The following is a 58529-nucleotide window of genomic DNA, read 5'->3' as shown; positions in this document are numbered from 1 at the left end:
AATGAGATTTTGTGGCCCAATATCAGCGCCCCGGGGCCTCCAAGATAACGCATTATGTAATGTTTTATATGCAAGAAGCTGGCCATTGATTTTGCCTGGTCGTGATTTGTTTAGAGAATTTTATTTTGGAATGTGCAAAATGATGGGACTTCTGTCAAGTGGAAAGAAAAACGTGAAAATGAGGAAGGAAAGATAAAACAGAATTCTGCACCAAAAAAACTTTTCAAGAGGTATTTTTGAGCCCTTGGAGTCGTTTAGTTTTTCTTTTTTTTTTAATGGACAGTTGAAATATATCCCAGATGAAATATACAGATCTTTAGCTAAAGGATAAGGAACAACTTGTTTTTACAAATGATATGTAGTGTGTTGTTGGATGAGGAATTATATTCTGTGAAATAACAAGTAACTACAGCTGTCAGTTTGAATGCACATGATTTGATTTGGTAGATGTATTAAGGAGCAGGACATGGAAATAATGAGGCATTTCTTTATTTTACCTTTCATGTTCTTTGTATCTTTCAATTCTTTGTATAAACGAAAAAACTAAATATTAAAGGTCTTGATAATTTGGGGATCTTTTCACCAGGCCACAGATTTTTTTTTATTTTACAATGCGCCTGTTAATTAATTTGTTCAAATAGAAAATAGATATTTAAATGTTAGGTTAGTTTACCCCAAATTCTTAATCAAATGTGTAAAAAGCTGCAGCATCGGGGGGCCATGGGGTTTTAAAGTTTCCATATGTTCATATATATGTGGTAAAAATCCAACAATTAAATATAGAAAAAAAAAAGACAAATGTGAAGCTTAAACAACTAACTACACTGACCTTTAAATGCTTATATAACTCTGTGTTTTAAACCAAAACTTAAACTGCACAGAACTTGGGTGTTTTCAAATTATGGTATTGCTATTTTTTCCTGGAGTAAATGATCTGAGTGCTTCTTCCACCACCTCTGTGTTGAAGCAAGTGGTGCACCATTTAAGTGTCTAGCTCTAAGTACGTGTTGTCTTGTTGTGTCTGGACTGTGGTATAATTCCTCCAAACTCATGCTCCGCTCGGGGTAAACACAGACAGACGGGTGAGCCACACAGAAGGTGAAAAGCTGTTTTCACACGAGCCTCACAGGTGCAGCATCAACGCAGCTCAGCTCACCATGTCGGCTTTAGATGGGTCACATTTTCAAAACAAGTCCTCCAAACGTCACAAAAGGTTTTATGGCATGAATGGCTGGTTTCATTGGCTCCTCTTAGGCTGTAGTAAAAGTAGTAAATATAGAAACTGGAGGAGGAGGAGGCTTTGAAGAGCAGTGTAGCTGTGGTTGAGGGAAAAGATGATTTGATTAAATAAATGCAGCCTGCCTTTCCTTGTTGTTTTCTTTGGTGGGGTTACGTAAGAAAACAGGAGGACATATGTAAAAGTACCTTGACTTTGGGTTTTGTTTGTTTACAGAGCATCTTCAAGTATAATGGCTACTTATATAAATGCCTTTTGCACCGCTTGTTGCTGCTAGTTTTCTTCTTCTGAAAGTGGGTCAGTGCATTGTGGAGACCAAAAACAAAAAGTTCTGCCTTCCTCTGTGGTCAAATCTAGAAGTTCAAGGGGTTCAATGGTTGCAAATGTATCCTCAAAAACAACAAGAGATCTTGAAGGTATATTTTAATCTGTCATTTATGATAAAGCTCCTGTGAGGAACTTTTGGTTTGTGTTGATTTTGGCTACCCAAAGTAGAACCTCTTATCTCTTTGTGGATTTTTTTCCTGTACATGAGTAATCATTGTTTTTTTTTAAAACAACAAATCACAACCTACTTCCCTTAAATGTGTCACTTAACTTTCTTGCCATAACAAAGCATATGGCTCCATAAAAGAACATTTACTAGCCATATTCTTAGAGAAAATCTTTACCACTGTACAGCATGCCAAGTGTTTGCTGTAACCAAGACACACTTCAAATGGCACAATGCTTTTTATTGTGTCTGTGCTTTCACCGCGCATAGACTTTAACGGTTTAATTGTGGCCCACATAATGGGCTAATATCCTTTTACATCAGATCCTGACGTTTTGTAAGTTTAAAAAAATGTTGTTCAAAATGTCTTTTGAATGTTTGTTTTGTGATAACTTTGGTGCCTCTGTAGAAAGTTGTATCTCTCATCAGGTGTAAGAGGGCAGCATGGTGGTGCAGTGGTTACAGAGAAGGTATCTGAGGCGAATTCCTTTCGAACAGGAGTTTGCATTTGGCTTCCTCTCGCAGTCCAAAGACATGCTCAGTCGGTTCATTGGTGACTCTAAATTACCTGTATGTGTAAATGTAAGGGTGCCTGGTTGTCTGTCTCTATATGTCAGCCCCTGTGATTGACTCGTGTTTAAATAATGGATGGATGGACTTATGTGAGTATTGTTTTTCCACAAAAAATGTCATCCTGCTGTCTTTTAACAGTCAAACATATCACTCTAAAACATATTTGCTATAGAAAATGTCAAATAAAGACTATTTCTTCAGAATTAGGTTAATCCCGTTGTCTGCAACCTCCCTTCGGCATCAATAATAACAATATAGAAATAGTCAATCATGTCTTTGATGGTTTTGATGGCTTTTGTAGTTCCATAAAGAGACATTTGTATTAACTTCAGTCTGTTGCATAACCAGTGAAATACTCCTTAAAGGAGCTTTACCTAATTCAGGCAAACAGGTACTAAAGGATGCTTCGTTTAAATAAATACAGCCCATCTTTCCTTGTTGTTTTCTTTTGTTGGGTTACAGAAGAAAAGGGGGACATATGATAAAGGAGGCATTGCAACACTGTGAGGACAAAGAAGCTGTTTTCAGACAGCCGGCCACAGAGTTGCAGTCACCTCCACGGTCAGGGATGGTTAGCGGTTTCACGGCCATGTCCTGTCTGACCTGTGTGAGGTGGAGATGTGATAATCCAAACCTTAACTGTATGGAGTTAGAGGTCTGAAGGGAGGATTTACGGTGTTGTTTATGTGCTCTATTTGAGTCAACCACAGCAGACTGTTGCTTCCTCCTCTGCTTTTTGGATGCACTGTGTGTGGAGAGGTGTGTGTGTGAGTAGACGGTTGAAACACAGACACAAGGCACACACACACACACACTCATGTACACAAACAAATCCAGAAAGAGCCAGAACTGGAGCCCTCATAGTGTGGTTGTCGGTGTGGTTTAGAAAACTGCAGGGTTCGCTGCAGTCCAGAGGCGGTACGGGTGTCAGTGGACGATGTCTTCTATCACCATGGTGCTATTGGCCCATGAGATATTGGTTCTGTGGACAATGAGTTCACTGTGACCTAGTTTATGCAACAAAAAAAAAACTTTTTCTGAAAATACTATTCAAGCATATTGCTTTTATATTTAAACTTTTTTTGGCTGACTGTGCAGAAAACAATGCATTTCTGTGCTTAGAAATAGAAGCCACAGAAAGCTAAGTGTAACAGAAGGGTAGAGGTCTGTGGGTCTTCAGCAGCCCTGCCTTTGTCCACAATGAAACAGTCTTTCCTTTTTTTTTTTCCAAAGGGGGGCCTTGCCAGCAGCAGTCAAGGTTACATAACTGCTTATCTCTCACATTTACGTCTAGACCGGCCCGCTAGTGCACGCTGTGAAGTAACACCCGTTTTAAAATGAGTTAGATGCCATCTGAGGAAATGAACACCAGCTCAAAATGGTTTCTGGCATCGAAGTAAGGAGTTGCTCTGAAAAAAGGTGAGCCATTTGAGGACGTTAGGACACAGAGTACTTAGTTTTATGCAAGAATCTGCACGGAGAACACTGAGAAGCTGAAAATCTACTCATGACTTCGCTAACAAAGAAAAGAAAATACAACTTTTGAAAAGATGTGCACGTTAAAAAGATTGCATTGTAGACAAATGATATGCAGTATGTTGATGTTTGCTTTCCGTCTGACACTAAACTATGCTGCAGTAAATTCCAAACGATGAATGGGACCGTAACAGGATCTCCCACTCACTAGCTCTCTCTCCCCCACTTCCTCTATATTTGTAAGTACAGAAGTACTGAAGTCAAACTAAGTCCACACAACATCTTATTAACAACATATAACTTGAGTTTAAAACTATATTCTAAAGTTCAAATCATATAAACCACGTATTGTTTTTGTCTTTGGTTTTGTGAAAGAGTCGGAGAATGAATGAAACCTCTTGTCAATAATCACAGGCCACACCAGAAAAGCCAGAAGTTCACACAGATGTGAACATTCATGTGTGTGAGGACACAAACAGCAGATATTTGAAATGTATCAAAAAAGGGAATGGGCGGAGGAAATGCAGAGAAGTCATTTCAGGCCATAGAAATGCATTAATATGACGAAATCAACCCAAACTATCTGCTTTGTAAGTCACAATCTGAAACAAAACAGCCTTTATAAGACAGATGTTCACCACCTGTGTGTATGTGTGTGTGTGTGTGGCGTTGCTGCAGAGATGCAGGTGTGTCAATCCTGCTGTCTGTCTGGACACAGAGAAACCCACAGGAGCGGCTTTGTGCTCTCTGAATAATCCAACACGTGTCTTTGTATTAGTCAGACCTCCATTTGTCCTGCATGCAGCGTAATATCAACATTCAGGCTTATTTTTTATTCCAGTGACACATCCAGCTGTGGCAAAAAAAGTGACTATTAAATGGAAAAATAATTCAGGCATCAGATCTAAAAATAAAACAGAGATTGTTTTAAAAAGCTCGCTTGTTTCATTGCAAGTCGAAAAAACCAGCAGATGGATTTTTCTTTACTTCGGTTATTACATAACAGGCAGCAACTGGTAATTTAAGATGTGACGTTATTACACAAGAGAAAGGAAACTTGTGCCGGACGTCTAAGTGTCACAGAACAACTTGTCACATATAGGCCAGTTCAGGCCAGAGTTTTTTTTCCCTCTAACTTCCACACAGCTCTGACCTACTTCCATACATGTCTATAGTAACGTTACATAATGTGTGCTTTTTCCGAAGTGTAGAAAGGAAGTGTGAAAAACGATTTCACTCCCTCAGAGGGGCCCAGCACAGCCATGACTCAAATAGATTCAGACTTTGTCTCGATTTGTCTTGTCTTTACATTTCTTCTGTATTTTTCCATCAAACACCCATAACCTCTTAATGCATTATTGTGTTGTTACATAACTGCACTGTGGCTGGTTAAGAGTCATGTTACATTTAGAAACTTTCTCCACCAGTGCAGCTGAATACATGACACACAGACGCTCATTATGTCACATTGATCTACTGTACATCAGTGGTTCTCAACTTGTGGGTCAGGACCCAAAAGTGGGTCGCAGAGCCGTTTTCACCGGGTCGCAAGTGTATGGCTGGAAAAAAGTATCACAATGTCACTTCTTCTGGCTCTTGGTGTCTTTACTGGAGAGACAGGACAAAGGACAGTCGAAAGTCAGCTTCCGAATGCAGGCCGCCTGCCCTGAGGTCGAAAGCCACCGCACAAGAGGGGCGCTAAGCAACCACAAGAGGCTATACCAGCTGTGAACCACTTGTGTGTATAGACACATAAATCCATTGGTATATACAAATACATAGAGATTTTATATAATAATAACTTGGATTTATATAGCGCCTTTCAAAGGAACCCAAGGACGCTTTACAGTGGTAAATATGTATGCTTTGCAGTATTAACATATTCTACAACCACAATTGTTACCACAGCTTTGTGGGCAGTCTAACAAAGGTTGAGCTTATTTATTGAAACTGGGAATAAGCAGCTTTTTCAAATAAATCTGCTTCGAAAGACATTCTCCGAAGAAGCCTGGTGCAGGGTTGAAAATTGGTCACCCAGCATATTTCTTTTTACCACTTTCTCCAAGGGAAGGTCTGCTTGGCTTGCATCCAGTGAAGTGATGCTAGGTTTCTGCCAACAAACTTGATAGTTTAGCCTTTTATTACAGTATCAATGTACCCAAACAAACTAAACAGGAGGCTTTCAATTATTTTTAAGACTACTTAAAACAAAGTTTATGTATAGTTCACTGTATTTTACACAGGTCAAATATAACACTTTATATTCTTACATGTAGGATATCATGCAATTACCGGTACTTTGACTTATGAGCATGATATACACTATTATATCAAGTGTTGTATCTGAAAGTGGGCGGTGTATGTTTGATTTGAACGTAACACTTCCAGGGAAATAGCACGCGAGTGTCTGAATAAGGATAAGGCTCACGCTCTGAACGTGAGGTCTAACCTCGTGATACAACTTATCACCAAAACCCAACTGCTGCCTGGGAGCGAGATAGCAAAAGCCGTCTGCTCACTGGGACTAAACGTAACATTATCAAGGACAGCAAGTGAAGCCCATACATAGATATTGCTGCGTTTACTACCTTCAGTGTTAGAGAAAAGGGCAGAATCTCTTTGAAATAATCACAATAACAAAAGGACTGGCAGGAGGCTCATTTATTGACTCAAGCAACTAAGTGCAACCATCCTCTGAACATATCCATTATCACTTCCGAGTGTAGGCTGTAACAAAGCAATAAATATAGGTGATATAAAATCATGCCAGCATTGGATGCCGCCAGTTAAAAACATTTACAAAATTATTTGTTGCAGGCAGCTGTATGAGCTGCCAGGTAGGAACGTAAGGCAAGGTGGTCTTCTGCTCGCAGGCTGAGTATATGCTCCTTTTAGCCGATCGTTGGACCTGCAACAGAAAGAGCAAACCAGTTTAGAAACTTGCCTTTGGCTTGATGGAGAGATTTTGTAGCAGCAAAGTCAGACCGTTTGTGTACCTTTGTTTTTATTGTGACTTCTGGATGTTATTCAGGATCTGGCCGTAGACGCAGTTGAACAACTGTTCCTTCGACTTAGTTCCATCTAGCTGCACTGAAAGGGCAAATAAAACACTTGATCATGAAGAGAAACTTGTAACTTTGGGAAGGAAACCAAGTAAAAACAAGAACTGAAAAATGAGACTTACAGACGTCAACATTTGCCTCCATGATGTTCTTGTGTTTCAAATACATGGGCCAGACGTGGCCATCGAACAGGCCGGGGGGGTCTGGCACAGTGTAGTTCCTAGAGCTGCAGAGTGGCACAGCAATTACAAAAAAGGTAATAAACAACAACTAGACTACAGAGGAAAGAAGAAAGGTGTAACAATCGATCACTTACCACCTCCTCTTTTTGCATTCTTCGTACGGGATGGAAATAAAGTAACGTTGGTTTAGCGCGTCGATCAACGGTCTGCGGGGAGGGGGGGGGGGGCAAATCAACGTTTACTGGAAATACTTGTTTACAATTACGACCACACAGAAATGTTGTGAGCAATCATTCTTACTCGTAGGTGTAAAGCAGAAAGCCCTCGACAATAAGGATGTGAGTCTCCTCCTCCTTATTGTCAGACTTTGGGACGATCTCAGTATCCAGGGTGTTGTTAACGCCATGAGACTTCTCAAACTTCACCGGGTTCTCCAGCCATGCGTAGATTGTACTCATCATGGCGTCCATGTCCAAAGCAGTGATGACTGGAGAGCATAACAGGGGAGGGGGGGGGGGGGGGCAAGGCAGGAAAAAGAAGCGTATAGAAAATTGCAAAGAGCAATTAAGAAACACATGTTTAGTGTTTGAACTTGATTATATGGCATGCAGATTGGAAATTAAACAATACAGCAAGAGCAAACACACAACACACAAACAGACAGACACACACACACACACACACCTTCATTAAAAACCCAGGCTTACCATCGTACTGCTTAAAGCCATCTTCACCAACTTCAATCTGATCTTGGGGCTGAAACATACATTGATAAGATGTACCAAGGTACATACCACTACACTCTGCTGCTATATGGAAGGCTCTGATACGTGTTTTTAAACACACTTGTAGCACAGGCAGCAAAGTGTAAACACCCGCTTTAACATGTGTTACTCAGAGCAATCCCTTTAGGTTTACTACATCACAATATTAAAAAGTAGAGGTGTGTGTGTATGCGGCTCACCTTGAAGAAGTCATCCTGATGGACAACACAGCAGTTGGGCAGGTTCTTGATCAGTCTGTTGGTGAGGGTGGTTTTCCCTCCATTGGTTACACTGCAGGAAACAAAGCAATAAACTATGAATGAGGCAACCTTTAATGTAGGACACAAGAGTCGTGTAGTGAATGATAAACCCCAGTGTATGGCAATACATTACATGTGGACACACTTTTGGCGGTCAAGTTACACATTAATATATGTAATAGCACATGATATTTTAATAGAAGATTTTAACACAGGTATTTGGCAAAATTGCACATTTAAAAATAAGTAAACAACAACATTTGCATCGTTTTTTGAAAATGTCTCCGTTTTGGTTGGTTTTCAGGATGTCTACATTAGGGTGCGTCAACCGGGCATGTGGTGGGTTTACTTATCACTATTACACGCTTTTTAACACTTATAACACTTTCCAGAGATGGTTTGAGTGTTTACACAAACATATTCAACGAAAACTTGACATTTTGGCTTCTGAAAAAGGTTACAAAAAGCCGACTCGACAATTTTAGCGGATGTCACGACCGCCCTCTGTCTCCACGTGTGTCGGGCCTAGCAGCAGCTCCGGTTAGCCGCCCAGCTAGCTTAGCTTCCCATTCATTCATTCATTAATTCATTCATCCATTCAGCAGCACTCACCCGCCGATGCCGATGATGTACTTCATGATTTCGGATGGTTGCAGATGTAGTGTCACGGAGAGGTCCAAAAAAAAAAAACGTTAACAAAAACCGGTTCGGGATCTGAGTTGATCAGACGGGAAGAAAGCTTAAAAAGAGAAGGTTACAAAAGAAAACGTCAACTACTCGATTCCTCCATGGCACTTGAGTTAAGTGAGTAAGGGCTGAGTCGCAGAGACGGAGGTGTCGCTCGGTCGCGATGTTCCACCGAGAAAGAACCGGCTGCTCGCTGCTGCTACTACACATACTGCAGACTAAGCGCCGTGATTGGCTATTTAAACACCTCGAGAATCCAGATGCACCAATCACGAGCGAGAGTCACCGCAAATCCCGCCCACCGCATCCCTCTGCCCTCTCACCCACTCTGCCTTCCTCTATGCTACACTCAAACCCTCATGATGTAATTTAAATATTAAAAAAAATAAAACATGGGGAAAAAAAAAAGAACTTGTTGTACTAAGCTTCATTTCTTCTCTTTACATGAATGTTGTGTAATTTAACGATTGTTCATAGTTCCACTTGTAGGTATTGCTTTTTAATGTTACAACATTTGATTGGCTTTACTTAAAACAATTATGCGATATATAAGATTAGCTCCAGATGAGTGGGATTAATCTCTTCACAGGGGCCACTTTCAGTAATGAATACTTATATAAAGGCTATCTTGTGAAGTGTAATTAGACATTAATGCACAACCCGTTATTATAACATTATTTTTCCACTATTGCTTTTATGAAAAATGTTTTCCCAACACTTTCCTTTATGATTTGCTGGATGTTCTTCAATTTACTATACAAACATCTTCAGTCTGCTATTAGCTAAGATCCCACTGCAGAATGAGATGTGGTTATTCAGTGTGTACTGTTTTGTTGCATATAAGGTTTGTACCACGTTGTTATTTTTAAATGATGTATACTAACAAAATGAAATATACTTGGATTTTGCTTTTCAGCTAAATATTATACTACATTAGAACGCTTACATTTACACAAAACTAATTCTCTTCCAATCCAATCCAATCCAACTTTATTCATAGATCACATTTAAAAACAACAGAATTGACCAAAGTGCTTTACATCAAATAGATAAAAAGCAGAGAAAAAGTAAAAATAACAATAGACAAATATTCAAAGTTATCCTCAGACATCGATTCTTTACATCTTTACCTCTGCTTTGGGACGTCTGTTTTTTTTTTACAAGTGTTTTTAAATTGTGTTGGTTTTACTTTTCCTCAAGTTCTACTTAATAACAATCTTTGTTGAATGAACGGATGCCATTGATTATTATTTGAGAAAAAAGAGAGGCAGATCATAGTCCAATGTCCAAATAGAAATTACATAAAATCCCCACAGAGAAGGAAAAACACACTGAAAATAAGTAAATACTCATGACAGGGTTGCCAAAAACCGAAATAATAATCAATATTATGCAGTTCACTTGTTGGTGACATAGTACTCTTATCTAATCTATAGGAGGCGAGGCATTTTACTACTTGGACCTTAACATGCACATGTTAATTATAGGCCATCTTGGTGTTGTGAGAATAGTGCAGATGACCTGTCAGAGTCTCATGTTTTCATGGCTGCATTGTTATCGCTCCAGTGTTATGAGACACTTCTCACTATAAAGAAGATAAGATTGCCTGCGCTCTGCCCTCACAGGGTCTGAGCAGGGACAAAACATACAAACAGAACAAACAGCATAGTCTTCTCACTCACAGACATTGCTGTGGTGTTAATTTCATCATCCTGCAGCTGACCTCTGTTTTGTTTTGAAACGTCCCAACCAACTCCATGACACAGTTTCCTGAGGTTGCACCAAAATATTACTTATGTTGGGGTTTACACCCTCGAGAACCTCAACTATGAAGACAAAGTCGCCAAGTGTGGCATTCAGTTCAGCTATTAAGATTTCTATTCATAGTTTGGTGCAGCTTTCCTCTGCCAATTTGTAAGATGAGATTTTCCAGATTTTCCTGAAATCTGCTCCACCAAATTGCACAAACACTTTTGTATTCATGGGCAGAATCCTGTGAAAATCTTTCAATGGTGTCAAGCTTAGATGAATGCACTTCTCTGATTTCACACCAAAACTCTCTCAAGTCTCTCTCATTTGACCAGCATGTGACTTTACAGCATTATCATCACCTTTAAATGTCACACAGAGAAATTCATGGCTATGAGAGTGTAGTACAGATACCTTATCATGTTTTCACACAATTATTAAATTAGTGGCAGAAGACCTTTACTGTGAATCACTTATTTTGTTGTCTCCAAGATGTGATCATTTACTTCACATCTGCTTTACACTTACACTGCTCACAAAGGCACTTTAAACAATATCGCCTGATTTGAGGAATACTCAGCGTGACCAGTTTTCCTCTATAACTCAATATTTGAATGCAATACATCAGTTACAAGATTGGTGGCATAATTATGTCTAATGGTGCCAAAAGCCGAAAAGATACATAAATATCAAAGACCAAATTAATTGCTACAGCACTCAGGAACAGTATAGTAAGAGAGAGATAATCTACTTCTGTTTGAGGATACTAAGGAATACTTAAATATATCACATAAGTTCCAATATGAAATACTCATATAATTAACTTGAACTTAAAAAATTGTTAATTTGAAATCTTGTCACAATCAGAACGCCTGTATTGTCCTTGCACAGCTGTACAATGAAATGAGGTGCTGGGGAGTGGGGAGAACAAACAGTACAAAACAATACAAAAAACAACCTCAATAAAATATCAATACATTATGAATAGTCAATAATCCACTGTCTGCAGATCAAGCTATAAAGTCAGGAGATTTAGCACCCCTTTGCAAAATATTGTACATTCTCAATGTTAATATTTCCCATCCCTCTGCGGGGCAGAGCAAAGCACTGGGCTCAATTGAAGTATCATCACCACAACTTCACTGGCACATTATATATATTTTTAAGAATAATGACATAGCAGAGTTATATATCTGGGAACTGAAACTAAGAACTGTGCAAGCAGATGTTATACAGCGCAGTGTAGGAGCAGATAGATTGAAATCTAAATCAATTATTGTGACATATAACATCATCAAATGTTTGTTTTTAAAATGTTAAGTTTAAAGATATTATCAGATGTAAGGAAAAAAGTACTTTGATTATCTCTGAAGTCAAGTGAAGAACAAGTATAACATAATGTAAAAAAAAAATGTAATGTATTAAATGGGTTCATAATTAATTAGTTAATAATATGGTTTGATGTGGAAATACCCTTTGGAAGAATCTACTGGCCCTCGTGTTATGCAACAAAACGTCTCATTAGACACAGATAGTGAAAATCAACACAATGCTGTTGTTTCTGACGTAATAATGACACACAAGATGGAGAGTCTTTATGGAGTGAAACTTTCCAAAACATTTGTTTTCTGTATTTGGCAGCCGCAGACATTGATTTTGCGGTAACATGGCCTTGTTCTTTTTCATATTCACATATCAGTGTGAAGTGATTGTGATAGATGAATGTCCTGATCAGTGTGCACACAAACACACATCATTATTATGTCTCACACGTTCAGCCATAATGGGTGTGCGTCAATTAGTTTTTAAACACATCATTAGTTAGCTCACATATATAGGTAGAGATTGTGTCCCTGTGTTTCCTGACATGAACCTGACAATGTGGTGAATCATGTGCACAACAAATATTGCACAGTCCCACATATGAATGTCTCATGAAGCTGTCAGATGTGACTCTGTGATCTTACTTCTCTGACTGTACACTGTGTTCTGCTCTGATTTTTCCCCACTCTTACTTGTAACATCATCACATTTCACCTCAGACTTTCAAACAGTCACATTTGTGTCACCCTTCATTCTTCATGTTTAATCTGATTGTATTTCCATGAATGCCAGATTTTCTGCATGACTGCAGTCTGCTCGCAGTAAATTCAAGAAATCTACTCTCCAATCTGGCCGTGTGATGCAGTTTCTGGATAATGTTTGGTGAAGCACAAGAGCTATGAGCTGAGAAGTGCTGAGTTGAATACAGCATTTCTCTTAATGTTGTACATTTGAAACAAAACTGAAAAGTTTGTTTAGTTAAGTGTTTTCTGCACATTTTGTCCTGCACTTATCGTTCAATCAAAGTTATCAGAAACTCATGACTGCCATCTGCTGGCTGCGTTTGTCATGTTTTCTCTTTTGGTCTCAATTTACAGCAAGACAAAGATTCCCATGTGCAGTCAAAATGTTGTGTTTAGTCTTCTTTTGTCTGAATTCAAATCTTACTTTATGTTTTTATTGTGTTTCTATATGACAAAAAAAGACAAAATACACAATTGATTCCACATATTTATAATGCTGTGATCTCTGCACATAGCAAACCTCTTTATTTGTATTAGAACTTACAAAATGTTCTTGTTAACAATAATTTTCAAAGATATTTCACTGTTATTACGTTTTCTCAAATTGAATATTAACTTTCATTTTAGTACCCTCTTTGGCCAAATATTTATTTTTCAGTGTATATTGCTGAAACCAGTATTAAAAGATTATGTTTGATTTCATTCTTACTTTGGTTTATGTTCAGTGCTGTTCACTGTCCAGGAGATGTCCAGATTTATAGACTGAAAGTGCAGCTGAATTGAAGGGGATTTTTTGATGTTTAATGCTTACAAAAGTATTCAAGTTTTATTATACCACCCCTGTGAGTGTTTTCTCATGCACCATTGAGCATTAAAAGATAAACAATGTTTGTCACACATATTTTGTTAAAGACAGCATGTGATGTGGCTGGATTGACGCTAAAGAAATTACCAGGAAAACGCTTAAACGTCAGTATTCCAAGAAGAGACTGAATTATATAGAGGTCAATCATTTGTTATGATGTGAATAATGGGTTTTGTTCTTCAAGCTCGTTTTTCAATTTAGTAAACAGCAAACATATAAAAAGGAAAAAATGACTCCATTCAAAATAAATTCACTCAAAGGTGAAACAGTTTTCCATTTTCTGAAGTTTCTGTGCACGGATTCTCCTCACTGCATCATCAGGAAACCAAACGTTAATATGACATTTGAACTCAGGGTGGATGTGATCAGATATATAAAAAAAGTACACATTAGAGCAAACCTTAAACAAGTGAAAAGTGGCTGCTATCTTATTACCTGGTTTAAAAGTTAGGACATGCATTCATTTTCTTGGGATGCTCTCAGATTAAAAATGATTGTTTTTCAACCCTGAGATGGGTTAAGCTACGAGAAATAGATATAATATTTAAGCTGTTCTGCATTTCTGTTCTCAACAAACACAGTGTTACAGGTTCTTCCTGCATTTCAACAGCATGTGTATTTTGTTTATGTGGGATTCTACAATGATGAGGGTAGACGAGCTAAACAAGCTCTGCAAAAAGTAGTTAAAAGTTTAAGTTCAAGGGAAGTTGTAGAAAGGTGATGATTCAAAATGTTTGTTCTTTTTTTTAACAGGGGTCAACTTGAGCACAGTTGATTGCGCTTTTCTATAACTTTCATCGTGCACTGACCATGTTGACAGGAATGCATAAAACAGATTTATGTGAACATTGATTGTTAATGCATCCTGTTTGGTAATACATATAATCAAAGAGATGACAAAATATAATTTACATTTGGAGCGTTTGTCATTAATTAAGACAATGAGGAACTACTTTTCTACATTGCACATCTTTATTTCATCTAATGAGAATTCAAATCTTTAATGTGTTTATACAGTTAAAATAATTGCAATTGCTTTTAAATCCAGGCTGAGAGCACTTGAGACGACCTCCTTTACTTGTAACTGTTTTTTATCATTTTGATTTACTTGTAACTGTTTTTTTTTATAATTCTAATTTACTTGTAACTGTTTTTTTTTATAATTCTAATTTACTTGTAACTGTTTTTTTTATAATTTTAATTTACTTGTAACTGTTTTTTTTATAATTTTGATTTACTTGTAACTGTTTTTTATAATTTTGATTTACTTGTAACTATTTTTTATAATTTTAATTGCTGTCTGTATTTTGTGAGTGTAACTGTGTAACTTGGCCAGGACTCCCTTGAAAAAGAGGTTTTTAATCTCAATTAGACTTTCCTGGATAAATAAAGGTTAAATAAATAAAATTAAAAAAAACGGCTTTTAAAATGTAAATTATTGATGTTGTAAGAAACATGTTGGAGGGGAATTTAATTTACTGTGCTTCTCATCCGACAGGCGGCGCTAATGCGTCTGTTGGCTGGTTTGCTAATAACATATTGACTCAGAAGAAGACGATAGAAAAACGTGAAAAACGTGAAAAAGAAGAAAAAAGAAAACAACAACTTTGACGAAAGGAGTTCTTCATCTTTTCTCAGGAAACAATGGAGCACAAGATAAAAGTAGGCTAATATCTTCACCGTTTTATAATTATATCAATCCACAAATAACTGACTGTCGTGTTAACCTTGTTTATTTTAAGTTATGTGGACTGAAGTTGTCTTCTTGAAAAAGTTGTTAGCCCACTTGCACGTAGCGAATTAGCCAAGTCTAACAGACTGTATATAACAGTGTATGTGCTAACCAGAGTAATGTGTCTTTGTTATGAACTCAATGGAGAGATGCATTAAAAAAAACTGTTACCTTAAAAATGCCAAACGTATAAATGTCCATGATACAAACATCAACATTAATCAGTGCTGATTTAGCAGCCATGAAAATGTGATTCTGAAGAGTCAGAGAGTCAAAACAGTTTTTGCATGAAAGTTCAATTACAATGTCTTGATTCATATCTATGTGTGTCCCTCTCTTAAACTTTACAGGCCCATGTCTCAATCCAGAAGAGATTCTCTCATCCTCCTCTGCAGAAATGCGAAAGCTGCTGCTCCCCACCAAGATACCATTGTCCATTTTGTGTACCAGCTCTGTTCAAGCCAACAAGGCTCTCCAGAATCAGGGAGCATTTAGAAAATCATTTTAGGAGAGCCGTTTTTGCAGGAAGTAAGGGGATTATACTTTTCTTTGTTTCCTTTTTAAGTTGCTGTTTAATATAATAGAAGTTAATAGAATAAAAGTACCGTAATTTTCGGACTATAAGCTGCGCCTTTTCCCCCATTTTTCGACCCTGCGGTTTATATAAGGGTGCGGCTAACGGCCACTAGGGGACCTCCTGAATCTATGGATTTTACAGGTTACAGTCCACCAACTTTAACACTATGGGCTCTATGACCGGTCCGCGCCCCGCCACCTTTAACCGGCGGGCTCCAGCAGGAAAAGCTGGAGGCCGGAGAAGAGTGAGACAGGTAGCGCGCAAAAGTAAAAGTGGAACCGAGAGACAGAACGAGAGACAGACAGTTTGTGCAAAGGAAGTTTTCATGCACAAACCCTCATTATGGAAAACAAACGTAGAAATGCATATGATGCAGCTTTTAAGTTAAAGGCAGTCAATCTGGCTGTAAAAGAAGGAAATAGAGCTGCTGCACTTAGCCTTAGCATCAATGAGTCAATGGTGAGACATTGGAAACGCCAGCGGGAAGAACTGTCTCAATGCAAAAAGTCAAAAAAAGCTTTCAGAGGTAATAAAAGCAGATGGCCCGAACTTGAAGACTTTCTTGAAGATTGGGTGAACACACAGAGAGCAGACGGCCGAGGTGTTTCCACCGTGCAGATCCGACTGAAAGCTAAAACAGTCGCCACCGAAATGAAAATTGAAAATTTTAGAGGTGGACCATCCTGGTGTTTCAGATTTATGAGACGAAAGGGACTGTCCATCAGGGCGGGGACGACTCAGCAACTCCCTCCCGACTACCAGGAACAAATAACAAACTCCGGCGAATCCACACAAAGAAAGATAGAGGAGTATTCCATCGGAAAGGACCAGATCATAAATATGGATGAAGTGCCTTTGACGTCCTCAAGCAGCCATCTCTTTCCCGACAATCCCCTCTGTGCACGAACCCTTACAAATGGTAATTAAACATTAAAACACCTGCGGCTTATAGTCCAGTGCGGCTTATAGTGCGGAAAATACGGGTACTTTATTGATCCCAAACTGGGAAATTGTGGCGTTACAGCAGCAGGTTATCCAAACACACACTATGAGTAAAAAACACAATGTTAGCAAATCTAAACATAATATAATATAAACTACAAAGTAGATAAGTACTAACAATATCAAAACTAAGAATGTGAATATATACAACCAGGATTTAACTAAGCATTACTAGTCTTAAATAGGAAGATTAAATATGGAAGATTGAATGTAAATGTGCAAAAACAGAGTCGTGAATGGTTGTAAATTAAATATGGAAGATTAAATGTAAACATGCAAAAACAGAGTTGTAACTAGACAGTATTGACATTCGTTAAAGTGCATGAGCGTAGACATATTATAAGCAGAAAATAAACAATATAACGGCGAGTAGACAGACAAATGAAGTGAACATGAGTGCGGGGATCATTTGTAAATTTAACAGATTACAGTATGGAGAGACAGATATTATCATGATGACAGTTCTCTGCTCGCATGAGGTGAGCTGTTGTACAGAGTTATGGCCTTCGGTAAGAAAGATTTCTTGTATCTGTCCTTGTGACAGCAGAGTTGTATCAGTCTGTTGGAGAAGCTGCTCCGCTGTTTGTCCAGTAGGGTGTGCAGAGGGTGACCTTGCTTTTTTTTCATGATCAAATGTGTTGTCCTTTTTTCTCAAGAGTACACGATCCACAAATGCGGACTGCAGTGCAGAAAACAGTGTCATTACCACTGTTTGTACTGTACGGCAACGCTGATCCGTAAAAAAGATTTCAAGAAACATCTGTTGACGTGCCACAAAGTCCACCGGCCGGATGTCCAGGGATCAACCCAAGCTGAGGGACTGATGGCTCCTTTGCTGATCACTGAGGCGTTTGAATTCTCGTCACAAGGCATGGTAAGACTGAGCTCATGCAAATATGTAGCACTCTCTTTCATAGTAAATGTCTTCTCTCTCATGTTTCATGTATATTTTCTAACACAAAGCGAACCTTCCTTGCTTTCAGTGCAGCTTGTTTTTTTGTTCTTTGTGAAAAATGAAAACTCTTGTTAAGTTTTGTGGATCGGTTATCTTTGTAATGACTGTATGGGCAGTGAGTGTAAAGAGAGGCACAGGCTACTACCTCAGTCATGCTGCACTTGTGCAAAAGTGGCTTTCGTGGTAATGATCTTGCAGCATCCTGTACGTGTGCAGGCATTAGACGCACAGAGAAGGAGGCGGCTTTGTTTAAAGAGTAATAGAATCTAGAGATAAATATCCTTGTGTAAGGGACCAGTTAAATAAAGTTTATACAACTTCTTTGCAAACATCTAAGAAAGCCATTCCTAACGCAATTAACATGTTTTACAGACTTGTTAGATAAATGATAGCTAGCATTGTCTTATTCATCATAAATAGTTCCCCCTTATAAACTAACACAGCTCTGCATGATTGTGTGATTTGGCTATTAGACCTCACAGATTTGATCTTTTAAAATGTTTGTCTTTCCTTCACAGAGGAACCACGATGGCTTTGAAGATTTGCACATGAGCACAGATTCAGACGACCAAAACAGCCACGAAGCAAGCAGCAGCCACGGGTTCACCATCCGGGACTGTGGATATGAACCTGAGAAGCCCGTGTCTTTTAAACGTCACCAAACTGTACAGACAAACTTTGACAAACCTCAAGACTGTGACGAGTTCTATTTCATGAACCTCGCCAAACTGTTCAAAAAGTTGTCCGCTCCGAAAAAAGCCGATGTCAGGATGAAAATCGAGAGAATCCTCTTGGAGGCGGGGTTTGAGTGACACATGTATACGTCAAAAACAGTTTTATTGTTCAGAGTTAATCACGTGTTATGGAGAGTATTGTTAGAAGAAAAGTTTCCTCTCTGGGCTTTATTCATTCTTTCATGTTCACAACCTGGGTATATTTTTCCGACAGCATCTCTGTGCTAACCCACTTCGTGGTCACTGGAGGAAAATCGTATTTGTGTTTTAAGCTGTGGGCTTTCACAAAAGTGTACAACACAACAGAATTTGACTTTCATTTCAACTATTCCATCGTGCAGAAACCTTGTGATGTTTGCAAATGTACCTGTAGACACAAACTTGTGCAAAACGATGAAGACATTAGATTAGTGTGTACAGAGTATTCAGAAGTCGCCCTTTGTGAACTGTAGAAGTAAAGTGGTATAGTACCCTGAAGTGTAAAAACCTAACAGGATAAGAAGACTTCATCCCAACATTCACTCTGGATAAAAGTCCTCAGTCCGTCTGTATTTAAACACGAGGGTTTAACTTGTTCAAAACTGACAGCTTGCTTTGTAATATTTTTTTTTAGTTATGACCAAAAATGACCTCTGTAAGATAACTACAGCCTACCTCAGCATCCAGATGTACAAAAGGAGAAATTGTCTCACAGCTGGAGTTTTTTTATTTTTTTATTTTTTTACATATGCTTCTGAAAAAGAGAAAAATTAAGCTGTTGTTTTGTAAGCCTGAAATACGAGTTGTTGTCCTTTTTCAATAAAGCTCCTGCAGTGATTGATCTCTGAGCGTTGTTTGTGTCTTCTGCTACTACTTTTATGAAGATAGCTTTGTTTTTGAGGAGTAAGTGGAAGTTCAGTTTCTGTGAGAAGAGTCAGATGGAAATCATGTGAGCCAGGATCTTTCTGGCATTTGTTGCAACAAAAAAAAGAGTTAAATTTCCAGTGATGTAAAAGCCAAACATGTAACATCTGCCATGAAGTTAAAAGCACCTGATGTAATGGGTTAAACAGTAGATCTTCATCAGCGTGCAGACTTAAGCTTCAGTTAAAATGCAAAGCACGAAGAGATCTTATCAGAAAGGGTGAGGCCGCATTGCCCTTAAATAGTAAAATCAAAGTTGTAGACAAATAGTCAGGAAATGTGCTTAAACATATATACAGAGAAAGCTGTGTTTTTAAAAGATAGAAGTCAACGCTGTCCTGAAGCAGACAGCAATGAGAGATGTTAACTGAGACTTGAAGATGATCTGTGAAAAAATACCAGAAATAATTGAATCCCTCCCTACATTACTGAAGCAAGAAATCACTAAACCCTGTCAGAATCATTTCTATAATTAAGCAAACTAGAAAAAACACATTACATAACACATTGAACTTATGACTAATGAGCAGTGTATGTAACATAAATACTGTACACGTTCATACAAATGGATGTTAGTTCATTTAAAACCAACAGGTCAAACATTGAAATGAAAATAAATCAAAGTTTAAAAAACCCTCAAAGAGCCAGCTCGAGAATATGGTTGCAAAGCTATACGCTTTCAGTTACTCAGACAGTATTTATCTGCTGCACATTCTGATATTAATAATACTTCTAACTCATTACAGGAAACTCTAAAAAGTAATGCTGAACCCCTAAAACTCCTGTATCCCTCTGTAGGCTGACCCTCTGGCTCAACAAAGAAAGCAGCACAGTGTTCTGTTTATTTTCAGGGCACTCATTGGTAAGATTCCTCCTTATCATATTTCACACCATATAACCAGATCTCGAAACTGGATCACCATAAAAAAATACCGAGGTTTGAATTGTGAAAGTCTGCTTTTTAGTGTTGCTACACCCTTAACCAAATGACTTTGAAGCTGTCCTCTCTGGTATCGTCTGGTGTTTTGTGTCTGAGCTACTTAAGGAAAGTAACTGGGACTTGTTTTGTTTTTGGTCATATTGCTGCAGTACACCTCGGTCTCAGTGTACCCTGCTAAATAAAGGATAAATAAAAATGAAAGATAAATATATCTTGGTATTTTATATGTTTAGTGTTCTTATTCATCACAGTTCATAATGTTTAAGTATATCACGTGTATAGTCTTTTAATGAAGTATTTCTTAACATTGTACGGCTTCAAAGGAATGAAATAAAACAAATGAAATAAGATATCTACTCTTCACTGTTTTATGTTTATCCTGTTTCATTTGTACCGCTTGTTATTATAGGATATCACCAGGAGAGGGCACTGTAACATCATATGTTTGCGATGAAGAGTCAACCTTTCCATTTTGACAATGTTTGAAAGCTTCAATTTTAAATGATATATTTTGAAATATGTTTTTTTATATTAAAATAAATTTGGTAGGGCGCCTTGATCCTAGTGGTTAGTGAGGGCGCCCCATGTATGGAGGCTGTCGTACTTCAAGCGAGTGGCCCAGGTTTGAATCTGACCTGCGGCTCCTTTCCCGCATGTCATTACTCAGTCTGTCCTTCTACCTGATTTCTGACTCTATGTCCTGTCTCTAAATACAGGCATACAAAGCCTGCAAATAAATCTAAAATAAATAAATAATGATAGTACATATTGTGTGTATTCTGCTATCGTCCACCACAGTCTGACCCATACAAAATCTATGGAGGTTTTTCCAGTACAATATTAGTATCCAAATTTGGTTTAGGGTTGAAATCAACAGAAGAGTAATAAGTTTTCCTGGAAGCACTGTGATCTTTTAATGGGACATCCTTGTGATGGTGTTTTAAACATGCTTGACAAACACACCCAAATACAGGAGGCATGAACATACACAATGAGGACAGGATCTTTAAGAGATTTACCGTCCTTCACTGCATTCATTTGATAGATGAAAGCTGTTTCAGGATGCCTGACATAGCAGGACTTTGAGTTAAACATGGAGTTGAGTGGCTAACACTTTTTGTAAACAGAAGGCCAGAGTCTGGAAGTTTAGTGTGGAGAGAAATGCCGGTCCTTCCTCAAAAAGTTTGATTCTGTTATATTTAAACCAAGTCAACCACAAAGTCCTACTGCACCTCCCCTTAATGTCAGCTTTAGGGAGTGATAACTTTCAAAAGGAGGCTTACTTTTTTGGATTGTAACAGTGTTTGAACAAGGCAGAAATGCTCCTTTAAAGCCAGTGCTTTTTTTTTTTTTTTTTAGTATTGTAACAACAGTATTGTTGTTTTGATTATTGTACAACAAGGGTTGCCATGTTGTATGAGTTGTGTGTGCAAGGTGCTAAATAATAAAACAGTGTAAGCAGCTGGAATTGCTTATCTGTCCATTCTGTATAGTGTTAAGACAGAACAGAATGAAACAAGGATCAGTATGTTTCTCCAACCCATGCTGGTGCCCGTGTCCCCTTAATGTTGCTCACTGACCAGTCTGTGCATGCAGAAATCAGCCACAAATCTTGTTTGTCATTCATCACAGCTCATACTGCAGCATGACAAAGACTTTGTAGGTATCTTGATCAACAAACACACACACACACACACACACACACACACACAATGGTTTCTTTTAACATTTAATAAAAGATCTTAGATCAAGATCAACAATGAATAAAAAAACAATGTTTTATTTTCTAAAAATATTTCTATTCACATTTGTTGTAAAAAGGATGAAATCATATTTAAGAATGAAGCTGAACAGCATTGTGCACACAAGAAATCCCTACAGCGTGCAGCAGTTTAAAGTTGAAAGGCCTACATTTTCTACTCTCGGGCATTCATTATTATTTTCCATTACAGTTAAGATACCAGATCATATTCTATATTGCACAGGCCTTTTTTCCATTATGCTAGCAGTAGCAGTTAAACAATGTGCAAAAAAATAATAATTTTTTTCCTGACCTCGAGTTTGTGCCGTCAAAAAATAGAATGAAAAGCGGTATTGTTAACTTAGATTGTAAAGAAGGAAGACATTTTTAACTGGTAATCATCACGTCTCCAGACTTAAAAGGGACCTGAAACAATTTCAAATATAAGAAGGAGCAAGTAATATGGACTGGGATTATATCTATGCAAAGATTATTTAAGTCTGAAGCCAGTTAAGATCAAATCCTTCAATCAATTCTGTGTACGTAAACAAATAAAGGTCAGTATTCAGAAAGTGCTACAAGTGTTAACAGTCCCAGCAGTCAACAGGATCTTTATCCAAAACGAAGGTCACAACAGACGATCCTCTTGGGGACATGGGGGCGAGTGTGGAGCACGGTGAAACGGTCGATCGACGAGCTTCTAGTCATCGCAGCCCAGCAGCTCCATACGTAGAGTGATGCGCTCATGCCACTCCCAGGGGACGACCCGGATGAACCGAGCGTAGAACGGAGGCTCAAATAGATTCTTCCTGTGGGTGTTGTTGTCGATGTTGCCTTGGAAAAGCTGCAGGTAAATGGTAAGGTTGTGGTTAAATGTTGAAAAAAATACTTATTGAGTTGAAGTTATAAATCACAGAGCAGGTTTTGGTCAATTTTGCAGTTGATACTTCGTCCCACTGCTTTTCATATGTGTACATGAAACTAAGCATCCTTTGGTCCATTGAAAGACGCTGTATAAATTCAAGATATAATTATTACAATCATTATGAATAACTTTTGCATGATGCTCTTCATTGTTTGGAAATATTACTTTATTCTGCCTGTCTGCTTTTAAATAAATAAATGTAGGTTCTGTGTTGGAATAGAACTAGAATTTCACAATAACACCTTAGAAAATAGTTTCTTACTAGTTTTCATAATTTTTTTTCATAATTTTTTTTTACAAATGAGAGTAAAAAGTAAATTGTAATAGTGATTTCACATGTCTGACCTTATCATTGCCGCTGTTCTCCTCCTTCACTGTACTCCACGCCTCTCCGTCATTACTGTAAACAACTTTAAACACAGACACAAACTGCACCACACCAAAGTCCTTCGCCCCCTGAGTGATGATGCCTGTGAGGCGCTTTGTCTTCTCCAGATCGACCTGGCGAAGGAGCAAAGAAAACAGTGTTATACTCAACAGCAGCATTTCACGAAAACGTTACACTTTGTAGCTGAGGTCTCTCTCACCTGTATCCACTCTGAGCGGTTGTTGTGAGCAGGAGACCAGGCGTTCGTCTTCCCCTGCTTATCCAGTCGAGCAAACTGAGGGTACCACGTGAAGGTGTCGATGCCCCACGTGCGGAAAGTGCTGGAGGCGGTTAGCTGCCCGTCCGAGATGAGGCGAGATTTCATTCCCAGAGAGGCTGAGCAACCTGCCGTGTTTGAATAAACTGTGAATCAAAGAGGAGACGGAAGGAAGGAGGACGGAAGAAACCCAAAAGCAACAGAGAGAGAAAAGAAGGAGAAATGATTACACCCAAAGAAAATGAATTTACGTCACCCAAGAAATATTTTTAGGATAAGTGACTTATTAAAATCGAAACAGAAAAACAAACAGAAGAAGAAGAAGAAGAAGAATGCGCTTTGCAAAGAGATATTCAGTACATGTACATGCAGTTTGTTTTCAGTTGATGCGTTTCTCTGTAAAAGTTGTAGCTGTTACATTCAAAGACAATAAAGGCAAAAGGATGGAAGTGTTGTGTTTCCGTCTCCTTATGAACTGTGCGTGTAATTACAACTTTTATTGCTGCATTTCCAAACCTCCGACCCTGTTAAGACTACACATATATATATACTATACATATCAATGTAACCACAGTCAGATTGAGACCATGTTACATAAACTCGTTTCCACTGTCATTATGCTTGTGATTGTAACCACAGCAAGACGGAAACAAGTCAGTAAAACAAGCCACTAAGGAATTTACTCATATACATTTAACCACTGGATAAAATGTCGAGTTCACAGAGGCTGTAACTTGATTCGGCTTGAACTGAACGTGGGTTAAATGTCTCTTTGCGTTACTATCCAGCTTGTTTTTTTTTTATCCACCTTTGTCAGCCAAGTTTCTAAAAAAGCTTTACGTTTTTCTCTGCATGTGTTCTGCATGTTTACCATTGAGTTCACAGCCCACCAGCTCCATGCGCAGCGTGCAAGCTCTGCGGCAAACCACGGGGATGATTCGGATGTACTGGGCCACAATGGGAGGGTCAAAAAGGTTCGTCTTTGTGCTCTCGTTGTCTAAATTGCCCACGAAAACCTAGAGCACAAAAAAAACATAGGAAATGAACATCCACTGTGTGAGACGATTCTGGTACGAGAGAGCGTGAAACATGATGCTCATAGATATCTACTTGCCTTGTCTCTGCGTTGGCCATCCAGTCTGTAAGTGGTATAAGCGTTTCCATCAAAGCTGCTCGCCACCTTGAAGGCTTTGATGAACTCAGCTGTGCCCATACGACTGGCACCCTGTGTGATGATGCCCGTCAGACGCATCTTCTTCTGCATATTAATCTGTTGGAAGCAGGAAGTCAACTCTTTAGATAGGGTAAAAGCTTTAACCGGTCAGTCCCGTCATTTTAAATCGTGCCACATCTTTTATTACCTCAATCCAGGGGTTTCTGTCGTGTGCGGCCGATGTCCAGGCGTTGACGATGCCTTGATTGTTGAGTCGAGCTAACTCCGGACCCCACCGCTGAAGACCCAGAATGCCGAAGTGAACAGAGGAGGATGAAATTTGGGACTCCACGATTGCTCCGCCCTCCATCCCCAGTAGAGAGATGCAGCCTGAAGCACAACCATTAGAATATCATCAAAGGTGAGTGTAGTTACTCCTGATTCATTTAACCTCTCGACAGTTTATTTAGCACTGGTTATAAGGACCAAAGCAAAGTTACAGTTTTACTGTAATGGGAAAATTGTGTTTTTATAAAGACAGGGTTCTGTTTAATGATGAATGTATACATGTATGTTAGATGTTCACCCCAAAAAGTTCACCACATGATGCAACACGTTTTGTTTTTTCAAACTACAGAAACACAGTATTTACAGTTCTTAACATTTTGGTAAACATTTTTTTCCTCGTGTAATGACATGTTAAATGGTAATAGTATAGAATAGAATGTAATAGAATATAATAGAATTATTTTATTGATCCCAAACTGGGAAATGGTGGCGTTTACAGCAGCAGGTTATCCAAACACACAATATTAGTAAACGTACGTAGCTGGCACTGCTTTCCAACATATGGGGAGGGGCACTGGCAGTTGTAGTCTCCATCAAGATCTCGACACATCCCTCCATTCTTACAGGGCTGGTCCACACAGTCATTCACATCTGGAGAAAGGGCACAGCGTACGTTATTATTTTCCATTATTTTCTTTGTCCACAAACTACCCATACAGTGGAAACTAAATACTCAGATTGAGCAGTGATGCTTTATTTCCAAAAAAATATAGCTGAATAAGTTGTAACATTTTTTTGTGTTATGACCTTCTACTTAAGATGCTTTTTATAGAAATCTTACTCTCCTCTGTAGAAACTATGGAAACAAAACAAGTCTGAGTAACTCCTTGGATCCCCATTGCACGCTGTCCCTGTAATGCTCATTAATCTCCACCAGGTGGCAGACATGCAGATTCATACACGTCAAGATGATATTTTCTAGAGCAGTGCACTCATTTGATCAGTAAAAAATATATAATCATTCCTTTAACCGATTGATACCAAAACAGAAATAATTTCTAATTTCTCTCTCTATTCTTTTTTTTTTTTTTTTTTTTAGATCCACCTGTATTTATAGTCTTTGCATACAAACAGTATTTTAATTATTTCAGTGGAATTTATAGTTTGGTGCGTAATGTATGTTCATGAAGTTTCCCTAAAAATAACTCATGCATTGAGACAGTTATCCCGAACGCTCAGACAGAAATTGGGAAGAAGGCTTTTGGGTGTTCTGCACCCTCAGCCTGGAAATTATTGCAGAATGACTTGTACTCAACGAGCTGGTGTCATGAAATGTTTTTTAATTTAAAATGAAAGACTGGGAAGCAGGTTATATGAATGTTGACGTTTTTAGCTTGCCTGGTTGCACAGCTGAGTCCTATAAAGTTCTTTGTTGGACTCAGATGTTTCTCTTTTAAAGCATATTTGAGTGTTTGTGAATTACACTTTGTCTCTCTTTGTGTCTCTGTCTGTAACTTTGTTTTTTTTGTGCTGCTGACTCTCTTGAACAAGTCTCCCTTGAAAGATTAATTATTATTTTCAACAATGGGAACAACCTGGTTACATAAAGGTTAAATAAAAGAATTGTCACTGTTTCAACAACAGGCCTGAGTGCAGCTCTGGGTCCTTTCTGATCAAAGCAGATCCTCAAAAAAAACAAGCCAATATACATTAAACCATTTACAAAAACAAGTGTGTATTTGTGTTTATATTTTGGGTGTAACATATAAATACTAACTGTATCTGTTCATGGCAAAAAAAAAAAATGTGTATTTGGATTATAGCAAAGTGGGCAAAGCTTATATGGAGGATGTTGGAATGATGTAATCGCTTTGTTTTCTGCTATATATTAATTCAACTAGCACTTGAATAATGTATACATGTACATTCTATCTTTTTGTTAAGCAGCTAACAACGTAATGAAATATTCTCACCATTAACACAGTTCAATTTAGTATAAAATATGGACATATACAATCTAATACCACTCTCGGAAAGGAAGCCAAGGTGGCTGCAAATGAAAAGTCGACACTGAGCTACATTTGTCAGAATTGCATTGGCATATTTGCGAATAACTATTTCACACAGAAACTTCCCCCATCAGTTAAGAACACATGATAAGGTAAACCCATACGTTGTTCAGGCTTAACGTATCCATCTAGCTCCATCGCGTCACATGATAAAGCCGATGTGCATTTGACTTGAGGGAGTGAGATACAAAGTAAGAACTGAAACAGACTTCAGGAGTAACGCAGACGTCGTGTTGACATAATAACACATGTGTCTGTTTAATTCTGGTTCCTGTTAACACTAAGAGGATTGGTCACCACTTAGAAACAAATAACTATAATGCTGTGACAAAACTGGCACAACACAAGAGATGATCCCATGAAGAGACCGACTGAGAAATAGCTTTGCTAAATTCTCTCTCTGGGATTATTTTCCACTTGTTTGGCAACACTGTTGACGTGATATTGATAAATATAGCTGTTTTGTTTTTAGCTTAACCTGCAGGTGAAATACAGCTGTTATTTACGAACTTTGCATTGCGACCTGAATTACTATGAAGCTATTATCATATGTTTTCATATCAACTCATGTGCACTGACTGAACGTTATATATGGGATACTGTTTTCTGTCGACACCCATCCAGCCTATGACGTCTGACTGATTCAAATTTAGAAAAAAGTTGGGAGTAGACGTCCAGACTGCACAAACACTACAATTGGTGGTCAGGGTGTGGGCTTTGGGGCGAGCTGCTGATTCACAAAAAAGATGTCTTTTCAGTCATAGCATGAGTCCCTCTTTCAGACTAGAACCATAAAATACATCTTTTTCAGGCACTCAAGTTGTGTTTATGACTTTCATCCATACAAAGTTTAGAGTTGTTTCAATTCAGAAACTCTTTTCTAAAAGGACCTTCACACTGACTAAATAATCCTCTATTTCCTGTATTTTAACTGTACGATTTAGCAACATTTCTGAGCCAACTTAGTCAATATAACAAGAGGATACGTTGGATTTTACTATTACCAAATTCTTCAGCTGATTTGTACAAGCTTAAGCACAAACAGACGCAGCGTTGAACCTGAGAGGATGGCCTCTGCATGCTAAGAGACTTGGAGTGGTGCTTTGCTAATTAGCAAAACAGAGTGAGCGCAGAATCGGCTGAAAGAGAGCCTTTCATGAAACTGCTGAACTGACAACACGCCTCTTTCTGCACTAATGCTATGACAGGATGGAAAGACTTCATGTGTTCACACTTAAGGTGGAAATCTGCTGAAAGTGGACCGTACTGCTATTTTTATAGAAATGCCTGCTGACTAGTCTGTTCAAATCTTGCAAAGACCCTCTTTTACTTTCTTACTTTTTCTTGCATATAAATAAATACAATCATTTTGGTTTTTTTGTACCTAGCGGCTTTGCTTTTATATAGACCATAAAACTCCTGAAAGTCAAGGTTCAATATGTGCTTTCAAGATTCTTTTTAGGGTAGGATTTAGAGAAATGAATGGCGGTTGTAAGAGTGTGGCTGTATAGGCGCAGCTCAGACTCTTGAATCTCATCCAGAAATAACGTACTGATCTGGCAGTGCGCTCCCTCGAAGCCGGGCTGGCACTTGCAGACGTACGCGTTGAAAACATCCCCTCGCCTTGTGGGAGAGATGACCTCACACGACCCATCGTTTTTACAGGGGTTCGGACTGCAGGGTCCTGAGAGAAAGAACGAGTGCAAGAGATGACGTTTGATCAAAATATAAACTGCATTTTTTTCCCCCTCCAAATGAAGTTCCTCTTTGCTGTACCTGTCTCTGTCAGGTTGCAGGTGTCTCCACTGAAGCCGTCTGCACAGATGCAGATGAATGGATCATCTCCTACACCTGTCACACATGTTGCTCCATTGTGGCAAACATTCACCTCACAGTAGTCGCCTGAAGAGAAGAGAGAGAGAAAACTGAGAGTGGAAGGCATAAAACCAACTGCAACAACTATTACCCATCAACCCCTTCAAACAGCGGAAAAACAGCCAAGAATTCAACATTTGACCCATTTCCTTGTTCAATGGCGGCATGTTTCACTTGTTACATGGATACCAAAAAAATCTACCTCGGCCAGTAGCTACTTTGGATTCCAGTGCAGCTATGGCACATGTTGTTGTTTTGAATCCTCGCTGTGTCTTGTGGGTGAAACTCGTGGCCTCCTGATCTTATTATGCTATCCCTGTTTAAGTCACAGGTCAACAGATCAAGCTCCTTCTTGTTTTGTCGAGAGCGTCTGAATTCATTCTGGGAAAGAGATGAACTCAGGATGTAGTCTCAGGTAGGAAGTTAACGTAACACTTTGCCTTCCAGCAATTTAATATAACACCTGACAAAATAGCATTGAAGGAATTTATTTGAGAAGTATCAACATGACAAAACCTTGAGATTACACCTTCAACTTGAATTTGCATTTAGATTCATCGTCTTATTATTTTGGATGGATTACTTTTTCACCGATGAAATCCTTAATATACAAAAATACATTCATTTTCCAAAGGCTTTTTTTTAAACAGTCCAAACCCAAAAGAAATCATTTCAGACAGCATTTACATTTCTTACATTGAAATGCTGGTAAAAGATTATTATTCTGACACCGGAGACACTATGGGAGCATCTTTAACATTTTCCCACAGAAAAATGTCTTAATGATTATTTATTAGATAGATGCTGAATTTGTTTCTGAAGATTGACTTTAGGATTACAAGGTCCAGCTTTACATGAGATATCCAATTTTTTAAATTCCTGGTACACAGTGGATCTAGATTCCAACACACAGGATTTAACATACTTCATACGATAAAAGTCGATATTGTATTCAATGGACTACTAATTAACGATTACTGTGCCACATGCTGTTTATATTTATATTTGTCACTTATTTATTTTCATTTCCTGCTTGTTTTTCAGTGTTCTGAATGTTGCACGTGATGCAGTCACATCCTTAAACCCGAATCTGTATTAGGAATGGGAAAAAAGATCTTGTGCAAAAGTTGGGATTAAACGTTTGAAACAACAGCAGGGCAAGTAGATTTGGCTGTGAGGCCCAGAGTGCTGACTCACAGGTGCTGCTGACTGGATCAGGAAAATAATGGCAGACCTCCGATGGGAGTGGCAGGCCAATGAGTCACACACTTCTGCTGTCAAAATCACAAAACCTTAACTCTTAATTTTCGAGTTTTTTTTTTTTTTTTTACTTTAGCATGCATGTTGACTCATTAGAGGCCACGTCAGAGTCTGCATTCAAACTAACTGGATGCACTGGACTTTCTTTGTCTTTGGTTGGTATCTAAGGGGTAAAACCTTGAGGAAAATAGTTCATATGTAGACATTCCCTCAGCAGAAAGTATCACTTTCACAGTGATTAGTTTTAGAAAGATGATACTTTTAAGTTTTTGTCACCATAACGTATACAGCTGATGTCAAACCTCTGGGAACTGGGTGGACTGGCTTTACAACTAAAGAGACTTTAGAGACTAAAGAAGAAATCCAGACGCAACCGTTAAAATAAATGATCAAAATGAACAATTTATTCTCCCAAAAAAAGGTGAGCATTTAAACGTCAATCAATTAAATAGGTTTTAATCAATTCAAATAGGTGAATAGTTATCTAAAAGTATTTAGTGTGTCTTTTTCAGCTCTAGTTTTAAGCAGTGTGTGAGCATGAAAACAAGTAATGCGAACAGCTAATGTTTCATATTGCACTGACAATAATATTTGGCATCCGATTGACCGTAATGGAAACCCTTCATATATTTTAAACACACAAAATATTTGTATGCAGCAAGCATACTGACAACATATTGTATCTGTGTGCAGGATTAAGAGCTTGCAGGATTAGCCAGGTTGCACAGATGCACGAGGCTCTTTCAGGACTGAGTTACACAACATGATAGTGCAGTAGCTCAGGAGTGGCTGAGGACACACACACACACACACACACACACACACACACACACACACACACACACACACACACACACAGTACACCTGAATTTCAGACAGGTGGGTGATAACCATTAGAGTACAGCAGCCACATACAGCAAGGAAACAAGGAAGGCAACTTTACTTATTTAAGTTTGACTTTGACTATTTGAAGCGCTCCTATTTTCACAGCACATTTCCTCGGTTAGACTTCATAGGTGAGCGGACAGCTGGCTCACATTGGCTCCAGACTACTGCACATATGGTGTTATTTTCTCTCCATCTGCTCCACCTCTTAACGTGACAAGAGAGGTTTCCATGGAGGCAATGATGCTTTATAAAAACAAGCAGAAATAACATTTGTGCAAAATCTCGTGTTTAACCCAAAAGATGCATTATCATGACATTTCACAAACTGCTCAGGGTGGTGCTTGCACGGGATAAAAACATAAACAAAACGTCTTTACCTCTCAAAAACAAAACAAAAACAGATCTTTTGCAAAGCAGCATTTTACAATATAACCCCTTTGAAAATAACAGAGTCTCACATGTAATAACAGGGTTGTCTCCCATTTAATAACCCTTCATCCCATGACAATAATAAGTTAGAGTCTTGGGATGATACAAATTATACATCGCCTGAACCCTGAGTAATGACGTCACTTCAAGGGGATTTAAGTGCTAGGAAATGATAACTACCACATAATACAAATGAGATTATTATGTTGACACAGCTGTGAAGCATTTGGGCATGTAGAAACTGTGAACCAACATGTATAGAACAACTTGTTGCTCACCTCCCTTTTAGTTGTGCATTCAACTTTTCCCACCATCAAACTAAAAGGCTTCAACACACAGAAGGAAAAAAAGTCTCTTCTTAATGAGTCACTCAAATGGAAATGGAAAATAGGACTAGGAGGCACTGTGGCAAAGTCCTCTTGTGGGTTATATGGAAAAAGTGAAAAAGTCGAGTGGCAAACACAAACAAAAAGAGACACTACCGCAGACTAGGCTAGCCTTTATAAAATAAAATAAAAGTATTTGTATGGTAACTAGAGTCGAAGTTACACATAAACAGACTGTATTAATCAGATAGGCTATGAGTAGGTAGGTGGATTGAAAATGACTCACCTCTGGCTGAACACAGGCAAAGCAGAAGAGTTAATGTAGATGCAATTACTGTTGTAACATTTCCTTGACGTGTCATGTTTGTTTGACTTGATTCGTTTGCTCCGCAGGTTTGAATGTCTGAATCGACCATAGACTGTAAATAATACGGAATCGACGCGCCGCCGCTAAACCTCCAACTAAAGATGCTTTAAGGTCCCGTCGGATATTTGGCAATTCAAACTGGCGTGTGAAGGGAGGCTATTGTGATAGAGGAGGGAGCCATCGGGATTTTTCGATAATACCCGGGTAACTATATGTGACGTGATATGGGCGGAGCCACGTCAGTAAACAGAAAGGGATGTTTCCTGGCATTGAAATCCATGGAAGCCCGCTGTTTGTAAATAATAACAATAACTTTATTTATATAGCACCTTTTAAAAACACAGGTTTACAAAGTGCTTTGACAAACAGCAAGAACAAAGCAAACTAAACCAAACACAGAAGAACATTAACAACAGTAAGAATATAACAGATGCAAAATACTAAGAATAATTAAATACAATTCAACAGAAAAGAACCCAAAGTGCACGATACACAACCAGACATATATAACCAATATATTTGGAAAATATTTTTGATAGAGGTGTCTTGCGTTTCCGATAAGTTTTATAACTTTATCCAAGATGCTTTCCCCTCTTATTTGTATTGATTTTACCTGTAGACTAAGTTGTTATAAACCAAACAATAAACTGGTTCAGGCAGCACACCTTTCCTTCTGTCTCTAAAAATAAAATCAGGCATGTGGTGATCTGAAATCAAAGTAATGGAAAATCCACCAAATAGTCTTCTTGGCACAAATTGCCCACTTCATAATGCACGATATAAGAATTGTGTTATTAATTAACTAGTTTATGTTGAACCTGCGAAGGCACCACTGCCGTCAGATTGACAGGGTAGGCGTGGTTTAGAATAAACCCCCATGCAGAGATTATTGACGGGCTATTATTTTGCGAAGCCTTTCCAAGTAAAATGAAATATCTGCAGCTCAGGACGACACTTCTGACACTAAGTTGTTTGTATGTTTTGCTCCAGTCTTGGTGAGTAACATGGTGACCCTGTCTCCTTGATATTGAATCTAAGAGATAGAACCGAGCAAATCTAAATGATCTACTAACTTGGTTCCCTTAAATTAATCCCTGTGAGAAAACTGCATCTGCAACCTGCCAAGTATTTAGGACAAAAGAAGGCAAAGTTAGGCAGCCAACCAACTGCAGCTCTAAGGGCATTATTGTCTTTGGTCAAGGGCCCTGGCAGCAGTAAAGGCCATATGGACATTGGGGAGGACATCCAATTTTAAGAACCAAAAAGGCCTACAAACAGTTATCATTTACTGCAGAGACATGGTCAATTGCAATTACATCCAATTAAAATATTAAAATGTGTTTCGTATACAGACTAAATCTTTATAGGCTATATAGGCTATTTAGGACTAGGCCTACTATATTTACATCCAGAGGAATGTTGATCTCCTTTTGCATGTTTTGTCAGAAGAGTTTGTGAAGGTGGTAAAAGTTGTATGTGAAGTCCTCAGGCATACTTTACAATTTTGAACTTTAAACGTGTCAAACATAGCCTATAATCAAAGGATGGTTCATCACCCCTTTACTTTCAAAAGTGTAATTATAACTATCAACAGAAAAGTTGTATATTAAACATGAGCTGTGTTGTCTCAAGAGCTAAGGTTAATTAAACTTTAGATGACTATTATGGGAAGTATTCCTCACTGGCAGCATTTTCTTTATAAAGAATATCTTGTACTCTGTCGCCATCAGGTGGATCTTATGATATAACAGTAACATGGACCGCTGTTTCTTTAAATATTGTCAATATTGAGTTTTACTGTTGGCCACGGATAATTAAAGACTCATCCGTCACTTGAAATAAATTAGGCCTATTTAAACAGCATAATACTGTAGATGGCCTATAGTGTACATTTTTTTTTACACTTGTCATACATGCAATTGTTCTCTAAAGTAGTATGAGTGAGGAAATTAAATATCATTGTTACTATTTTCAGATGCAGTGACCATTATCAGCAAGCATGTCCTAATAAAACATTATCTGTGTTCATGCAATAGTGTGGAGATCAGTGTAGAGTGAATGTTATGTAACACGTTTCAGATCACATTCCTGTCACGTTTAGGATCTCGAGTCGATGGTATTTCCCTAAAATGCTAATCCATCCACAGATTAACTGTTTTGACAATATTCATAATGGATTTGGTTATTGGTTGCAACAATTTTGTCAAAAATCTGAGAAAATTGACGACGATTATGGAAACAATTTCCCTTAGAACACTGTCACAAGTGGAGCAATGGGTCAGAAACATTCAATGTTATTAAAAAAACCCATCTAGAACAAAATAGAACATTTAAATGTCAAAAAAAAAAAAAAAGGAAATGAGAAAAATGCGTATCAGTTATTATGTTGACAAATAATGGGCGTGGAAAGTGGAATTGTTGCTACGTCATTGTGAGTTTTAACCAATGACAAATCCGGCATCCTCGTTCCAGATTCTTCCAGGAAGTAGATAATGTCAGAGCTGCTGTCGCTTGTCTCGGCTAGGTTAGCTTCGACTCTGTGAAAAGAAGAGGGCGTCCTACACTTCGGAGGAAAACTAAATAAACAAACAAACGAAATGTCACGAATATAAAAAATAAAATAAAAAAGACCTGTCGCTTTATAAGCAGCAAGGAGCTTATTAATTTCCCTCATAGCCAAGGTGAGTACACCGATGATGCCGCTGTTTTGTTTGATGTATCCGCGCTCAGCTGCTGCTGATGATGATTGATAATTAAAGGCAGATATACGGACATTTAAGTCTCACAGACATCCAGCCCTTTAATGCGAATGTTATTCAACTAAGGTTAAGAAGAAAGTATTATTTAACCTGGCTGCTGATTCTCTCAATGTGAAGTTACTGCGCAAAATATTCTGCAAGCTCCTCCATTTAAAAAAAAAAAAAAAAAAAAAAAAAAAAAGGCTTCATGGTTTTCAGTAGAGAGAGAGAGAGAGAGAGAGAGAGAGCAAAGACGGGATTGTTGGCCTCCGTTTGGAGAGAAAAAAACAACAACACGCAAGTTAACATCACAGGTTGATGTCCTTTTCTCTTTTCCCGTCAAAAAATGAAATGAGCCCGTCAAACTTGAAATTCATTATTATCGTTGTGTCAGCTCGCCGAGGGTCACTCATGTCTCTGAATGTGGAAAAAAAAAAGCTCTTTTTCAGGCTTATTGAAGTCGTGACGGAGACTGGAGAGCCAATCTTAGCAACTGCTCCCATGCTGAATTGGATAATTTATTTACTGGCACTAGTGTGACTTTTAATACACACAGTCTCGCAGCCAGATGTAACGTAACTCACTGGGTGTGTTTGCAGTGGATGAGACTGGTATTAGCTTTGTGAATGCTGGGAGGCCCCTTGTTATTAATGACGGTAATATCATGCAGCTGGGGGGTTATTCCTGCACCGCTGAGTTGTATTAAGTTTATAAGTGGTGTTAGAAGTGGTGTTTGTAGTCTGTTGAAGTGTCTTACATGTTCTGAGAGCATTGGTTGTAACTTCTTCGTTGTGTTGGCATATCAGTCCTAAAGGAATATCGCTTAAAAGATGACATGTATCATTATTTGAAGGATTTGTTGATGTCAAAGTGAAGTGTATTTCTTAAGAGGGAGTAGGTGCAGACACACAAAACCTCTCCATATCTGGAGAAAATGAAAATTGTGTTCACTTCTGCAGATTGACTCGATTGTGTTAGAGATTTGTCTGTATCAAGAAAGTGACAATTCAACCAAACTATTAACTATAGAACAGAAGATGAAGTACTCGTTCTATACTTGTACATTTGAAGCTTTCATTGTTTTTTAAGGACATTAATTGTCATATGAATTCCAGTAATTCATTTCAGTTAATCAGAAAAACTATAAATCTCTGTGTCATCATAAAAATGCTGACTTTAAGTCAAGCCACTGAAATATACAATATAAGAAAAAATGGATATTAATACTGATCAATTAGTATAATCAAGGGACCAATGCATTTCCTGTTTTTGTCTTTAGGTTTGACCACAACACTGTGACGTCCCATTTCAGGTCTTCAGTCTTTTTTGGGGGCTAACTTGAGCATCAAAGGTGAGTAGAAGCCACATTTTTTTTAAATAATGGTTAATCGCATTATGATGCATCATTTCATAATCATCTGTCTGCATGTTCAATGCTGACAAGTGGCTACCTCCCTTTAGTTTCATGTGACTGCTTGGTAAACAATGTTAAAAACACCTCAACTTCCCCTGTCTTTCTGATAAAAGGAACTTTTTGGTCTTTTTGTCTTTCCAACAGTTCCTCTTTTCTTTTTTTTTCTCTGTAATTTCACATCTCATTTGTATTTTGGTCAATGCCAGCTGGAACATATACAACATGAACTAAAAGTATTATAACTGGATTGCATTAGAGATGCAGCGTTTCTCTGTTCAGGATTATAGTCCTGAATGTCTTGTGAATAAAATGTAATTATTTAAAGTAATGTTAGCACTTCTATCCTCTATTTAGCAAAGCTTCCTCTTGCCATGGTTGAAGCTGAATTGTAATTAAAGTGAGTGTTTAAAGTAACTGACAGTGCTTTATCTGACTAAGTAGCTCCTCATTTTTGTTTCAGCAGATCTGTATCTGCAGGGCATTGGTCACCAGGAGGGATATTTAGGTCAGTCAGACATCATTAGATATTTCACTTTTCCCTCTCTGTGCTTTATCACCTTTCTGGCATAGTATGAGTCGACCAAGAGCCCAAAAAACACTTCTAAATAAGTAATGAAAATAAGTAAAAGTCTTTTAAAAAAATGCTATTTTAATTAATTGAAAGTGTTTTTGAGAAAAAAAGTATTATAATATATTGTTATCTGTGTTTCATAAGGGAAAGCACTGATAGTAGTGTTGTCCACTTGTTTGTTTTTCAGAATAATCATGAACGCCCACAAGTCAGACGTGCACACGATCTCCCCAGAGCTGCCGGCCATGTTCGACGGCATGAAGCTGGCTGCGGTTGCCACGGTGCTCTACATCATTGTCCGCTGCCTGAACCTCAAGAGCCCCACAGCACCGCCCGACCTCACCTACCAGGACACTCCTCTCAACCGGTTCCTGCTCAAGTCCTGTCCTCAACTGACCAAAGAGTGAGTTTTGTCTCAGCTCTGTGTCTGTCACAAAGAATCAAGGCATTGCCATAGAAATTGTACTGCTACTCGGCCATCTGGGGCTGCAGTGAAGGTAGCTGTTTGTCTGGCGGTGGTCCCATCTGTCATCTGTGTTCCCGAGTTTGCCTTATTTCTGTGCCAGAGATGTCTTGTTTCACCGTCAGTTGTAGCGCGAATAAACATCAGGCTAATGTTTGCAGGGATTATCCCAAAGGTAGACTGGGTTTGTCAGAGTTGCAATACAAATATAGACTTTCACTGCAGGGGAAGCAAGGTTGCATGTTTAAAGATGCAAGTCTCCCAATCAGTGAAAGTCTGCTGTCTACTCTGGTCTACCTCTACCAGATTTATAATAAATGGTGCAAATCAGTTGTTGGGCAATGGTGAGCAGGTTTTGTCCTGGTTAGGTTAAACCAGATCAGCAGTCTGGCACTAATGTCCAGTAATTTGCCATAAACATCTACCTGCTCGTCTAATGTGGCATGAACATCACAGATGTCCTGTGGTCTGCTGGTGTTGAAATACTCCAGAGGAGCTCTGTAGGGTGTTCTCCCTTGGAGCCATCACAAGCGTCTGCTTATATAACCGATTGTTACTGAGCCCTCGGCCTTTCAGCTGCAGTGTCACAGAATCATAAGGGCACTGTGGTGTTTGGGTTTGTGCCTCACTTGTTATCATTCTCTACTGAAAAGCCATATTTTTCTCACAGAAATGTATGCCCTGGAGTGTAGCTGGAACAGAGATGACCCAAGACTCTGAAAGTGTCTGCAGTGTTGATGTTAGCATCGTCTGTTTTCTGTCTTTGTGTTGTTGAGAAGTCACATTTGTTATGACCCCCTGCAGTGTTGCGTAACAAAGATCAATTACACAGAGGAAAGCATAGGAGGGATGTTGTGAGATTAGCTGAGTCAACAGCACGTTTTTCTTCAGCTGTGTTTGGGAACATCACACAAGTGTTGAGGAGGACAAACCAGGACAGATGACCTTTTCTTGGAGTGCATCTTGGTGTTAGCTTGTTTTTTTTTTTGTCTTGTTTTTTTTCCAAGGAAAATTATTTTGCCTATATTAATCAGTGACATTTGCAGTCACTGACATTTATCAGCTCATTGTATAGGATTTTGCTTTTTAATTTTGGTCATGGATGTTATCGCACCAATGGTTACAAGCCAGCAGCTAATAATAAACAGATCAATGCCCGACGGCCTTTAGCAGCAACATATTTAAATGGAGCCTTGTAATAATAAAACTGCAAAGCAAAGTTAAAAATAAAGGAGAGGTAAACCAGTGAAAAACAAAAACACAGTTTAGTACAAGACGGCATCATGCATTTACTGCAAGTGATGTTTATCTCTTCAGCTATATGAGCCACAGGATGGCTTCTGTCCCTTTTTTTTTTTTACAAGCAATCTTTTAGCAGAAAGTCAGCACATGCCATTATTGTTTTAATTTATTTTTTCCCAAAGCAAGTATTTTCCGACCTTCCCAGCATCAAAGGCCTTTGAATTTACCTTTGGACTTTGAACTGGACTTAAGCTCTTCTCATCATCAGACGGCACTGACGTGTCTGTTTCCTGTTCTGTTACTTATTTGCTTTAAAACCCAATAGAACATGCACACGCTATTCAAGGGTGAAATTTGCTCTTAAAGGCAGCTCTGTGATTCTTATTCAAAAAGGTTAACAGATTAGAACCAAAGAATGAACAATACCTTTTTGAATTACACACATTTTTTTATTCAAGAGTTGCAACATCACTAATTTTGAGTGGGCTGTATAAAAGTCCTGCTTCTTAAATCTTGAGGATTTTAAGAAAAGAAAGCATTATCCTGTATCAGGGAGCAAAACCTCTGAAGAGTCTTTACCTGAAGTTTTATCTTAGAAAATGACTCAGTCGTCCTGTTCATAGGTTTTTCTCTTCAAACTGTAACAATACAATAAAATGCTGCCTGTGTTTTCATCTTGTCTGTTGCTGAACTCAGGCAACCTGCGATTCGCTTATCCTCTGTCCACATCACAACAGTGAGGTTATCCTCTCCCAGTAGTCATAGATTTAGCCTGCGTCTTCTGGAAAAGCAAGGTTAAGCTTGAGCTATGCTTACAGTAACACTGCATGCTAAAGGTGATTACATTATTACCAAATGGAAGCAGTCTGGTTTTTGATTGACAGTCCCAAAATGTATCGGGAGTTTTCTAGGTGCGGTAATTGTTGTTGGTATAGTAAGTCGGAGGCAGGTTGAAGGACCAGAGTAACCGCTAACGTAACTGATCCTTTCGCTCTGTGTTGCTACTTACTATCTCTACATTTTGGACCTCTGTTCAATAAAAAGACCATTAGTGTCCACTCTGTGTGAGCTTCATATTGTTTATCTTATCTGATGGCCTCCCAAGATGGCCCCTCTACATGTCGTTGTCAACAAGTGTGACAAGAACATACCAGATAGGATGTTATGTAATTGAAACAAAGTGAGAGAGAGGGACTTATATTTTGTGCTAAAATGTTTATGAACGTCCCCAAAAAACATGTTTTTTTTTATTAAAGAGTGTCACAGGAACTTAACATAATCAACATCATTGTGTTTCTTTATGTATTATTTTACTTCTAAAAGTACTTTAGAATACAAATTAAATTAAATAAAAAAAAAACAATCTTTTATTGGATTAAGAGAAAAATGAAAATAAAAGAATGCTAAACATGAGAAAGAAACCATAGAGTAAAGATCCATCAAATACAAAAAGTATATTCAGGCAGCCTTATTATCAGACGAGGCTATCCCCGAGGTTTGGAGTCATGATATGATGCCTTTTCCCCTTTTAGAGGGTTATAGCATCGCATGGAATGCAAACACAGACATGTCTTGGGTGTTATCTCTATAGCTACTATGATGATTATTCAATATATTGATGAACCTTGGCTTCATAATACGTGACTAAAAATAGCTCCTGACACGGTTTTCCTGTCAGGTTGTTCACCACCTTTTGGACTTCTGGATAAGATGGTGATTCATGATAATGCACAACACAAGGCACAATGTTTCAAAGGAGAATTACGTAATCCACAGACTTGACTCCTACAGCTAACTCCTACAGAGGTATCACAGGGATTCAAGTATCCATGCTCAGCATAACTTATAAAAACAAAGCAACAGACTGATGTCAGTTGGGAGCGTAAAGCTGTTTTTCAAAAGCTGCGACAGAAATGTGACTTTGTATGCAAACTAGGAGCCAGAATGTCAATGTAATAAACCAAGAATGCAAATGTATCTGCTCAGGACAACATGGTGTTTAATGGTCTTTCTTGGCTCTTAACTTTGAGCTTTTACTGAGTGCATTAGTACAGTACGCTCATATTTCCATATCAAATGTAATAGCAGATACCACGTTTGTGTTTTGCAGGTACATTCCTCCCTTACTGTGGGGCAAGAGCGGTCACCTCCAGACGGCTCTGTACGGTAAACTTGGTCGGGTGAGTTCACCTCACCCTAGTGGAATCAGGAAGTACTTACCCATGCAGGACGGGGCCACTGCAACCTTTGACCTGTTTGAGCCAGTTGGGGACCATCGAACAGGAGGTGATGAATTTGATTAACATTCATTTTTTTTTACAAACATATTCTTTATTGGACATTATTTGCTGTAGCAGTTGAGGACTAATTGAATCTTTTATTTGGTGCCAAACAGAGAAATCTCATCTATGTTGTGGAATATCTTGAAATGCTGTACCTTTAAATATTTTATTGCTATTATTATTTAGCCTGTTCATGCTACAAATCAATGAGTGTGTCCGTCCTGGAACAGAGATTCCTCCTCTGCTGAGGTTTCTACCATTTAGTTTTTTCTGCTGGACTTTTTACTTTTACAGTTTTAAAGATGGTTTTCCTCTCTTTAAATGCCTCAGCTGAACCCTGACCTTAACTTCGATATTGTGATCCGCATACATAACTTGGACTTGAAAATGTCTCTCTCTGATCCGTATGTCTGTTTCACTAGATGACATCACCATGGTGATATGTCCTGGAATTGGTAACCATAGTGAGAAACATTACGTCCGAACCTTTGTGGATTACGCCCAGAAGGAAGGGTACCGCTGCGCTGTGCTGAACCACCTGGGAGCTCTTCCAAACATTGAGCTGACCTCTCCACGCATGTTTACCTACGGTGAGATAAAGATGCTGACTTCAAATGACATATCTGAGAGATGAAGTGCAGGATCACATTTTTGTAGTAGGAGTATTGAAAAATAATAATAACCCAGATTTGAGAATGAAAAGGGGATTTTCTTTGGTTTGATGATCAGTATTACTGAATCAGCATTTTATTTATTTATAATTTTCTTAGTCTCTGTTCTAATCAAATCGTCTGGGGTTAAGGCCAGTGAGAGCTACTTACCCTTTCATAACAGTGAGCACAGCTGAACTATATGTTCAAAGATATTTATAATTATATATTTTTGTGGTGACATATTAACTTCTTTTGCTTTAATCTGGTTTAGTTTGAGTTTTTTTTTTTAAAGCTTTCATCCAGACAAATCTCATTACAACATCAAGGTAAAAGCTTAAAGGCTTTATGAGTCACTAAAGCTTTCAGAAAAAGAGATAATAAGAGATTTCAGGCCTGAGCTCTTTTAAAAAGGTCTGATACGGACACGAGTGTAATGCCCTGAGTCTAGGCACCATCAGCGGGAATTGCTGAGCAGAGACGAATGCTCCATCCTACTGAGGTGATATGTATTGATTGAAAACTGAACCGTTCTTCTTACAGGATGCACATGGGAGTTTGCCTCCATGGTTGGCTACATTAAGCGAACATATCCTCAGACCCAGCTGATCGTGGTGGGCTTCAGTCTGGGTGGAAACATTGTTTGCAAGTTCCTGGGAGAGAATATGACAAACCAGGAGCGAGTGCTGTGTTGTGTCAGCGTCTGTCAGGGGTACAGCGCTCTCAGGTGGGTCCTCTCATCTCTTCATTAAAATGCACACTGCCATTTAAGCCCCTTCATATTACACAAGCTCTAGATGTTCACACTTCAAAAAATATTGAAGAATATCAATCATCATAATGCCAAGGAATGATTAGTGATTACATCCATGTGGTTCGGTCTACCTAGAATCTCTTTCCAGTTGTTAAATCTTTCAGCTTTTCTCTGAACTATTTAAATGACCATTTATTACTTTCTAAACCTTTTCTTAAAGAAACAGACTTGTAAAAACTCAGCTTCCGATTTTTAGAGCTCTGCACTGGTTGAAACGTACATTTGTCTTCACAGTTTGCTGTCCCTCAGTAATGTGGATGGTCTGTGTGTTCAACCTGGATATTCTATGTTAAGCATTTGACTTAAAACCTTTTTATTTGAATAATTTGGAATAAAGCAGAAGGGTTGATGTGTGTACAATGCAATGAACTGAACTGCTGGTCTGACTACATGCCCAGGATAAACATCTTGTGAACACACAGAGGCACATTTATGGAACACAGCGCAAACAAAACCATCCTGTATTTTTGCATGTAGGTTTCTAAACTACTAGTACATGAGAGCTGAATCTACAGCTTGTGCTCACATTGTACTGAGTCACACCTCCTTGGTTTAAATGCAGCCTGAGTTTCTAGGCAGACACGACAGGCTGGGTCTTTTAAAGTTTGATGTATTTGTCTGCAGGGGGAAGAGTCTGTTTTACACTGCTCTTTTGTAAAATTGTAATCCAGATTTTTTTTTTTTTTCCCCCTTTCAATGAATCTCCTTTTAAATCAGGGTTGCAACCTATTTGCCCATTTGTCAGCTCTTCTCCTAAGCTGTCCCTCTTCTCTACAAATAATGTCTGGTTAATTTAAGAAACTTTATATTACTTTTTAACTTTAACATTATCTAATGTTCAGTTTTTAGTGAGATATCTTTTGTCCATGTGCTGGTTCAGTCTGTCTCTGTCAGTGAGCTGCATGGTAATGCCTGACAGCATTGCTTCTCTCTGCACCAGCATGACTCTTTGTCCAGTGGATTACACAGGACGTTTAGTGTGTTGTATGGAATGCAGACGGGCTGCACAAAGCTTACTTCCTGTGTGTGTGTCTCTCTCTCTCTCTCTCCCCCCCAGGGCCCAGGAAACATTCCTACAGTGGGACCAGTTCAGACGGTTCTATAATTTTCTCATGGCAGACAACATGAAGAAAATCATCCTCTCACACAGGTATCCTCCACATGCAGTTCACATTCTTTCACCATAGTATACATGAGTGGCATGTGTAATGTTGTTGTTAGGAGGTCTCCTGGAGATAGTTCTCAAACATCACTTCTGCTTTTAAAAAAAAAAGACATGTTATTTGCTCAGCAGCAACCGCAGCTAGTTCCACAAGATAAACACACCTACTTGCAGAAAGAGAACACTAGGGCAGTGACCTGCTCTGTTTTCCACCAGGCTCAATCTGACATTACACAGACTCACAGACATATTACATTCTCACATACAATCCGTCCCATGTTGTGTCATACCAAGAGCATCTTGCTTTTATTATAAGTTGAACAAAATGTTCAGATCCCCCTCCACACCCAGTGATTTGGTTAAGTCCCTTACTGCATTTCACAAATAGTTAAGTAGTTTGCAGACTAACACTTTCATGAATGATTCTTGTCTTTCTGTGTATGTACCTTTGTCACTTCTGTATGTTACAGGCACAGTTTGTTTGGAGGAAGCTCCGTTAAAAGGTTAGATGCAGATTTTGGTCGGCTGTGGACAGCAACGTCCCTCATGCAGATCGACGACAACATCATGAGGTATTTTGAGAAGCAAATAAGTGAAAGCTCATACCTGTCAGTGTTGTTTTGATTGTTTCGCTATGTCAGTTTTTTTCAGGTTTGTTTACCCACACTTCATTTTTTGTGTTTCAACAGAAAATTCCACGGCCACAGCTCTCTCAAAGAGTACTATGAGAAGGAGAGTTGTGTCCATTATATCCACAATGTAAGATCTGCTTTTGCACAAGACTCACATCATCATATGATAATGTTTCTCTATTCAGTTTGTTTGTGTATTTAATCGATGGGCTGATTTGTATTTCCAGGTAAAGGTGCCATTGCTGCTAGTGAACTCTGCAGACGATCCTCTGGTCCATGACTCACTGCTCACCATTCCCAGGACATTAGCAGGTAACTCCCAGCATGCATCATGACAACCGCAGCAGTTTTAAACCTTAGTGTTTCAGAAGTGTTATTCTTCCAAGTTTTTTAAACCATGTTCACTAAAATAAAGTATGGCATTCCTGTGATGTCGTACTGGGCATTAACTTTTTAACTTTCACATTTCATTTATTGGTACCAACAGTGTTTAAGACAGAGAGGGATTCATATTCTCCTCTTGTGGCTGAAATATAAGCAAGAGACCTTTTTAAAGGGAAACACTTTCATATGTATTTAGTATTACAAAAAAAATAAAAAACTCAAGCATGTACTGGTTTTTTGAATACTTTTTGTTGATCTAGTTTTGTTGTCTGTAATTTGAAGATTCTGGATAGTGCAGCTCCAAATTTTAAGTACAGCTAATTGTTGTCTTCCAATAATAAAAACATAAAAAAGGGAGAGAAAGAATGATCTAAGAGTCACTGAAAGAGTTTCTTATAGGAAAATTAAATAATTTTAAAACACATTTTATGCCGCTTCTGTTATTTTATTATCTTATCTTTAATAATACTAACAACTTAAACTATATATGATACTAGATTGTCCTGAATAAGTGTGTAGTTGGCTTTGTATAGGGAAACTCTGCCCTGGAGTTTTTCATGTTCTTATAGATGCATTGTGTCACATATTTAATCCCTGTTGCCCATTGAGTCATCGTTTCTTTTTGAATGAACATGCCTGTCCTGTCTGACTATAATGGTTACAGTTGACACCCAAAGTTTTGTTCTTAAAAAAAAAAAAAAAAAAACGTGTCTCCAATCTCAAGAGGCCTTCTTATAAATTGGCTCCACATCCTGAGGAGGACAGGATGTTACAGATAGGTCACGTTTATGATTTATGTCTGTGGGTGTGTGTAAAGCAGCTGTAACACTCACTCATACACACGCCACATAGTTTTACTTCTACTCAGGCTCCCATTATTTAACTTTTTACCTGCTACTGATTTCACAGTGTATTTAAAGCTCACTTCCCAAACAGTTACCGGTAATCTAATCTTAGACTGCTTCCTCGTTACCTAGTGTCTAATGAAGCGTCCCTCCTCTTCAGCCTGAGCTAAATTTAATCCTACTGGCCTCTTAAACTATTTTGGAAAAGGAAAATCCCTCATGTGAGGTTGTTTGTGTGGGCGGATGAGTCCTGCCTGGAAGTTCATGCGACTCTGTCCTGCACGTGTCTCTAAAAAGTAACACTTACTGTAGAGGGGATCAGCCTTCACCTTTGCCCTAAAATATGTCACAGTGACTCAGACAGAAGACTACCCGGAGAGGACAGAAGTACACTCCCTGTTGGTGATGTGATAAGATTGGAATAAAACATCTCTGATAAGTTTACAGCTTGAAATTTAGTAATACCTCTGATTCATTTATGGGTTTTTTTTAAAAAAAAATATTGTTTTATTTTTGGGCTTTTTTTGCCTTTTTATGTAGAAACAGGATAGAATCAGAAATTGGGGAGAGATTGGAGAATGACATGCAGGACAGGAGCCACAAGTCTGACTCAAACCTGGGCCGCCCGCTTAGGGTCCACAGCCTCCGTACATTAGGCGAGCTCACTAACCACTAGGCTATTGGCGCCCCCAGATTCATTAGTGCATCATTGGTTTCATGCCAGAATGTAAAGAATGTGGCAGCACATGCAACATGTTTGAGTGTCTTTTTAAAGTTCAAGGTGTTCTCCAGAGCACACTGTTCCAAACCTGTCACTCAGAGATTGCTATAGAAATGGCTCCGGGTCTGAATGAGCACTAGGCGGTTTCATGGCAGCTCAGCCGCTGACATGAATAGTGCACAGTGGTGAAAACCCTGTGGGATCTTAATCGCTAGTCAACCGCATCTGGCTCACCCACTAACCCAGATAAAAGCAGGACAATAAAAAGATTCAGGCTAATCCATTTCATGGGACCACTCAGACTGCTTGTCCACAGCCGTAGCACTATTGAAGGTTTTTTTTTTTTTTTTTTTTTTTTTCTTGAAATAATATATGGGTGATTGGTTTCACTCCCCCTTTCATGACTATGCTGCCGACAACTGTGGCAGGTGGCACAATGTTTTCTGGTTATCTTGTGGCCTGCCTCTACATAGCTCCACCTTTCTAATATGTGTGGATACATTTATCTGAAGAATGTCAGAGGGGAATGGCACAGACGACCATTTTATCTCGAGGTTAACTCATGAGATTTTGGTGGTCAAAGCTTAAGGTCATTATGGTTTTTGATCATGACTAAAGCACTCATGCAATGTTTATGACACAATATCACGCACACTTCTAATTGAATTTAATTATGGTGTAAAGACATTTTAGATTTAAAGCTCAACTTTACTGTGACATCATAATTTCCTGGAAAAACCCTGACTCGAACATCTTCCCATGTTTCACAAATGTTCCCTTGGACTCAAAGGTTGACTGACTCAATCAGAGAGTTCAAAGATTAAGGTCACTGTGACTTCATGTCCAGCGCCCTCTCTTGAAACCAATATCTTAGCAACGCCTGGTTTTAAACATATTGTCTTTGTTTTTTTGTCTAAGTTACATTAGTATGAGAGAACTACAGCATCTCTGATCAATCAGTGGAAAATCTCTTCCCTCTGTAAATGGCTGTGGTGTGATCTCTTCTGTTTAACATATATCTTTTATATGCTCTTGTTTTATTTTTAGGGTACTTTATTCCTTCAAATGTGTTAGGTATACAAAAAAATCACCCACAACCATATAAGATGGCGTTAAAGTCATTTTGTTGGAAACACAGGGCTGGGTGTAAAACTGCAACTTGACTGGTTTGCAAAGGTCTGCAACCCTGAGGTGATAATACCAGATTTATTTAAAGACTAAGGTAAAATACAAAGTTTTAGCACCTGTCAACACCTTTTAGGTCTCTGGAGTCGAGTGTTAACATCCTTTTGTGTAGGTGTAGCCCTCTGTTCTGTTTTGTAAGTCGATAATTATTACACTTCACGAGGTGTTGACACCTGAACATTACACCCATATATGATTGTTGAACATCTTATTCCAAAACCATGAGCATTACTGCTCTGCTATTAGAAGGTCATTCACATTATTTTTTAGACACTAACTGGAGGAAGTTGCTCCAATTCCCCCACCAAAGTGATAATGTGATGTCAATGATTCAGCATACCAGTTCATGAAACAAGAGTTTGTTGGGGTTTAGGTCAGGGCACTTACTGTCAATTTATGAAACTAAAATTTAAGTCTTAAATGAAGTAACTTGTTTACTTTTAACCGACATGAGTATTTACTTTCTTAATGCCATTTTTGTGTCAGTCAAGCAAACAAAAGTTCCAGTGTGCTCGCCTAAGAGACCAGTCAAGGCACTTGTACTGTAGATCGGTTTAAACTTCCAGATGTGTTGGTATCTACCTGCCAGAAGCTGAGTGATGCTGTTATCTGTTTGATTAGTCAAACACACCCGCGCTATCTATGACAGGCGCAATACGATCCCTGTTCAAGCCATTTTTGGTCATTTGTCGACTGTTTGCTTTCAGATACTGTTGTGTACACACTGTCCAGAGTACAGAGGCCTAATTCCTGTGTGTTGTGTCATCCTTTAGCAAAGAAGCAGAATGTCATCTTTTCCCTGACGCTACACGGAGGCCACCTGGGCTTCTTCGAGGGTGCGGTGCTCTTCCCCCAGCCCCTCACCTGGATGGACAAAGTGATTGTGGGTTACGCCAATTCCATGTGCCAGTGGGAGAAACAGAAACCACCGTGCCTAAGTGGCCCCCTAAGTGAGAGCTCCTGCACAGAGGAAAAAGCATAAACCTTTGTGTCACTCTCTCTCTCTCTCTCTCCCCCCTTCTCTCCCCTCTCACCCTCTCCAGCCCCTACAGTCCCAGCACTGAGGAGACACCTGAACTGAACCTTAAACTCTTTTCTCTGCCTTCTCCTCTGGTGCTACCCAAATTTCCCATACACACCCACACAAACAAACAATTCTCCACGCCTTCCCTCCCACGGTTCCCTTTGTAATCACCGTCACCTTACAGTATGTGAAGGAACACAAACAACTAACTGCCTTTGTGCTCTTTTCCGTTGGGAAGACTTTGAATTCAAAGCAGGAACAGTTTCTTTCTCCGCGTGTACACGACAAAGATCCTTGGCAAATGGAGGTTTTGACCAAATATGACAAACATTAAGTCAAACTGGCATTGGAAAGAAAGTGAGAGCACCACTTTAGAGTAGTCCAGTGAAAAACAAGAGCACACAAGAAGCCTCCTTTAACTTTAAACAAGGACTGTGCTGCAGCCGGTGCCTACTTACTGCACCTGTAAGAAGCTCACTGCTTATCACCGCCAAGGCCATGTAGCCTAGTCTGTTGTCTTAACCAACACAGCGTCTTTGTAGTATGTATGTGTAACTCACAAATCTAGTGTGTCTGTGTGTGTGTGTGTGTCTGTGTGTGTGTGTGTGTGTGTGTGTGTGCCTGTGTAGACCGAGAGTTAAAGACCTGTGATGGAGCATGTGATTTTGTGTTTGGTAGGTGTGATCCAAATTCTCTCTTGGTGGTCTTATGGCCCCCTTCATGTCTGTTGTTTTGTAGAAAAATGTAGAATAGAGAAATTAAGTATTACAGTGGGATTCGACACATTATTTCAGCTCATAACATCCTCCTGGCACTTGTGTTTGGCACTTAAAAGGAAAGTGTACCAGACATGAGCAGGGATCAACCCCAGAAGGGAACCATGCACATTCCCACAGTCGCATTCTATCACTTTGATTTAATGCACTTTACACCCCCTTTTCCTTTTTTTGTTCCCTTATTATTTAAAGCGCAGGCAAGGAGATTGTTGATGGTTTACCTCTCCTTGTCACCCATAGAAAGAACTGGTAGGAGCATGGATGATAACGCAAAGTTAGATGACTCTGATGTTCCCTGTGTGGTCTTTTGTCCATGTCTTTGAGCCCCCTTACTCTTTGATCTGCCTTTGATCAGCTGAGGGTCCAGCCACGTCTCTGATATCCCTCTCCTACTGCACAGACACTGACCTAGTACTAGCTAGCCCCTGAGTGGTTGAGGGATAGCCTCTGCTGCTGCTCAAAGGCTGGTACACATTAAAAAAAAATACCTCATTAGGTGTTAACATCTCAGTTCACTTTAGTATTTTTTCCTTGCCAATGATTCTTTGGTGTCTGATTTGGGGAAAATGCCCTCGGCTGTTTGGTTGATGTAGGGCCCTATTTCAAAGGGGAGTTCAGCAGCGTGTAGCAGTTCATTCTCTCGTTACCTGAGCTGTGAGGTGTGATGAGTAAGAGTGCTCAGAAATGCTCAACCAAATGTTTATTTTAGTGGAATGTTTGTCAAATACTGGTAATTGTGTAATAAGATCGAGGGCAATGCATGCAGAAGAGATTTGGCAAAAGGGAATATTTTATTTTAAAGATGGTATCTCTTGTTTTCTTTTCTGGGATGAGCTGAGCTTTGAAGCTGCAGCAGCACAGCAGGGTGGACTGGAGGAACACTGCAGTGACTTGTAGAAATCCATCTCAAACATGTCTAGATTAAATCATACTGCAATAATGGGACCTATAGACTTTTTAAAAACCGGAATCTGTCAGAGAGCTTTGATGTAAGGGCTTAGGAAGCTTCTTCCAGTCCTGCCAAGTAAATCTGTATTCTGAAACACTGTGACGAAACAGATGGATGGTTTGAAATGATGAAAGAATATCAGAGAATTGACAACCACCTCTGTTGTGAGGCATTTTAGGTTTTTTTCAAGACCTGGGTTTCATAGTATTTTGAAGTAGTAGTGAGATGCAGGAAGTCTAGCATTCTAGAAAAAGTCATATAATGGACCCCACACTTCCAGAAAACTGTAGAACCGTAAAATGATGAGTTGGTATAAAGAAGGCTCTGAGTCATCGTGGCTGAAGGATGATTTTGATTTTGAGCATTCATATTTTTTGTTAACCTCTAAAAAAAAAAAAAAATGTGGGATAAAATTTGAGAGAATGAAATGCTGCAGCTAACAATGACAAACGACAAAAGACACAAAAGAGCATCTCAGAACCTAAAGTTACATCTTCAATTGCCAAAAACATTTCCTCTCCTTAGTGGCAAAAACAGGAGCAAATCTTTGTATTTAAGAAGACTGAACTAGCAAGCAAACATTTCACATTTTTTACTCTGAATAGAGACAAAATCATATTCTGTCATTTTTTTCTTTTGATCAATATATCCATTAAGTAACTAACCATTTCAGCACTAACACTTTATTACACAGATTATTAGCATTTATGAAAATTAATTTGGTTTTACTCTGGCGACACACTTGACACTTGAGACGTAAATGGCTTAACTTTATCCTCCCTTTGTGGAGATTGTTCTGTGAAAATACAATTGGGTCCGGTTATTAATCACACCATGCTGACTCGGCTTTCATTTAAAAAAAAGGGATTTACCATACAATGTAATCCCTTTTAAACTAAGGAGATACAGTATGTAACTTCCTGATCCAATCACGATGCCTCGTTTTCCCCCCCAACATCCAAATCTGTAAACCTCACTGTATGAAACTAATTGGAATCTTATTTTTCTATGGACCTGTTAGGTTAAAAGAAAATCTGCATTAAATTACGAGGCTGACAGCAAAGATCTACCTTTTATAGGCTGTCGGTCGTCCTGTGTCCCACAAACCAAATGTCACTATCGCCATCTGTTGTCAGAAAGACCTAACAACAACTGCCAGGCATTTATGGCCAACATCTGCCCTGAGATGATACAGTTCACGGTTCAGTGTCTGCAGCTCTCTGTCAAAGAAAGATCAGGTGTGGTTTGGATTTATTCTGACTCATAGGAGAAATGAGCTGAACAATGACAACACCAGCACAAACCCAGTGTCCGCAGTGAGAGCCATTTGTGTTCTTTTTCTTTTTTTTTTAGATGTTTGCCTCCCCCCAACTTTGCACAAAAATGCAGGTTTGGATGTATAATTTGGATGTATTTTTTTACATTTGATTATTTGGGGTATCTTTTTTGTATTTTGTACTGTTATGCATTTTGGGTCTTGTATTATTTACATGTGCAAACGCATCAGAGTGTGAGTGTTGATGAGTAAACATACAGTAAGTGTATACTGTGTCATGTCACCACTTCTGATCAACAAAAACCAAAACGTCTTCACTTTAACTCTACAAAGTCTAAAAAAAAACCAACATAAATATATATATTTAAAAAGTGTAGGCCTATATTTGAATATTTGAGGGAACAGATATTACAAAAATAATGGCAATAACCAACTAGGAGGGATTCTCTTGTTGTTTCAATACTAATGTGTTAGGAAATAGTGTCAGACGGCATTCGACCAAATCATGTCATGAACACTGAGATCATTCTCTCATGGGGTGTGGGATCTGAAGTGTTGTTTTACCTTGTTAATATGCTCCACTGTACTTATCTTAACCCCAGTGCTTCAAACAGTTTGTTTTTAAAGTTGTGGGCTCAATTTTCTTCATTACTTGGAAGCTGAAAATAATTGAGTAATATTACTTAGATTAAACCTCCAATGAGTTGACATGTATAAATGAATCAGAAAATACAGCTCATGTTGAGATGAATATTGCCTACAATTGTGCGATTTTATCATTTTAGCGCCCCCCCCCCCAAAAAAAAAAAAAGAAAAAAGAAAAAAAAGAAAAGAGGATTGGCATTTCAGGGCTCAGAGTTCATTATTACGCAGCTTTAATTATTAACCAACATTTTAAAGCAGGAAAAAAAGGTAAAAGATGTGGAGTTGACAAGAGGAGGCACACTGGCCAACACATGATGTAATCTGTTACTGAACACTGGGTGATTTTGTTGAAGAAAGGTGGTGTGTGTGATCTACTAATGTGAGGAAACATGTTTATTGTGTTCCCGAATAAATTATTTTCTCAAAAGAAAAAAATGTGTTTTCTTCCGTTTTCTGACTATATTGGGGTTTATACTTATCATGGGCATGGTATTTGTAGAACATTAGACCTTTTAAATTGTAGCTCAGTTGAGCCCCCTAGTGGTGGCTACATGGTAATGTTTCCCCTGCTACTCCACTCAGTCCCCTAAAAGCTGATCTTCGCTCAGAGAGGATTTCCAGATTAAGGATGTACACTTTTGAATCATCTTGGTGAGATACAATATGTTTGTTCTAAACAGATTATTAAGAACTTCCTTTAAAATAAGGAAATTAGGAAACAGTGAGTGATATCTGTGGTGGTGATAATAACAAAATGCCGACTACAGCAAAGAGGATGCTAACAGAGTGAAGAATAATGTGATGCCACACCTTGAGGATAATATGGAGGATGAAGAGGAGGACTCTGAAGAAGCTGAATTCAAAGTGTGGGTTAGCATTATGAGTTAGCCACTCTTTTAAAATGTGCTGTGTGCCTCTGCACTGTAAAAGAGAAACTAGTTATAACTTAAAGTTAGTGTCCAGGCTGCCCTAAATTTTAAGTTAACAGAACTTAAAAAGATACGTTGAGATACATTTGTGATTGTTTCAAAGAACATTTTCTAGTCAAATAAACTTGGCATCAGGTCAGTTGTACTTAAATCTTTAAGCCATCAAAAATGTTGGATCACAATTCAGTTCCTGTTAAATGATCTAGTTGAGGCAAAATACTCTTTCAATTTCTTTTGACTTGAAATCAAAAGTTGAATCCACCTAAAAAATTGAGTTAAATGAATTCATATACTGTATATTTATATTTTAGTCAACTTAAATCAGTTTATTTTATACATTTTTAGTGATTGTCTTTGCTTTTGTGGAAACTTTCAATTTCCTTTCAAATAATTAAAAAAAAAAACATAATTTTTTCATCTTTTTTTCTGATGATGAAGGAATTATTATACCGGCCAAAATATCAAAGATATTCTCACATCAGAGTTGATGCACGTCCAGGACTGACTCACCAAATCCTGCCTCCTAATAAAAAAAATTAAGAAAACATGATGTTGCATGATGTTTCGTTTTCTATTCGTGTAGAATAGACCTCACACACACATGTTTTCTTGGAAGGGGAAGAACTACAACTTGTTTAAGTACCTGGGAGTCAACCTGGATACTTCACTTTATTTCCAGAGCCACATTAAAAATGTCAAAACACCTTCAAATGTAACCTGTATAATACTAAGCAAATTAGGACATGTGTACATACATACGTCCATGTATCTCACCCCAGTGCAAAACATAAACACAGCCATGTATGCTAACCCTGTGCAATAGTATGTACATACACATGTCTGTGTATGCAAACTTTGAATATGTTTGAATCGAGTAGATTCAATTAAAACACGTGTCTTTAATCCTGTTTTTCACTTTACTAATCTTCAAAACCAACTATAGATTTAAAAATTAAATTAAAAAGGGGGAATACATTTTGGAATTTATCTAAAAATGGATGAGGTTTTGTTTTAACAGATATTATATGACAAAGGAAACATGTGTTAATTTGATTGTGAATATATTATGTTACAGAAAGTAACATCTAAAGGAAACATTTTTATAATTGAGACGTTTCCTCTAAAAACATACAATGAAGTCTTGCGAGATAGTCCATGGACCACAAGAGGGCAATATTTGCAAAGAAGAAATGGCACAACGGGTTATTTCGGGCATCTCTTCAAAATAATGAGGTAGATGATAAAGTATCTGTTACTGTTTTTTAAACCATGAATTCAAACAACTATATACTGAAACTGCTGAAAAAAAAGTGTAACCACTAAAATGATGGCACATGTTTACAGATAATGTATTCAGCTTTTAAATTCACTGTTCAGAACAAGTCAACATCTTCCACCAACATTTTTAAGCACAATTTCACAACATGAAAGTGCAGCTGATGAAGTAAAGTTAGAATGTCATGTTGATGATGGGGAGGAAGAGTTGCTGCAGTATAATCAAGCTCTTCCACTTCTCCACATGGCAGCATTTTATGCCGTGCTAACCCCCCCCCCCCCCCCACACACACACACACTTAAGTGCTCACACGCGGCAGATTCTGCTTTAAATCTTTCTCATGATGTTGCTTAGTGGTTGGTTCTAATTAACTCCTCTCCCACCAGCAGCTGCCTGCAAATTTAAAGGAAAGGGAAAAAAAACTAAACCTGCACAGACTTGATTAGGGTGAAGCTCTTTCTCTGCTGGAGTTTGGAATCATTTGGCTGCTTTCCTGAGCAGCAAACAGGTTCTTAGATGCAGATTTCAGGCAGGTGTTTTTATTTTTCAGTCAAAAGAGCAGCTGTACTTTGAAAACATTATCTTAAGTACTCATTCTTTGAAGCTCAAGAAATATTATAGTGTCAAAACATATACATCAGGACGTAAAAAACGACTTGTGAGATAACAGACAGTGAAAAATAATTGCCTCTTTGAGCTGAATATGTTTCCCAGTGAGTTATAATGATTACAAATAAATGCTCCTATGATTAAAGAAGTGACATTTCTGATTTTGAGCTGGGAACATTTTTCCTCTTCTGTGCTTTAATTCTCTGAGGTTCAGTTATTATCCTGTTTTATGTGATGAACTTCAGTGCATAAGGAGTGCTTGGTTAAAACGGCTGTTGGGTATAATGAATCACCTGATTGTTAATTGCTCATTGACATAAAGGTCAATAATGTAAATGCTAGAGATCAATTAAGCTTTAACATGCAGAGCTGCGAAAACAAAGCAGTTTATTGCACCCAAAAAATCAATCCAACAGGAGCACAGCAGAAACATGTTGGTAAGACTTATTTACTCAATGTTTTAAGTCAAAGACAACACATAGTTTTTACTTCCTACGTTGTTTGCAAAAGGAAGAAATGTGATGAGGATAATTGACATCTATACCTTAATGCATTTCCTTCGAGTTTTTAAGTAAAAATAGATCAAAGTAATATCTCGGCTGAACATTCATGAGTTTTTTCTCAAACAAAACCGGGGCCGGGTTTGGACTTCACCAGGTCAAAGTTCAACACTCTGAAGGTGCATAATTTACAGCAGAACGATCACAGATAACATGCTGGAAGGTACATCAATTGCAATGAATTCTTTATCACCTCTGCCCATCCTTCACGAGACAATGACACATGTAAAACTGATGCACATCCATGTTGTTTGGGTGATTGCCATGGCATGGCAACATACAAGGAAGATTGTCAATCAATACTGACAGCTTGTTTAGTTTGAAAAGATTTGTACCATTTATAAGTGCATTACATGGAAGCGATGGCTGGCTGAGGGTTAACTGTTTGAGGTGGCGAGCGACCGACAAGGCAAGAGAAGAGACCATGGAGGAGTTTGAAAGAAGCAGCAGGAAGAAATATGGGAGGGAAAAGATTAAAAGAAGCGAAAATGTCAAGTTCTAGTGAAGAGGGTGAAAATGAGACGGAAACCTTTTTGATTTGAATAAAACTGACTGATTGAGTCAATGACTGTAGAGTTTTGTCAGACAAACACGAAGTAGCGAGTTGGGTTAAGAGTAAACTTGGTGCTGTCAAGTTAGTCGATGTGAAAAGGGATTCATTGTTGTTGAGTGTGTGTCACAGATGAAAGTAAGGAAGGCTTTGTCATCGAAGCAGTTAGACGACCACAACATGTCTTCAGCTATGAGACCTGGGGAGCAGACTGACCAAAGAGAAGGAGAGCGATGGAAAGTATGAAGAGGAAATCAAAGAGAAGGTCCAACCAAGGGCAAGTGAGAAGGAAAGAAAATGGCTTAAACAACAGGAAACAGAATCTGATAGAGACCATTAAGAATACTGATTCGGTAACGACAAGATTAAGTTCTTTGCCTTTTTGGTGATTAACTGTGCTGCTGAAGCTGAGAGAAAGTCAGAAAGAATCAAAATTGTTGTCAATGCGGCAAAAACGTTTTTTTTGGATATCGAGGGAGTTACTGGAGAAGAGATGCATGGGCTGCTGAGAGAGGCCTTCAGGCCCGCTCAGAATCTGGATTGAGTGAACTGGTTTAGCCTCAAGAGACGATGGGATGAGGGATGGGGAATGAAACATTACGGATCCCGTCCACCTTTAAAGAAGAAGAAGAAGAAGAAGTGATTGAAATTATCGTCTGAGTTAACCACTTTGGTTCGGATTGAATTATCTCACAAACTATTGTATAAACCAACATTAAAGTTTGTACAGACATTCATGCTCCCAAGACGATAAAGCATACCGACTTTTCTTTATCTCGAGTTTTCCTCCTGTACAACCCTCAGTTTATATTTGTCAAGGGAAATTTCTCCACATTGGTTTGATGAATAAGCACAACATTGCATGAACAGCTCTCGGATGCTAAAAGCTTCCCTCCATTATGATTACCGTGATTGTCTTCACCTGTGTCATTAGTCTCATCTGTGAAAGTAAATGGACACTGGGGTACTTTAGACAGCGTTACCTTCCCTCTTGCCCCTATAGTGTTTTTTCGTGTCTCTTTGTTTTCTCCTTTGATTTGATTATTCGATTTTGATGACGATTTTACCTGTTTGTTTTATTAAATATTTTAGCTTTCTGCATGTAGGTCCTCCTTCTTCACTTTCCAAACAGATTGGATTAGCATTTATTCTACATTTTTTTGGACTGCCATGTGGACACTGAGCCAGAAAGCACCAGGCTTTCAAGAGCCATATTTGTGCCGGTGGTCAGTGACCACTGGTTTGGGCTCGTTGACCCGGCTAATATGTGTGAGCTGCTGCTGCTCAACTGTGTAAAATAATCTTAGTAGGGGGAGTAATGCAATTGATGCCTCTTGATTTAACTCGGTGGTGTCAGTCCACAGAGACATGAGAGCGCCCTCCTTCTCCGTGTGGATTAGATCCTTTTAAAAGCCGAGATGTTTGGAGTGCAGAATACGTGACGTGAGGGGTGTTGAGGACCTGTGGTGCCTTTTTAACCTGATGGAAGAATATTTGAAGAGCTGCTTTTATCTCTAAATAAAAATTAGCTTCTTGTGCCTCCTGCAAAATTAAACTTCTCTGCGTGCGCGAGCTGGAACAAAATGAGCACTCACAACCAACAGCGACAGTTAACATTCATTATTCATATTAATTGATTCTGGCAGTTTGGAGACAGTAGCTTGTAATGCAACACCAGGACAGGACAGGAAGACGATAAACACACACTAATCTGCTCCAGCATGCAAAAGTGAGCAGGCAGTTTCTATGTGACTTTTTCCTGTCACACCAACCTGGAACTGTTAGAGACCGTGGGACTCGGGTTTTTATTTTGATGTTGGAGTGTGATTGTGAGAGAAACTTGATGTTTATTCTCTAAATGCACTTGGTTTTCAAGCCGGAAATTGACATCTTGAAGAACTGATTTGGCAGTTTTTAAAGAAATTGGTCCTTTCGAGGATTTTGTGCTGCTTTCTTCATGTGTCTAGCGGATTGGTCCCTTAGTTGTTTATTTTTTACATTTCTATGAGCATGCCAAAGCATAGCATCACCACTGTAAATATTAATGGACGAAGCCTGAGTGACGTCACCCATCTGTTACTGCAGGGGGCTTTGGAGTCCTATCGATGGCGGTCTCCATGCTGGAAATGCTTTCTCAATCTAACTTCAAGTCAACCTAACGACAAGCTAAGAGCTAGAGCTGATGTGGGTATTAAGCCTCTTGACAAATGGTTACATCCTGCCCAACTGTCAATCAGGTCAGCTGTGCGTCTTTCCTTCATAAAGTCAAAATGGTTGAGTTATCAAAAATTCACCCCAAATACAGTGGGTGCCGATCAAGAAATGAGCTAATCAGACCAATTTTGTTTTCTGAACCAGGCTGTAAACTTGTACATTTCTGCTGTAAAAAATAGATTTTTTTCAATGAATGTCCATGTGACTTCCGGTGTTTCTGCAGCAAGCCTCAAGAGGACTCTTGACAAACTGCATCGGTTTCATTTTTCAACACCTAAGATCTCTGCTTATGTCAAATACATGTTTTCATGAAAGTGCAAAAGACGCTCATCTCCACCGATGTAAAAAAAAAAAAAAAAAATGCAGATTACTCCTGTGGGAATGTCTGTTTATAAT

General features: G+C 38.6%; 4 protein-coding genes across 9 annotated transcripts; 2 read left to right on the top strand and 2 right to left on the bottom strand.

Annotated features, from left to right (window-relative positions):
• Positions 1-6425: 6425 nt before the first annotated feature.
• On the bottom strand, positions 6426-8944 carry mibp2 (muscle-specific beta 1 integrin binding protein 2). 2 transcript variants are annotated; one of them, XM_020641165.3, is made up of 8 exons: positions 8660-8943; positions 7988-8078; positions 7731-7779; positions 7324-7510; positions 7158-7229; positions 6964-7067; positions 6776-6869; positions 6426-6687 (listed from the first exon to the last, which is right to left on the bottom strand). In XM_020641165.3, exons 1-7 carry the CDS (start codon positions 8683-8685, stop codon positions 6784-6786), a joined length of 615 nt encoding a protein of 204 aa, XP_020496821.1. In that variant the 5' UTR covers positions 8686-8943; the 3' UTR covers positions 6426-6687; positions 6776-6783. The 2 variants fall into 2 exon arrangements, with proteins under 2 accessions (XP_020496821.1, XP_065808848.1); XM_065952776.1 differs by lacking the exon at positions 7731-7779 and having other exon boundaries at positions 8660-8944.
• A 6012-nt stretch (positions 8945-14956) lies between these two features.
• Positions 14957-19234, top strand: LOC109989458 (uncharacterized). Of its 2 annotated transcripts, none has more exons than XM_020641227.3 (4): positions 14957-15076; positions 15497-15674; positions 17382-17599; positions 18199-19234. In XM_020641227.3, exons 1-4 carry the CDS (start codon positions 15059-15061, stop codon positions 18490-18492), a joined length of 708 nt encoding a protein of 235 aa, XP_020496883.2. In that variant the 5' UTR covers positions 14957-15058; the 3' UTR covers positions 18493-19234. The 2 variants fall into 2 exon arrangements, with proteins under 2 accessions (XP_020496883.2, XP_065808847.1); XM_065952775.1 differs by having other exon boundaries at positions 15497-16642.
• A 2739-nt stretch (positions 19235-21973) lies between these two features.
• Positions 21974-32407, bottom strand: LOC109989466 (lactadherin). Of its 2 annotated transcripts, none has more exons than XM_020641241.3 (10): positions 32142-32407; positions 28854-28979; positions 28630-28761; positions 25546-25659; positions 24929-25110; positions 24682-24837; positions 24439-24583; positions 23511-23695; positions 23269-23424; positions 21974-22842 (listed from the first exon to the last, which is right to left on the bottom strand). In XM_020641241.3, exons 1-10 carry the CDS (start codon positions 32269-32271, stop codon positions 22699-22701), a joined length of 1470 nt encoding a protein of 489 aa, XP_020496897.1. In that variant the 5' UTR covers positions 32272-32407; the 3' UTR covers positions 21974-22698. The 2 variants fall into 2 exon arrangements, with proteins under 2 accessions (XP_020496897.1, XP_020496896.1); XM_020641240.3 differs by having other exon boundaries at positions 23511-23713; positions 32142-32405.
• A 2300-nt stretch (positions 32408-34707) lies between these two features.
• LOC109989447 (monoacylglycerol lipase ABHD2) lies at positions 34708-52430 on the top strand. 3 transcript variants are annotated; one of them, XM_020641202.3, is made up of 12 exons: positions 34708-34903; positions 36240-36311; positions 36838-36879; positions 37133-37348; positions 40761-40936; positions 41355-41522; positions 42126-42309; positions 43454-43546; positions 44029-44130; positions 44248-44317; positions 44418-44502; positions 48099-52430. In XM_020641202.3, the coding sequence occupies exons 4-12, from the start codon at positions 37140-37142 to the stop codon at positions 48305-48307; spliced, it is 1296 nt and encodes a 431-aa protein (XP_020496858.1). In that variant the 5' UTR covers positions 34708-34903; positions 36240-36311; positions 36838-36879; positions 37133-37139; the 3' UTR covers positions 48308-52430. The 3 variants fall into 3 exon arrangements, with proteins under 3 accessions (XP_020496858.1, XP_020496860.1, XP_020496857.1); XM_020641204.3 differs by having other exon boundaries at positions 36835-36879; XM_020641201.3 differs by lacking the exon at positions 36838-36879.
• The last annotated feature ends 6099 nt before the right edge of the window (positions 52431-58529 follow it).

Source organism: Labrus bergylta, chromosome 3 (assembly GCF_963930695.1).
Source record: "Labrus bergylta chromosome 3, fLabBer1.1, whole genome shotgun sequence".
NCBI lineage: Eukaryota > Metazoa > Chordata > Actinopteri > Labriformes > Labridae > Labrus > Labrus bergylta.
This window is presented reverse-complemented; position numbering and strand designations above follow the sequence as displayed.

What these genes read in the sequence shown, in the direction of transcription:
- mibp2 (XM_020641165.3), bottom strand. Translation starts at nt 8,685, where the DNA reads ATGAAGTACATCATCGGCATCGGCGG. An exon ending in ATCAGGATGACTTCTTCAAG is followed by an intron (nt 7,780 to 7,987) that starts GTGAGCCGCATA and finishes TGTATGTTTCAG; the next exon opens with CCCCAAGATCAGATTGAAGT. An exon ending in GGAGGCAAATGTTGACGTCT is followed by an intron (nt 6,870 to 6,963) that starts GTAAGTCTCATT and finishes TTGCCCTTTCAG; the next exon opens with TGCAGCTAGATGGAACTAAG.
- LOC109989458 (XM_065952775.1), top strand. Translation starts at nt 16,066, where the DNA reads ATGGAAAACAAACGTAGAAATGCATATGATGCAGCTTTTAAGTTAAAG. An exon ending in TGCACGAACCCTTACAAATG is followed by an intron (nt 16,643 to 17,381) that starts GTAATTAAACAT and finishes TTTTTTCTCAAG; the next exon opens with AGTACACGATCCACAAATGC. An exon ending in AATTCTCGTCACAAGGCATG is followed by an intron (nt 17,600 to 18,198) that starts GTAAGACTGAGC and finishes TTTCCTTCACAG; the next exon opens with AGGAACCACGATGGCTTTGA.
- LOC109989447 (XM_020641201.3), top strand. Translation starts at nt 37,140, where the DNA reads ATGAACGCCCACAAGTCAGACGTGCACACGATCTCCCCAGAGCTGCCG. An exon ending in GTGTCCATTATATCCACAAT is followed by an intron (nt 44,318 to 44,417) that starts GTAAGATCTGCT and finishes TTGTATTTCCAG; the next exon opens with GTAAAGGTGCCATTGCTGCT. An exon ending in CATTCCCAGGACATTAGCAG is followed by an intron (nt 44,503 to 48,098) that starts GTAACTCCCAGC and finishes GTCATCCTTTAG; the next exon opens with CAAAGAAGCAGAATGTCATC.
- LOC109989466 (XM_020641240.3), bottom strand. Translation starts at nt 32,271, where the DNA reads ATGGTCGATTCAGACATTCAAACCTGCGGAGCAAACGAATCAAGTCAA. An exon ending in TGGAAAGCAGTGCCAGCTAC is followed by an intron (nt 25,111 to 25,545) that starts GTACGTTTACTA and finishes GTTGTGCTTCAG; the next exon opens with GCTGCATCTCTCTACTGGGG. An exon ending in AGAACAGCGGCAATGATAAG is followed by an intron (nt 22,843 to 23,268) that starts GTCAGACATGTG and finishes ATTTACCTGCAG; the next exon opens with CTTTTCCAAGGCAACATCGA.